General features: G+C 43.9%; 3 protein-coding genes across 10 annotated transcripts; 2 read left to right on the top strand and 1 right to left on the bottom strand.

Moving 5' to 3' along the window:
* Positions 1-4135: 4135 nt before the first annotated feature.
* On the bottom strand, positions 4136-11916 carry zgc:162396 (uncharacterized protein LOC555292 homolog). Of its 8 annotated transcripts, none has more exons than XM_035522891.1 (8): positions 11810-11916; positions 10053-10180; positions 8429-8613; positions 7760-7920; positions 7179-7392; positions 6311-6411; positions 4675-4812; positions 4136-4443 (listed from the first exon to the last, which is right to left on the bottom strand). In XM_035522891.1, exons 2-8 carry the CDS (start codon positions 10078-10080, stop codon positions 4353-4355), a joined length of 918 nt encoding a protein of 305 aa, XP_035378784.1. In that variant the 5' UTR covers positions 10081-10180; positions 11810-11916; the 3' UTR covers positions 4136-4352. The 8 variants fall into 8 exon arrangements, with proteins under 8 accessions (XP_035378784.1, XP_035378787.1, XP_026888874.2 ...); XM_035522894.1 differs by lacking the exon at positions 10053-10180 and adding an exon at positions 9075-9107 and having other exon boundaries at positions 8429-8561; XM_027033073.2 differs by lacking the exon at positions 10053-10180 and having other exon boundaries at positions 8429-8661.
* A 3684-nt stretch (positions 11917-15600) lies between these two features.
* Positions 15601-17584, top strand: LOC118240761. The gene is made up of 6 exons (XM_035522700.1): positions 15601-15937; positions 16208-16327; positions 16520-16609; positions 16928-16978; positions 17382-17404; positions 17498-17584. The coding sequence occupies exons 1-6, from the start codon at positions 15601-15603 to the stop codon at positions 17549-17551; spliced, it is 675 nt and encodes a 224-aa protein (XP_035378593.1). The 3' UTR covers positions 17552-17584.
* A 1227-nt stretch (positions 17585-18811) lies between these two features.
* On the top strand, positions 18812-23186 carry LOC113567591. Its single transcript, XM_026995673.2, has 10 exons — positions 18812-18897; positions 19430-19504; positions 20241-20477; positions 20574-20900; positions 20983-21312; positions 21470-21595; positions 21768-21836; positions 22542-22622; positions 22758-22786; positions 22968-23186. Exons 1-10 carry the CDS (start codon positions 18831-18833, stop codon positions 23007-23009), a joined length of 1383 nt encoding a protein of 460 aa, XP_026851474.2. The 5' UTR covers positions 18812-18830; the 3' UTR covers positions 23010-23186.
* Positions 23187-71592: the final 48406 nt, after the last annotated feature.

The following is a 71592-nucleotide window of genomic DNA, read 5'->3' as shown; positions in this document are numbered from 1 at the left end:
CGTTCTTAGTGCCCGGCCAGTATGTTAAAGTAAAATCAAACTGGGCAAAGAACAGTCCCCATCTGGCTTGGTGCAGATTAAAGCACTTGGCCTGCTGTATGTAAGCCAAGTTGTTGTGGACCCTCCAGACCAGGAAGAGGTGTTTTGCCCCTCCAACCAGTGCCTCCACTCCTCAAGCACAAGCTTGACCGCAAGTAATTCATGGTTGCCCGTGTTGTGATTGCTTTCTGCTGGGGACAGACGGCAAGAGAAGTGGGCACAGGGATGCGGTTTTTTTGGTCCTCTCCTGATCGCTGGGAGAGAACTGCACCAACGCCCACCTCAGATGCGTCCACCCCAGTGATAAACGGAAGCTCTGCATCAGGGAGCCAAAGAATAGTAGCCGCGATAGTAGGCTACCATTCAAATACCTGCTGGGCTTCGGTGGACCAGCAGAACCAACCAGATGCCTTCCTGGTCAACGCGGTCAGTGGGGCTGCAACTGTGCTAAAGTTCTTCATGAACCTGCGGTAAAGGTTTGTGAAGCCCAGGAAGGGTTGGATCAGATGCACCGAGGTGGGTCTAGGCCAGTTCTCCACAGCCCATCCCTTGGCTGGGTCCATGCATAACACGTTGTGGGAGACAATTAAGCCCAAAAAGGAGATGGTTTGTGCATAGAATGTGAACTTCTCCATCTTGATGAAAAGGTGGTTCTTGAGCAGGAGCTGGAGGACCCGCTTAACATGGGCAACATGTTCGTCTACCATTTGGCTGTAGATCAATATGTTGTCTAAGTAGACGAACACATACCTGTCAAGGGCTTCCCTTAAGACCTCACTAATGTACCTTTGCAAGACGGCGGGTGCGTTCATCAACCCAAGTGGCCTGACGAGGTATTCGTAGTGCCCAGAGGGAGTGACGAACGCCGTCTTCCGTTCATCTCCCTTCCAGATTCTCACCAAGTTGTAGGCACTGCACAGGTCCAGTTTAGTAAAAACGGAGGCCTACTACAGTGTCTCGAATGCTGACGTCATGAGGGGCAATGGATAGCGGTCCTTGATGGTGATTTTGTTAAGGCCACAGTAGTCTATACAGAGGCATAGCCCACCGTCCTTCTTCCCGACAAAGTGTGTGGGCCAACTTGCAACATGACTAGATGAGTCTGGTGGCTAACAAGCCCTGGCTCAAGGGACCGACCATCTATGGTGGCAGTGAGTAAGGGTTCGTCCAGTGGGACCAGTAACTTGTTGGCTAACCCAGCGTCGAGAAAGTTGCCCGCTGCTCCTGAGTCCACGAATGCCTGGAGGTGTATTTCAGGGAGACGTGTTTCCTCAAGCAATTGTAGTACTGAACAACAACCCTTGAGCTCGGAGAGGACTGGTTGAGTCCATCAGAGGTCCTCCCTCCCCTGATAGATGTTGTCTTTTCTGTGGAGCTCAGGACAAGTTGGGCAGAGATGACCTAAGCTTCCACAGTATGGATACCTCTCCTCCCACATCCGAGCATCGCGCTTACTTTGGAAAAGGCGGGTGTGTCTGAGTTGCGTTGGCTGGGATCTGGACTCCCCTGCTTGTCAGGCACATGAACAGGGCTAAGGGCACGTGGAGCTCTGCAAGAGCCTCGAATGATCTCTGGTCTCTGTGCTCTGCACCTCTCCCATATGTGATTGTCAATTCGCAATACCAGATCGATCAGGTCATTGAGAGAGTCAGGAGTATCTCAGTAGACCAGTTTGTCTTTAAGCTCCTCGCTGAGGCCCTGATGGAAAGTGGTCATCAGCGCTGTGGGGTTCCATCCACTCTCGGCCACCACAGTGCAGAATTGAATAGCATAATCAGCCACCACTCTTTTGCCCTGACATATATTAAGGAGACAGGAAGCCATCTCCTCTCCAGCAACCAGATGGTGAAAAGTTCGCAGTGGAACATACATCTGTTTGGTGCTCCCAGACCGAGGTGGCCCATGCCAGAGCCCGTCCAGTCAGAAGGGAGATGATGTGCGCCACCTTTGCTCACTCAGTGGGGAACCAAAAGGGCTGCTGCTCGAAAGCCAGTGAGCATTGAAGGAGGAACCTCCTACAACCTCCTGCCTCACCGGCATAGCGCTCAGGGGTAGGGAGTATTGGCTCTGAACGTGTGGTGGGCATTATTTGGACTGGCTCTGCTGCTACTGCAGCCCCAGCTGCCTCCTGACTAGGGGCAGCCGAGCATGGGAAAAGGGAGAACTGAGGATGCCATGGGAAGAATGGGAGCCCATTCTTCCCTTGCCCTGGGGAAAACCAAACTAAAACTTCCCAAACAAAGCCAGAAAACAGGGAGGAACTGCAATGGCTAAGGGGAGCTTGGGGAGAGAGACAGACTTGAGGGGGAAAACTGGAGAGGGGAAGGGACGTGTAAAAATATGGACACCCTCGCAGCGCAGAAGTGAGGTGTAGCACGAGGGCTCACAGAGCTCAATACCCGAAGTTACCAGCTAGGAGCTTGGCTCAGAACTTTGGCAAAGACCCAGCACTGAGTGACTGGGTCACTGGGCTTATATAAGGTCTAGCCCAGCTGTTGGGCATTAAGCCTTAGCGGTGTGCCTGACTCAAGGCCTAACTCTGGTGGCCGGAGGACCCCTTGGCCTGGCACCGACCCTTACACAATCACACAAAGAACACACATTTTTATACAGTTTTCAGAACTGATTATGCAATCGCCCCACCTTCTTTAAATACTAGTGTTTGAAATCTCCACCACTACATTCAAACATTATTCAATATATGTAAATTGAGACGCAGCATTAAGTAAGTTGAAACCAATATGTCCCACAGGAGGATTTTCCTTGTTTTTAAAGGAAGGATGATGTTGATTCACACTACCAAACAACTGCAAGATAAAGTCTTTCTCCTGCTACTCTCTGTCCTTGGTAAGACAATAAATCTTGCTTTTCCACAGAATATCTTACAGTCTTGTAGCAAAGATGATCTTTTCCCAGTACTAATGACGATATTTTTCATGGGAACACTTCAGAGTGATCTGCCTTAGGCTTGCAAAGAGGCCTTGAAACCTCCTGTATCAGAGCGTCTGTTCTGCAATTACAGACTCAAAATGGTCTGATCCTAAAATATCCCAAAACATTTTATTACTTTATTTATACAATTATCCAGTTCTGCTACCATTAACTCCAAATGTAAGGTGTGTTATTAAAAAACGGTGTTCTCATTCAAACCACCTGGTGTTCACTGCAGTAATATTGTTTCTTTTGGTTCATCTTGTGATGTCCTGGCCTTAGTCCAAGACCTGACACAGAGGCCTTCTGAGACTGTACACTGAAGCTGCTGGAGCCTCTTCTCTACATAATCCAGTTTATTTTAGACTAGCTGCATTCTTCTGCTAACAATATCATTTTATTACCTCACCCTCTACAACATGTTTGTAAAATCTGTTATGACTCAATTGGGAGGGTGAGATCAGTATTACCTTGGCAAATCAAGATTTCATGAAATGAAATATGAAGATGCAGAATGTCATTATGATTACAAAAAAAATCTACCTTATAATTAAATTTATTTGACTAAAAGACATGGCTTATGCTGGTGGGGGACTTTTGTTTTGCAAGGTCCTTTCCCACATTCTTCTTATTGGTAGTTAGTTAATATAGTTAAATAGATTAGTATTGTCACACACCATATAATGTACCGTAGTCAATTATATGACTGGATTGCTAATCAAGCATCTTCTCTTCATGTTTAAGTGTTACGGGAGAGGATTTAGCAGACACAAGAGCTTGTTCTGTTTCACCGAAGACTGTTTTATTTCTTTTATCGGGCAAACATGACTGTGAGCTAAGATGCTCTGTACAAAAGAAGAGATTTACATGCATTACTCAGGTAGCTCTTCATTGTCAGTGGATGATGTGCCTTTGACTTTGTGCAAGCTCTTCTGTACATGAGGTAGTAAAATACCAGATGGATTGTTTATGATCCTCCCACAAGGGTAGATTGTTTATGCCAGTAAAATTAGAAACAGACATATAAACCCTTACAGCAACACCTTGAAAAGAATTTGACACACCTCCCCAAAGCTATTGCACTTTTGTTTGTAAATACAAAGGAATACATTGAGAAATTATGATAATCTATCCTTCTAAAGATAGTATATACACAAAGACACACTTAAAATGTGAAGCTGTTAATTATGCAGCCTTTTTATTTTTCCAAAATTGTACATTGTGCAATTTACATTTCTATGATTTCATACTTTAAAGATGAAAACATTGTGATGAAAAATAGGATAAATGACAGATTATCTGTATGTGATAACTGTAAAACCATAAACAACAACTGCAGTAATAATACAAATATCCTATGTTTTAAAAATCTTTGGTTAGAGTTAGTGTGGTTTACAAGCTAGTACACAGTAGTAGTCTGTGCTGACCTCCATCTCAGTATCAGGGGATGACACACCCATTTCCTCCAGAAGCCTGGAACAATAGGATGAGCACTTAGTTTAAAAACTATCTGAAAGTGTGCTCAAAAATATGTAACCATGCAGTGTAAACAAACTTCTTTAGAAAGAATAAATTGAATTGTAATTTATTGTGGAGTATATTAGTGTTAGTGTATATGTAGACACACATACATCCACACCAAGTTTAAGTTGAGGATATCCCCATGTTTCAATAACACTTTATTTAAATGAAACCCCAGATTACCGCATCTTTGCTGACTCTAGTAGGGCAGTGGCTGCTTGTGGCTCTGTCCTTAGGTACGTCTGGTACATGGAGAATGTCTCCACAAGGCCCAGTGCAGCGTTAATGCTCATCTGCATCTTCACTGGAATGCATTCAATCCTTACCAAGACACAGGATTTAACCTTAAGACAAATGTTTTCACCATAATAGCAGTTGAGATTCTTACAGTACCGAGGGGTACGTTTAAAAAATGGAAGTTTTTTTTAAACATTCAACTGCATTATTTTAATAAGGAAAATTGCCATTATAACATATTTAACATTACTTTTTTGACATAAATCCAAGTTAGCTGCTGTCAAATAAGTCTGTCAGGGTCTATTTTTAATCAGGTGTTTCTGGCTATTTACCGAACCAAAGTCCTGCTGTGCTATAGTAGTAAATGAAAGAAGAAGAATATTACATATTATTTCTCCAAAAGCACTCACCCTTAGGGGAGACCTAAATGGCAGGATGGAAATTTGGATTAAAAGACAAACCAACTAAAGAACCAAAAAGGCCTTAATGCTTTATTGCATTAGAACTTAATCTGCTCTAACTAGGAGGCATGTTCTTCTCAGTATCAGAGACTTCTGCAGCAGAATATAATGCTCATCAAGGCTAAAGCACACCAAGCACTTAAACCAAGACAGTCCAAGACTGAACCTACACATTCAAATCCTGCATTTACATATCAGAATTAGAACAGCTCTGTACAGAGAAGCCTGTCATGCTGCAGTAAAAACATGAGTGACTATAAACTGCACTGATAATATCCTATAATGTAGGAAACAAAAATCTATACATACATCAGGTGAAATAAGTATTGAACACGTCACCAGTTTTCTAGCAAATATATTTCTAAAGACATGAAATTCTCACCAGATGTTGGTAACAACCCATCCAATCCACACATGCAAAGAAATCAAACCATAATGTCCATAAATTAAGTTGTGTGTAATAATGAGAAATGACACAGGGAAAAAGTATTGAACATGCTTACTGCAATTTATTTAATACTTCATACAATAGCCTTTGTTGGTGATGGCAGCTTCAAGACACCTCCTGAGAAACTAGTCGCGTGCATTGTTCAGGTGTGATTTTGGCCCATTCTTCCACACAGTCTTCAAATCCTAAAGGTTCCATGGGCTCCTTCTATGAACTCTAAGCTTTAGTTCCTTCCATAGATTTTCAATTGGATTGAGGTCAGGTGATTGGCTGGGCCATTCTAGCAGCTTTATTTTCTTTCTGAAACCAATTGAGAGTTTCCTTGGTTGTACGTTTGGGTTTTACCCATTTTGAGATGTTTCTTGTGTGGCACCTTGATAATGAGACACTTTTTTATAGGCCACCAGTCGAACCAGCTGATATTAATTTGCACTAAGTGGCAGGATTCCTAATTACTAATAGATTTCAGCTGCTCTCTTTCTTCATGACAAATTATGGACATCTATGGTTTGATTTCTTTGCATGTGTAGATTGGATGGGTTGCTACTGTCGTCTGGTAAGAAATTCATGTCAATAGCACCTTTAGAAATATATTTACTTAGAAAACTCGTGCTGTGTTCACTAATTATTTCACCTGCTGTATGTGCATATTAGACCTCATGTTTAGAGATACCTCTCTTTGTCAGGGAAGGGTATTGCTTTAAATAAGTCCTCCAGTTTACTGTTGGCTACTGCTACCCGAGTGTTCCTGTAGGGCATGAGGGCCTTCATCACCTGAAGAAATGCAAACACAAATATTAGTGCACCTTGCACACCACTTTCTTTCTTTTATTTATTTGTTTGTCAGTCAATGCAAAACATCCTAAATTACTTGCTATAAACGCAGTTGAATCACTGATACAAATCTTTGCACCTCACCACGCTAATTAAATGTACGATTAGGCATTAGACGGGCTTTCCTAGCCAAACTTTATTATTCAAGCTGAAGCTTATTCATTTCACATAAGGCTAAATACACGTCTGTTCCTACTCATCTTTACTGATTTCTTGAATTATCTAGATAATCCTTCCTCCCCTGCATGGAGCATCACCCAGAGGTATCACACCATCAGAGTATACAGTAGAGTGCACTGAAGCAGAGTCAGGAATATTGAGTGCAGCAGCAGGTTTCTGATCTTCACTCAGAGCATTCTGTATCACATCACCTCTTTCCCACTTGGTGTATTTGTCACCCACTCACCCACAAGACCAATCCTAAACAGTCTACTCTATAGCACACTTTACCTTTAAGAAAATACTTTGGAAAATCTGTTTTTCACTGACTAAACAACTAACATGTTTAACATACAGCTGTTAAACAGCAGAGCACTTAAAACAGACTGTCATGCAAACGCATTACGGGCCATTAATATGTTATGCTCATGGGAACCCACCAAGGGTTGGGTTCTCCAGCCATTATGAGCCAGACCCAGTTTCCCTTGTGGAATTCAGGAAGGATCTGCAGCCAGCCTGTGCACGCACACACCACCGCAGGTCCTCACCTCTGCATAGATGTTCTTAAGCCTATCACCACAGGAGCCATGATGCAGGCTGAAGTGTTCAGTGTAACCCAGCAGGGCCATGCAACCACTGGGCTTCAGCACACGGTCAGCTTCCTTGAGAAAACGCTCCGCATTGAACCAGTGAGCTGCCGACGCCGCTGTCAGCAGGTCCACGGAGCCGTCGGGGAATGGCAGCTCCTCCGCTGTGCCGGCTCTGTCACGTAAACATCACGTGAGCCATGCCATACACAACTTATAGCAGTACATAGTAGCATGAAATCTCCCAAGTCCTTCAACCAGGATACTTTGTTATTCCACTTTTCCACATTTTATTACACATTGCTGTACCATATTAATTTAAACAAAGCTTTATGAAAGTAATGATTGCATGCTAGCTCTAGCTGAGCCTGAGATGTGTCCCCACAGCCTGAGGTCTGGCACAGGGAGCGAATCTATGACAAGAAAAGAGTTTGTGCAAGTGAAAACTTGCTGTTTTAACAAGTTTGCAGTGCACACTTTGCAAGTAATTGCAATTCTCTTATTTACACTTCTGCAACTATGCAATAGCCTTTCTAACTGACCTGTAGGTGATGTTGTCCAACCCTGGTATTGCCCTGGCTTCCTGCACCTGCTGCTCACTGACGTCAATGCCCACCAGCTTCTGAAAGTGCGGGGCAAACAGACGAGTGTTCTGGCCCGTCCCACACCCAAGGTCCACAGCCAGCTCATGGGGAGGTCCTTTCTAACTCACAAACCACCACCACAAAACAGCAATGAAGAAAACACATTTACAAAGGGTTAATGAGTAACAGGCCGCCTAAGGATTACAGATTAAAGATCAGGACAAGCTTAATGTTTATGAAAAGAGTAAATACAGGCTAAACAATAAAAGAGAGAACCATTTGTGTGTGTATTCAACTAGCAATTAAATATGTTCCACAAAAAATTTTAATTTAACATTTTTACAAAAAATAAAAATTTAAAATTGGTGTCAATCTGCATTCTGTGACAGTGAAATGCAGGGCTCACTGAGTTCAGGGAGCTGCACTGACACCTCTCACTGATGTCATGAAGCTTCCAAGAAGCTGGTGATTTTACTTAGGTGTGATAACACAGGAGTTAGAACACTAAATGCATTACTGGTTTTTGCCCTGAAAGAAGGCATTTGAGACACAACTCGATGTGGTCAGACTGAAACCGTGGTAAGCACTACAGAGAACAGCGAAAATATAAATACATATTTGGCCTACCTTTTTGTCCAGGTACTGCAGGACAAGTTCCTTCACCTCGTTGGGAGGAGTTAGGCGATATTTCTGATAAAGGGTAGCATGATGTTTCTCCTCAAATAGCCTGTACGTCATGGCAGGCACGTCTCCCGTGGTCCTATACACCAGTGACTCAGCAGTCAACCATGATCCCTTGTCCTTCTGAGACTCTTGTTAAACATTATTTCATGGTAACAAGGGTAGACGTGGCTTGCTTGCTAAAACATCATTAAAACGGACATATAGGATGAAAAAGCATGCATTGAACTTCTACAGGAAAAAAAAAACAAAACAAAACAAAATTCTAACGTTAAGCTGTTTTTAGAGGCCAGTGTAACTACACAGTAAACTTTAAACTGTCACAAACAGCCTTGCCCTTCTATCAGAATGAATCAGATGGCATGTAGCATCATATGTAACCAAGTTGGAAAGCCTAGATGTAGTTTTGCCAACAGGTCAGCATATGAGATCATTACCATGTGACATCACACTCAGTGTACTGCCAATAACAGATCTTGCAGCACAGCGAAAACGAATGATGGGTCTTTCACAGGGTAAGAGTATGAAGAAGGAAGCACGCAGACAATGAGGAATAGCACTGGTCTGCATGCAGCAACACAAGAACACTTACTTCTTATTTCTCCTGTCACTTTAATGTACAGACCTGCAAAGGACCTGTTATTGCATTTTAATGAATTGTGCACTATAAATTAAAGATGTTAAATAGTAGAATTTATTCCATAAATCACATCAGTGTTGTATTGTTTGACTTCCTTGTTCTAGACTACTTCCTTGCATAACTGTGCTAGACTCAGCGGAGAGAAAGACTAGACAGTTGTGAATATGGCTTTCTGGCTTGTGTTTGTGTGCATGCTTCAGCACAGGGGCATAACCAGTACAGATGGTAAGTCTCATCTTTCTCTATGAAGACCTCTGTGAAACATATGAAACAAAATAAGAAATTAAGATACAGGTGGTGCATGCTGATTTGTGTGTGTCTATGTGATGAGCACAAAAATGTTTTTCAGTGTTGTTTTCACTTTGGCTTAGACATAAATTTGTTCACTTAAATAAGTGGGCAAATATTCTAGACTTTATCCCCGGATTAGTTTAGTATCTTTATTAATGTGTTTGTAGCACATTTTACACTGGCAACCTCTATAGCTACTAGAGTTCCATTCTAGCCAACTGGAGACACTGCCCAGTGACGGGATGAAAAATATGCGCAAAAAATCTTTATATTAAAATCTTTTTATTAAAAAAATGGTTTGAGCCATTAAAGTCACTTTGAAGAAAACTATTTGGTTAGGGTTAGGGTCAGGATTAGGGCCAGGGTGAGGGTCAGGATTAGGTTTTGGGTTGAGATTAACATTGGGGTTAGGGTCAGGTTTTTGGTTGAGGTTAAGGATGCAGTTAGGATTAAGTGTTGGGCTGAGGTTAAGGTTTGATAGCTGGTGTCTGACCATTGAACTGTCCACTTGTGAGTAAAGTTGTGAGTTGACTGTAATTTTAGCCAAACTATTTAGGATTCATTTATGACAATGTTACAGATACTCTGTTAAGAGTTTTTTAGTCATCAATAAAGCACAACTCAAAAATGAAGTGTTACCATTTTCTTGGATCATAGTGGAGTCCATTCCTTGTCATCGAATTTCTTCATGAAATTCATGAACATGGCGTACCAGTACAGCAATCCATTTTGCCATCAGATCTGATCACTTATAATGTACTTCTGGCCTACGGTACATTATGTGTCTCATATCAACTATAACGTAATCTGTGCATGATCTTAGCCTACCATATAAACTAAGCGCAGTGTTTTTCTTTGGGCAGTGTACAATATATAAAAGACCTTTATTTAATTGTTCTATTCAGTGTGAACAAACACAGGCAGGGCTGGTAATCTCATCTCTTTTTGTCCGTGTGTGTTGGTAGGCTTTTTGCAGGTTTAGCAAATAACTTTTAAGATATGTAGCTCTTCCACTTAATGAACAAATTCGGTCACATGTGGCCTACACATGGGAGCCCTTTAACAGTTCAATGGGCTTGTGAACTCTAGCAAGGAGAAACCATGAGCATGTACGTGCTTCACCTACTGTATTTTATCTCTAAAACTTACATTTCCAAAATAGGTCTCTCCGTTCTGCAAGTCTAATGCATAATGATGCAGTCAGTGACATTTTGGAAAGAGTGCCTCGTCTGTCACTTTGCCTGCACGGGTCACATTTTTGCTTTTGCTTATATAGATATTTCTGTCAGTCTAAGATTTTACTATTTTATTTTTCTTTCAGTCCTGTATTTTTAACCAAAACTATGCATAAATTGCAAATATTGTCTGATATTTGACTTTAAACATCACAACCAAAAATGCATGTATTAAATGTATGAAATGTATTATCTACCCCATTTAAACATAATTTCATTGTCAATATGATGCTTTTCCATGTGCTAAAGGGTTGAAACAGAAACAGCTTGGATGAAAAAATGAAAGTCAAAATAGTATTAAAATATCATCTATTTCCCAATGTATACACTTAAATGAAAATGTGATTTAGTATATGAAGTTAGTAGGATCCTCCACCACCTCATCAATAGCCTCTAGCCAAAGGACCAGTACTGTCCAGAAACCTTTGCTTGTGTTATTAGCACACCACTCCTCCACTGCTGTGCCTGATGGGTTCATGGGTTGCTGGGTTCATACCAGTGCAGCAGCCAGTACCACACCAGTACAAATGTCAGTGTCCCTGTACTGAGAATGATCGATCATGCAAAGAAATCGGACAAATAATCAGCATAATCAGAACCTGATCAGTAATAGGGTAGAGATGGCTGGTTTCTAACGGTACCCCTTTAACACGCAGCTGCAAGTCATCTCTGAGCTATGCTAGGTCTGTCCTTCATAACAGAGGCACCTACCTCTTTGTTATTAACACATTATTGGTTGAGAAAGTGTAGCTACAAATCTGAATACGCGGCTAATCAGAGACACCGATAAGTGTAGTTTTGCGCAAACACGCATATCACCAGCACACTCATTCACAAAGGAACAGTAATCTAGGCCTGAACTTATTACACAGAACAGTGGCACAGGTCAGATCAGAAACAAATCGCTAAAAAGTTCAAAGTAAAAACTCTTTAGAAAATCGTACCCAAAAATATTACCAAAACGGCCCCTACACGGTCGATTCAACACAAGCACATAGGCAGAATAAAGGCAGAATAAAGTCAGAATATAGATGAAGCTTCGCAACCAAACACCTCCGCCCCCCGCTCCCCTTAAACGCCTTTACTCCACAGTTTACTGTAAGAATATGACCTTCATGCACCATCTCTAATTTAATGTAACTCTACATAAGCCGTCCGTACCTCTTTTCAGTGTAACAGCTCTACCAGAGACAGAAATCAACTCAACTTTCCCTTTAAAAGCTTGATTCAGCAACACTATGTGCAACTCGCTGCCATTTAACGTCCTACGTGATAATACCGTAAACTCCAGAACTAAGTGGCAGATACCAAATTATCCCTAAATACTGCGCACCACCATGTTAAGGGCCTTACACCCAGAGGTGGGTAGAGTAGTCAAAAACTGCACTCACGTAAAAGTAACGTTTCTAGAAAATAACAAGTACTCAAGTAGATGTAAAAGTAGTCATTTAAATTATTACTTAAGTAAAAGTAATAAAGTATCTCTTAAAAAGACCATTAAATGATTAATGTATCTTGATTAAGTATCTTGCTACTTGAGTATAAATTGTCTCAGGCATAGTTTAAAATTAATTTTACAATAAGTATATATTATTTATTCATAAATAAGACCGTTACACTTCAAATATAAACAGTCTTGTACACGTGTACGAATTCTGCCAATATTTGGCGTCAGGAACTTCCCTCTTCAGTGACCAGTAGTAATCTGCCAACATAGAGGGGCTGCAATTTGGTACCAATTTTCCATAAGACTACTAAACATAACAATATGTGAGTATAACTGGCTGTAAACTATTTGACCTATTTAAGAAAACAGCTAAAAGCACTCTGGTAGATCCCATCTGATAAATGCCATTCATGTAGACGTGAATAGAATGTGTGAAAAAAAAAAAAAACTATGGTTGTTGTGAAATTCTAAAAACGTATTTGGATGCAAAATCCATAATAAACAGCTGTTTTTCTTTGCTCTGGGTCTTTGTCCTACTTAGTTCATGTGTTTTGTTTTTAAGATATCAGTTATATATTGTGCAAACATATAACATTTCCAGAACCTCACTTACATCTCAATTTTGTTCAATAAGAAGAGATTGTTATCTAATCACCTTGACAGATTACTGATCTTTTCTGCACTTACAAAAATCTCCCTTCCATAAGACTTCAGTTTTTTTCTTTGAACGAAAGAGCCATCGACTGGAGCAAGAGTGTAGACAGTCTTACTCAAATCTAGTTGATCCAAAATGCGAAAGGAGCACTTATATCCATAAATCTTGTACTTTGTCACTTACTTGAAAATCATGATTTTTCTGTTAAACCAGCCAACCAATTTGCAGGGTGCAACCTCTAGCTGGAGGGCCATGATACCTGCTATGTGCCTCAGCACACTGCTTTAGCCATTCTCTTCCTTTCTTAGAGGACTCTTAAAGATGTCACTTATGACCTTCAATTCACTCATCTCTGGTGTAAGAACAATCTTCCATATCAGTCCCCAGTATAACTTCAAGTGGCAGATTGTCAGACTAGCCAAACCTTTAAAAAAAAGCCGTGTATTCTGTACTCTGTATTATAATATGCAAATGCATTTTCTGGAAGGTGTTCTACTGATTTCCTCTTCTTAGCTGGTGGTTCTCACCAGATCATGCAACGTGGAACACCCTGTGGATGGTATTGAAACGCTGAATGTCAGCCTCAAAACATCTACCCTGGTTTGAATGGATCCACCAAGGGACACTATAGCAATGCATCCACTCTTTCACCAGGGTGTTGGGTTCTGTCACCACTTACCGATCTCTTTCTGAATACTGCCACTGTGAATTTTGAAGACACATCAGTGAATATAAGGACATTCACTCAAGGGTCAAATCCACTGCTACCACATCAAAAGGTTTTGATGCCAACAAACTGGGCATGTCTGTGCCCACTCTGGGCAAGGAGGACTTGGCTACACATCATACACATTTCCTTCAGTTCCTTCCATATCTTGATGCTTCTTAGGCGAGTACCATCTACCTCGTAATAACTTAATGCTTGTAATACTTGTGGCAGAAACATCTGATAATATCTCCAAGTCATTGATCCCCACAATTTGTGATACAACACTCCCTCAGATTGCAGCACCAAACTGTAATCCCTGAACTATCCCAAGCGTATCCTTCTTAACAGGGGCATCCACAGTCCACCTCTTTGTTCTTAACACACAATATTTGTGTTATAACTGGGACAATACAGTTATAAATTGAATAAGCCGTTTAAGAAAAACAAACCAATTGAGACACTTTAACAATGGTCTTTGTAGCAGCAGCAGATCAGTGTAGTGTTTTATGCAAATTCGAAAAAGGGTCCGTAATATAAATATATATAATAGACAATCGCAAAGAGATGTGATAAGTTCTTCATAAAACCATACACAAATACAGAAGAAATACTTCCTTACACAATCAATTCCACACAAACACATAGCAAAAATATAGCTGTAGCCAGCAACCCCTTGGAACTCAGCGGCTCTATTCCTCTCTCACCTTTAAACACCAAACCTTTACTCCATGCAGTTTACAAGGATTATAAGAATAGGCTACATTTTACATAAACCATAAACACCATTAATTTGATGAGATAGTGTTCAGTAGTGTTTTAGCTCTACCAGGGACAGCAAACAATTCAATTTTCCTTTTAAAAGCTTGTTTTAATAATACTTCCCAATAGTTTGTCGAAACAAACACAGTTCTTTCTGTGCAATGTGCTGCCATTTATCTTCTTACATGGCAATGCCGAATGCTATATTAATATACTGAGCATCACCATATTAAGTGCCTCACACCTTAAAAGCATGCACCCATTACACACACACGGACTACAGTCTCTAACGGTACACCTTTAAAATTCATCTTTCCATGTATCTGATAAAGTGGGTGTAAAGGCATGTGGTTCTTGTGATTGGTGTACATATGATGTTAATTTTGGAGGAGGGAAGAACATTCAAGCTGTGATAGTAGATATAATAAAGAATTGGGTATTTTATCGAGTAAAAGAAGGTGATAATGCAAAAAAAATTTACTTTGTCTTTTTTTAAATTTTCATTTACTAGTTGAAACGCACTATGCTACTCTTGGGTCTGATGTGAGCCTTAGTTGTGAGGTGTCCAGTCTCCCAGAATCCTCCACACTGCAGTGGGAGAGAGAGGGCACTCCCACAGCAAACACCACCCTGTTCTACAACAACACCATCTTCCTCCTCTTATACAATGTGTCAGAGGACAGTCAGGGGAAATACTTCTGCAACGTCAAGGACCATCAGTATCAAATATATCTAAATGTATCACAGTGTAAGTTAAAAGTGAAATGTTTATCACTGTATGGGTTAGCGTTATTTATTTTAAGTAACTGGACTACTAATAAATATATATATAATTTTTAAAAAATCTATTAAATTGTTTCTTTGTATTGAAAAGTAATACAAAAAGTTTCTCACTTTAATAATATTTCCTCTTTTTTAACCAGATACCTACAATAAATCCCATATTCTGTATAGAGCAAACAACAGTAAGGTGTCTCTAACCTGCAAGTCAAAAAATCGTTACACTACTGCTACATGGAAGAACAAGTCAAGCCAAAAGCCACTGGCACCTATCCTGACAGCTGGAATAAGCATGATTCATAAAAATAGGTTTTCAACGCATGCATATTATGGGTTCTCTTTTCCTCTGCATGTGAAACCTGTTATGTTTGAAGACAGTGGGGATTATGGCTGCTATGTTAGTAATGATGCAGTCGTCTTCACCACAATACAGCTAGAAACACTTAGAGGTTGGTATAGATGTCTTTGTTAGTAGATTCAAAGTGAACATTAGCCAACTTTCTAATCTGCTTTAAATTTAACTGACCATGTGCACACCCATAACGCACTGTTGACTGTGCAGCTTAAATGTGGTGTAGAGCTTATGAGCTGGACCTCTGGTGATGTCAGTTTCCGCAGATCCCCCTGGTGGTGTGTTCAGGGATCAGCCCGTGGTTCTCACCTGCGAAGTGTCAGAGGTGACAGAGCAGGTGACCCTGGCCTGGCTGAGCATGGAGAGAGGCAGAGGAGTGCTGGTCAAACAGGAAGTCCTTACAAAAAGAGGCAACAAGTCCCTCAGTGTAACTGTGAACAGTGTGCGTGAGGAGCAGGTCCTGTGGAAGTGTGCCGTGTTTACTGAGAACAAACTCAGAGCTCTGGTCCCCATAACGCTCCACCTGCTCTCAACACAAACGCCACCATCAGGGCAGTCAAACCACACCTCAGTTCCCCCTAAACAAGGTAACACTTCCATGTTCCACTTATGGGTCTCCTGTCAGGCAAGCCTAACTTCTCCATACACAGCAAATGTGTCAGGTGTTTCCTGCTTCGATTTTCACTTTCATGTTGTGTTAATAATATCAGAGTATTAGGTTTCAAAAATGGTTTCTGTTTTGTTGAAGTGTCATTTATGTTAACTGACTGCTTAAACAGAATAGTATAATTTCATAGTGCTTGTCCATTGCTTTAATTTATGAGAAATGTTTTGTTTTAAATACATTAACTATGCAGGTCCACCAGAAGAGGGCAGTAGTCTGATAACTATGGTTGCCGTGGTTTCTGCTGCGGTTCTTGGTATATGCATCTTGGTTGCAGCTCTGGTGTTTTGCTGTAACATATCTACCACAGCTGGTAAACACCCAAAGCTTCTTTTTTCACACAATCAATGGTCAATTTCTTAAAAAAAAAAAAAAAAAAAGTCATTTTGAACACTTCCCTGTTTTGTCATTCAATCCAAGTAGATTTTTCCTCTCAGCTAAGACTGTTCACATGAAGACTGTATATGATGCACTGTGTATGGTGTCTTTTTGATGCCTGTTACAGGTGAAATTCTTCTGTCAGCCAGAAGAGAGAGCCATTTTACTCAGTCAGATCCACCCTCCATTAACACCACAGGGGCACAGATACACAGAGGTGTGTCAGACGTGTGATCCTTTAGAACTTAGTGTGGGATGAAAATAAAGTGAAAGTGGGTACATTGTTTTGAGATGGTGGTAGTCATTTACTTGTGCTAATTGTCTAAGAAAGAACTTTCTAACGCCAGTATCAGTATTGTAGGTACATATAACCCAAATTGTCTGGACCTGACATGCCTGCATCCTTAAAGTTACATGGGTCAGGCTTCACATTGCCTATGAGTACAACCATAGGTACTATTATTCAGGATTTGTTCTGAAATAATATAAAATAAAAGTCTAAATAATATTTCTGGCCTTTTTCTCATAAACACAGGGAAAGAGGATGTTATTTACTCTACAGTGTCAGCCAGTGGATCCCAACAAGGTAATTAAATATATATTTTTGAGAGATATCTGTCTTATATGTTAGGGAGGTTCTAGTCATATTTTGATGTGTTATTGTAAAGTATTTGAAAAAGATGTGAGGGAGGTTCTAGGATTATTATGACCTTACCCTTAGTGCTTGCTTCCCTGAACTGGCATTCAATTTCAGTATTTCCTCATAATCAGAACTTTCTTGTTATCCCTGACAGTTCCAATGAATGCCAAAAAACATTTATGAAAAAAAAACAAAACTTGAACAACAAATTGAATGTAAAATATGTTATATTCTTTTGTATTTGGTACTGTGTCTTGTGAATGAATAAGTAGTTAATAAGCACTTAGTTAGTAAATAAGTCTTACATGGACTTGATAAACATACCTCATTAACTCCTGTTTTGTTACAGACCCCAGCAGTCAATCTAAAAAGGTGAGGAAGGTTTTTCATCTTAATTAGTGGGTCAATGTTATACTTTTTTTTTTAATTTGGCTTTTTAAAAGGTAATTTTGCATGTGTTTTTAGGAACCTACATCTAGTGTTCAAGAGATCATTTATTCAACCATCAACATATCCTGAGTGCTTTATCATAAGCGGAAAATCCCTGCAATGCATTTATGTGTGTGTGTATGTGTGTGTGCACGTACACAGCAGTGGTTTTTACTAGCGGTTGACTGAAAACACCATGACTAAACGCATTCTTTCTTTCAACACCAAAGAGAAACCATAATATGCTGGTTAGCTCTTCAGGGCTCCTGAACCAACCATGAAACGCTTGTACTGTTAAAGAAAAGAAACCAGGATGTTCAGTTATGAATGCAGAAAAAAGATAGGTAAAGATTCTCGAGGTTGGGTAAATGTTGTATTTTGTAATAAAAAATAAAAATGTTATAACTTTGCTTGGCACCCCATAAATGCCAAATCTGCCCTTGTGTGTGTGTGTGTGGGGGGGGGGGGGGGGGGTGTTTGCATGCATACATTTTTGAGGTTCTGTCTGTGTGTGTGTTTTTGTGCTGTACCTTTGATGCATTAGCTTTTCATAAGATTGTAAGAGGCGTAGTAACCAGGTGAAGAGTTTTCATTTATTTGGGCATTCATTTTTGTTTAGTGGCACTTAAAGCCTTTCCTGTGTTTGAATATGTGTCATGTTTAGGACATATTTAGAACTCTAAAGAAATGAGAGACACTAAGAACGGTATGAAGAGTCTGTAACCACAGTGCAGCACTACTGGACGTGTTCTTGTAATGCACACTGCTCATCGAATGGAGCTCACCAACATTCATTTCGTTTAACAGGTTTTCTATTTGAATTTAATTTAATTTTCAATTTTAATTTAATTTTCATTCTTATAGCATAAAACCTACTGAGATGAAAAGATTCTATAAGTATGTAATGTTCAAATTGTGTTAGGTTCTTTCATAGACCAAACTTTGCCATGCCTAATGAAAAACTGTATCATTGATTTACTCGTCATACTGTTCTATTTAACAAGCATGGCGGTAGGCACTGACTTATCAGGTCACATCTGAATATTAATGTACTCATCTCATTGGCGTAAAAAATAACCCAAAGCTATTTATTATGAAATGAGAAAATCAAACAAACAAACAAGTTTCACTAAAGGTCACTGATCATATGACCAAATGATGTTCAGACATGTCCTGAGTCACTCTGATTTATACCACAGATAAGACAAAAAATAATGTCCTTTTGAATTTCATTTTTGCTTCTAATGATCACATTCCAGGTGTTTTTAAAACCCGCTGTGAGAATGTATCTGTCATTTCCGTTGAGATCAGTCTAGCATGGAAGAAAAAGTTACACTCTCAGTAGGTATTGGTTAAAGTGGTATGCAACATGCTTTTCATCCTGTGGACTGTTTTTTGTTTTATAATTCAAACCTGCTACAGAATTCAGGCCACAAGTAAGTCCTAGAAATATACATTACAACATATTACCACACGAGATAGTAAGTAATGTATTCTCAATGATTTAAGATACATTTGATCAAGCTACCTAAATCTTACCATGCTGATATCACATATCAGATTTTTTATTAATAATAATAATAGTAATAATAAGTCAACATTATTGTTCTATATCATTACTGAAATATTTATTTTTCATGCTGTGTGTGTGTGTGTGTGTGTGTGTGTGTGTGTGTGTGTGTGTGTGCTTGTGCGTGCATGCGCGCATTTGTTTCTGTGCGGGTGTTTGTTTTTGTGCTGTGCTCAGTGCGTATAAATCTTGATGCATTATCTTTTCATACCAAGGTGTACAATTCCTGGAAGGTTAAAACCTTTTTTCCTTCAACAGCCTTCGTTTGAAAGTATTTGAGCTCTTAGTCACAGTACCATGCAAAGTAACTGCAGTATCAATTTAAATGTGCTATTTATAGATTAAATCGTCATGAAACCTGTTACCAATATGAGGTGAAACTGTTTCCACTCCCACAGACGTCCAGCAGAAACAACATACCTTACACAACCAGTCTTACACACTCCAGATCACCCCGTGTCCACAGATTACAGGTACCAAACTCTGGGGGCCATGCACTTCACAACTGGGGAGACGACATCATTGTAACATTTTGACTAGAAAGCAGGTATAATCGAGCCGTTAGTGACTTTTGAAAATACAGGGCTCTTTGAATATTCCCCCGTACGCAGACATGGACCTTCCTGTTCTAACGGTTTTTGTTATGAAAGGTCCCTGAGCTTCTGTAGCAAACCAGGCCAGTCAGGTCCTATATCTTAAGATGTTTGCTTCTAGGTGAAACAACGACATGTTTCCTTTTCAAACTGCATGAACTTGTCACGGGTGGAGAACGTGGGGGGGGGGACGTCAGCTTGAGCTCACGACTAAAGATGGCTGGATGGTTTTAATGAAAACAAAGGAAAACTCAAAATCAGTGCACAAACGAAAATGAAAGAAACCCAAAGCAACATTAATACGAGATAAGCGGTTAAAACAAATAGGGCGCTTTCACATAACCAGCCTCACAGGTGGCGCAGCAAATGAAATGGGAACACGAAAGGCTAAAGATCGAAACGAAAGACGAAGTTTAAACAGAATCCGCTTGGTTGCCATCACCGCCAGATGGAGGCTGCTTGCTGAGGGGAGGGAGGGACGTATCACTGGTTGTTGTTTCTCACTGTATTAACTGTACATTCACAGTAAAAAATGTCTTAAAACCTTCTCGTAACAATTAGCAAATGTCTTGGAATATGACAACAAATATATCTGATACATTTCTCTTTCCCAAAGTCCAGCCTGGACACGATGTCACACTGTGCTGTGAGGTGTCCAGTCTCCCAGAGTCCTCCACACTGCAGTGGGAGAGAGAGGGCACTCCCACGGCAAACACCACCCTGTTCTACAACAACACCATCTTCCTCCTCTTATACAATGTTGACCAAAATAGTAAGGGCATATACCAGTGCAACTTGATATACAAGGGAAAGGTGATGATGAATGCAACCCAATTGCTGGATGTGTCCGAATGTAAGAATGCCATCTAAAACTATTTTTTACTGATAGCAAAAAGCACATTAAAATGCGCTCAACTAAAGATAGCATCTGTGTTCGCTTTCTTTCCAGATACAAACCAGAAAAAATATATATTATACCGAGAGAGCTCTAACCACAGTGATGTGTTGCTCGTCTGTAAGTCCAAAAAGTCTTACAGGAGAACCATGTGGATCTGGCGGTTAAAGAAGTCTAATGTAGTAATGATAGAAGCAGAACATGGAGGAAAACCCAAAGCGCACGGACCCATTGAACCAGGGCAATGGACAACTACAGTCTACAAAGGCAGTCATTTCATTTTTCATATTTCACCTGTGAAGTTCAATTACAGTGGCACATATAAGTGTGTGATGGATGACAGAGTCAATTACTCAACTTCTGTACTTCACACCTTAAGAGGTACATATCCTAGCAGTTTATTTTTTTATCAGTGTTTTTCCTGAGAGCATTCCTATGTATTTGGGACCTCTGGTGATGTCAGTCTCTGCAGAGCCCCCTGGTGGTGTGTTCAGGGATCAGCCCGTGGTTCTCACCTGCGAAGTGTCAGAGGTGACAGAGCAGGTGACCCTGGCCTGGCTGAGCATGGAGAGAGGCAGAGGAGTGCTGGTCAAACAGGAAGTCCTTACAAAAGGAGGCAACATGTCCCTCAGTGTAACTGTGAACAGTGTGTGTGAGGAGCAGGTCCTGTGGAAGTGTGCCGTGTTTACTGAGAACAAACTCAGAGCTCTGGTCCCCATAACGCTCCACCTGCTCTCAACACAAACGCCACCATCAGGGCAGTCAAACCACACCTCAGTTCCCCCTAAACAAGGTAACACTTCCATGTTCCACTTAGAAAGATTTTAAATTGAATAGGAAAAGTTTCATTTTAGAGCCTCACTTGAGCTTTTTTTAAGCATGAAGCCCAGTTTGTCCTGTGGTAACATCAGTAAAGTCAAGGACACTTGTTGCGTGATGCATCTGTGCAGGAGGCAGAAGATTAGCAGAGGGCGCAGGGCTGTACGCTGTCGTAATGGTGTCATGTGCTATAACTGTGGGTGTGGCGGTTTTGCTGTTACCTCTCTTCTTCTACTGTCAAAGACAATCACCAGCTGGTAAACTCACCCACTCCTGGCAGTACTACATTTACAAGACAAGAGTCTCGATTTCAAACCACGTATGACTCAACCAATATAGCCAGCCACAGATTATGTGAATTTGTCAAGTGTTGCTAAAGTCTGTTTTATGTTATTGTGCGTCTTACTGTGGATATGCCATCTTTGACAGAGATGCCATCCAGACCCGAGCCCAGTCATCCTGATCCAACCATTAATCACATTCACTCTGTCAACAGAGGTATCATCAAGCCGGCTTATAGTGGTACCATATGCTTATACAAGTAGTTTGTAGTATGTATTTAATAAATGCCCCAATTGACTAGTTTTTCTAACCATCGTGGCACATTCTGACTCTAAGAAAGTGTTCAAATTCCGAGGTACTGGGAGTTTTTCAGGACTCAGGAGAACATCTTGGCCTGACTTCGTTTCACCAAGTTCCACTGACACTAGATAGCTAAAAATGTTTTCCAGCAGAAGTGCTTTCTCAGAGTTAAATCAGCAGAAGTGGTGAAACAGCTGTGCATAGATGTGTTCCTGTTTTAATTAAAGATACTTTAGTACAAAAAAGTGAAGACAGTGATGTGTGTACAGGAGGAATCGGCCCAAAACCTGATTCTTGCCAGTTTTAAATGTATTCCTGTAAAATACACATGAGCCCACTAACATTTCATATCACTTTTTGATAAATTAAGAAATTAAAACAGTTACTGGTAATAGATTCAAAGTTTTGGGCAGTACTGTATATATTTTGTGTCTATGAAGATTTCCTTTATAAAAGAATATTTCTCAATACAATGTTGCCATATATACATAAATATTTAATTGAGATTTACTTTATAAAAGCTTTTTTTTTTCTAAATACATTGTTGCTTTTGAATATATATTGAATATGCATGACCCTAAACATTAAACACCCCTAACAGCTGTCACTCTACTACACTAGATGGTGTTCGTGTTGCCATGGTAAAACCTGAGGGTGAGGAGCTCCACTATGCTTCAGTTACCATAGCAGGAGTGTGTCGTGGTAAGGCCACAGAATGGATTAGAGAGGATTAGCTCATTCTGTTCATCAGTATATAAGACTCTGCACATAATAAGCAATATAATGGGTGGTGCAGATTTCACTGTAGCGCTGTAAATGCCATCGTGATCTTTTCAGGAGCCAGTGGGGATTTCATAAACAGCAAGGTAAGCAATTAACAAATCTTGTGAAAGGTGGTTTTGTGACATTAGATTAATAAAAATCCAATATCTACAACCATAGGCATTTGTTTCTTTAGAACTGAGATAACATGTGTCTCTTAGTCTATTGTTCATTACTTGCCAGGGTTATTGTGCATATACCTAATCCTGTATGCCATTTACACAGATACCAGATGCCGTCATCTACTCGACTATCAACATCAACTGAGGTGCATGAGGGCTGCTGAGAACATTTCTGTAAAACTAGAATTAGGAACCAAAATGATCTTCTCCTTTTTCTGCCATTATTATTTTAGTGTTTCCTTGGGTGTGCCCATGCTTCCCGTTTGGTGCAGTAAAACTTACTCCTGGTTTAGGGCCATTTGTCATTTCAGACATCAGAGTATCAGAGTGTTTGAGCTGTGTCTTGAATGGAAAAAATAAAATATAAAAATAAAATATCAATCTGATAACAGTATGCTTATTACAGGGGGAATGTTGCGTTCGCTGGATTGTGTTTTTTATTACAAGCAGTACAGTGTACAAGCCAATGTTATCACCAGTAAACAGGCTACAGTGGACCAGGCATGCATGCGGAAAAACACAGAGAAAAAATACAGGGCCAGATCACAGGAAAATAGGGCTCTAGAGAGCAGGCAAACCTGAGAGAATGGGCACAAGCACCGTCATTCAACATAAGACAATAAGAATTTATAAATATGCACACTAAACACCAGCTCAGAAGCTTCTCTGAGAATCAAGAGACCTAACAAAGTTCAGTGGCAGTCAGAAGGATAGATATACACTAAGAGGGATAGATATACACTAAGAGGGATAGATATACAGTCAGAGGGAGAGATATACAGTCAGAGGGATAGATATACAGTCAGAGGGAGAGATATAAAGTCAGAGGGATAGATATACACTAAGAGGGATAAATATACAGTCAGAGGGAGAGATATACACTAAGAGGGAGAGATATACAGTCAGAGGGATAGATATACAGTCAGAGGGAGAGATATACACTCAGAGGGATACATATACACAAAGAGCGATAGATATACACTCAGTGATGAGCTTTTTTTACATACTCTCTGTATCCCTATATATCCCCCTCCCTATAGATGTATCTAGGTGCCCGCTATGATTTTCATAAGTGATGCCTCGTCTTGAATAATCTTTCATTTAACTGTCTTGGCTCGACATCACTATCACACTACTGAGAATCACGAAGTGTCTTGTAGGTTGCTATACATTTGTAAGCCGCTACCGTTGGCACCACTACTGTACAGACTGACTTAATCATTACAAGAATACCATCATAGAAAAAAAAAAGATATTATGAGCAAAATAAATAGACAAACAACCATCCAGGGCAAAGTGACTGTATTATAATATTCTGTATTATAATATAATCATTAACACATCTGAGCATTTATTGCCAGAATCCAATCCTGCATCTTTAACATAATGCAAATATTGGGTAAATAATTAGAATAATAAAAGTAATCAAGGAGTAATGAAGTGTACTGTAGCAAGAGATGCAGAGATATTCTTAATTGTAGTGAAGTCAGTAATTCATTATCAGAGCTATGAATTAGTTAACACCATTAAAAAAAAACAATTTTACTTTTATTGTGAACTTGGGAAATCATGCAAAGAAACTGCTACTAAATCAGCACAGTGTATTTAGTGGACAGTCAAAAGAACAATGAGGGCCTTTTTGTGTGATAACACAGGAGACTTTCCTCCACTAACAGAGTCACAGTCAGTGGTCCAGTGTAATGGAATCTAATACATCGGTAATTGCTAATTGAATCAGAACTTTGCTGAACATAGTTTCTATAGAGAGCTTGGAAAGAAGTAATGAAGCTCAGACTGGATAAAGATGTGGAAGTAATCAAACACCAATGACCCCAGGCAGGGCAGGGAGCTGGCATTCTCCATGGAGACTTAGAGCCACGTTAAGAACCTCATAACAAACTTGGATAATCACAAGGAATACCTACGACAGCAAGTAGTCTTTTATGTCAGACTAATTTTCCAATACAGTTTTCCAAATGATTCAAACAATTAAAATTACTTATTACAAAGATGAGCCCAATCAGAATAGCACTGAAGTCCAGTGGCAAAGGCGTCAGAATGACGTGACTGAAATGGCACTGAAGGCTTATGAGCGCTAGAGGGCAGTAGAGGCTGAATTAAGGAAGACAGCACAGCTACCCACGATACTTCTTCACCTGATCCTGCACCTTGTGAGGCAATTCAGCTTGTGCAGGAGCATAAGCATATCTATTTGTAAACTGTATCACATTATTTGTTTTTCTTTCGGTTTGATCAGATGTGCAGTGTTTAAATGTTTCGTGAATTAGAAGCTTACAAGCAACACACACATGTGTGTGTATGTATTTGTTTGCATGTGTGTGTATGTGTGTTTACACTTACTGCTGGGGGCTCAGAATGTTGCATCAATGTTGCATCTGGACATTATTCAGTATCTTTGCTAGTTACGTCTAAAGAAAAATGTTGTATATATGAAAATACACACACACACACAATTATGCACCTAAGTATATGCATGAATTATCTGTATGGGTGTACACACTTCACTGTTGGGGTAAAGCAAATTCAACAGCAGATGGCATTGTTCCCTTATGTGAGATTGTGTGGGACAGCCGTGATGGCTGGTGGCATTTTTCATATTGTGGGGAAGTTCTGCTGGGTTAGTATTTTATAATCAATTCTATGATAGTCGGTTGATTGGTATAAAATTAATGTGAGGCAAAATGTATAACTATTGAACATGTATCACGATATCCACAACTGTGTAGGATATGGTGTTTTACATAACGCAGGTGTATTTAGCTGAATGACCATTTGATGGCTCTGTTGGAAAGCACAATGTGTTTTATATATTTTGAAATAATGATTTTTTCTTAAATTCTTACATTTAGTGTCTCTCTCTCTCTCTCTCTCTCTCTCTCTCTCTCTTTCTCTCTCTCTCGCTTTTAACCAAGATGTGCTGCTTTAGTGCAGTTCAGTACGTCAATATGAAACGCAAAAGGTACAAAAACTAAGCCTCTGAATGTCTTTATCAACAAGACATAGCGTGCTTCATGTGTCTTCCAAGGTTGTTCTGCATTGTATACATTTGTGTCTCTATTCAAACCCGTATGAAACCCAGGGCAGATCGACACCTCTCCAGTACTGTCAAGGTCTTCCAAAGCAGAATAATACACCCATGAATTGGGCTTTGAGATAATCAAACCACAAAAAAAAAAAAAAAAGTCTTTCAATCAACAGAGCCTTGTAAGACAATGGCATTTCGAAAAGAGGAAGAAGGCAGGTGTGGACAGAATAACAGACATGCGGAGGTGAGCTTGCCAAGGTCAGCACATGGCCCTCTTCACACGGCCCGCTTCACACGACCCACTTCACTGTCTCGCATACACACCTGGCAGGGCCACAGATGCAGCCACCTCATGCCCCTGGAGATACTGCTGCGGGTTCGAGCCCCAGCTTGACTAATGTTCTCCTAGAATCAGTAAAAGTGTTGCGTCTGTTGCATTTCTGCCAGACTTTCTTTCAGGCAACACCTTTCCTTTGGAATTTTCAGTCTCCTTCATTTCTCCCACATGCTGCATGTGTAACTTCAAACACACGCACACACATGCACACATGCACACACACTGACACACTAGTCTTGGATCACATTACACTGTCAATAGAGATTTAATACTGAAGATGTTTTTAATCTAGAGCTAGGTTTAGTCAGTGTCCAGAGAACAGACCAAAATATCCCTTATAAAAACTTATGCACCTTCAATGACTCATAATACTCCCTATAAGTGTCTACGGTGACTTATAAGTGATCATAAACCAGATGTACCACTAGAATATAGGCCCTTTATAAGAGTGACAGGCACTAAACCAAACTTAGCTGAATTGATCATTTTAAAAGACCCAAGGTTCCCTCACAGTATGAAGAGACACTGCAACACAGGCACTTAAAGAAACCTGCAAGCTGTGAGCACACTAACCTCATCACCATGCGCACAACACAGCAGTTTCCGAATCCCATCAGGACACATCAAAGAAACAAAACTGAATGTCCAACGCCTGCAGGCCCTGGTATGCATCATGCTCGTCTTCTGAAACAAGGCATGTCTGCAGCTTGACATGAAAAGGCGATACGACACAAACATTCCCTCGCCTGGCTCAGTGCCAGATGGAAGCGTTCCTGGACGGCTCTTTGGAGCGTGTTTATGAAAGGGTTCTGCCTGAACCCAGAAGATCACGCCCCAGAGGAACACGATGGGAACTGCTCTACATGGAGGTTTTATTGGAGACCACGCTGCTTATTGCAATGCTCTGCATTATATAGCGCAACATACTACAGCACTCATGAAATATCAAACAAGCAGCATTGGAAAGATGCTAAAAAGTGATCCTTTAATATAGGGAAGTCCTCAGACATCAGGGTTCTAATGGATTTATTTCTATGCAGCCTTGTGTTCTCACTGCGGAGCAGATACAGATGGCCATGAATCAGGGCGAGCGTGCTGTCTGCACGAGGGGAGGGGACTTACTCTTTCCCTCCGGAATGAGATGATCGCGCTCTCCTTAAAACCTCAGCCACTGCGGGAGAAACTGAACGTTGCGTGATCCGCATCCTAGTATGTGCGCCTGATTGGCAGGGTTTACGTGCTCAGCTGAAATTTAGCCCCCTTTCAGTTGCCCGCCGTATATTAAAGATTAAGTCAGTCACAGAAAGCATTGTCTTCTTTTACTGCACCTCTAAGATCAAATGTCTGATCATGTTTATTTAGATTTATTCTTTTGAGTCTGTAGGATGCTCGCCGGGATTCAAAGCACAGTCCTTCCTCGAACGACCCTTTAATTTTTTTTGGTTTATTTCTAGCGAAATACATGTAGAATTAAGTCACAATAATTTAAATTAACTCAGGTGTATCGATTGCTACCTATCTACCTAATGGGGTCTTCCAGTGCTGTAGACTGCATGCACTGAGCATGCTATAATAGGCCTTCAGGGAAACTTATGAAACCAGATTATTTTTTTCTGGATTTTTCATGTAGAGAGATCTGTTTCTAAGGGACGAATCTTGAGGCATGAATATCCAAGTGTATTTTTAATGTTTCTGTAATGGAACAAGAGGCCTGTTCCCGTAAGCAGGCTCGTCGTGGGGAAATGGGTCTTTGGTGGAAATCATGCTAATGTGCTCATTAAGGTGTGGGTGGAGAGCAGTAACGGAAGCCACGGAGCGACAGCGCGGCTCACGTTTATCCATGAATCTTATATGATCCGCTGTGAAATTACTACATACGACTCTGCATAGGGAGCTATACAATTACGTGGCACTACAGCAAGGTTAGAACAGTTTCTTTTTTTAATCCAGAGTTCAATAACGCCTCATATGGTTATGATAAAGGGATAATTAGAAGAGGGGACCAGTCAGGCCATTAGCACTCACATTGTAATGCATCACTCCAGCAATAACGCGGTTGTAAAGCTCACTATGGGCAGCCGATGTTCGCAATCAAACCGGACTCGTTCAGCTTCCGTATGAGCTGGGCTTTCCGCAAGCCCTGATGCGCCCCGAGCGGCGAGGCGCCAGCAAGATACCGCTGGAAAGAGCCGTCGGAGGCCCCTCAACTCCGCGATCGGGAGGAGAGGAGCGGCATGGCCTTTCCCCCGCGTTCTCCTAAATGAGGACGGAGTTGGGTGAGACGGGAGCAGGAGGGTAGAGGCGCAGGTCGTTAGATTGAGGTTAGCGGAGAAACAAAAGGGCAATGCAGGAGAGCTGACATTTCATTAGAAGCCGTGCTTCCAGAAGCCGTGCCAGTTTTTGGGTTTTTTTTTTTCAGGGAGGATTTGTGCAGGCCAACAGGCAGATAAGAGAGAGGAAATAACCGTGCAGAAAATGATTTCACGCCATTAAATGGTTGAGCTAATTAGGTGAGGAATAAGATAATCCGACTGGCGTTCTGCTTCTCTCTGACTGGACATGTCATGCCAGATGACAGGACGAGTTGCATCAAGTTCTTAATGTGTAGTAGATACGCTGCTGCATTGTATATTTTGTGATCAAACACGTGACGACTATAAATGTCATAATAATTTCATGCTCACAAACTTATTAAATAAACCAGCTGTTCAGGAATAACATTAATTATATCCACAAAACTACAGTATGAAATTCATTTGGACTTCACATCATTTCTCGGGCAAAGACGTGTTTATGCCTGTTAGGTGTATAAAACAGGATAAACGCCAGCACGTCACCAAGCCTCGGAAACGCAGCCGATGTCGAAGCGCCCGTTCACGGCAGACCCTCTCGAGCGTCGCCTCGAACCCGCGCGCGCGCGTGCAGCTTGCGCCGCCGAGTGCTGCTAACCGGGAGAGGCCCCGGCGCGGGCGTCGGTAATGGCCGTTGACGTGAGCGCCTGTTCCCGCCCGTGAGGCGCTACGCCATTCTGTCAGGACGACCCGGTCTCCCGAACGCCACGGTAAGGTATGATGACACAAGAAATTATACACGTCCTGTGCCGTTGGTCTTGAATTTGGCCTTAACATAATAAAGCAATTCAGAGCTTATACATTTTAACAGTAATGGACCTTGGCACGTTTAAATTGAATGATTAAAAGTAACTTCAATTGAAAAGGTGATAACCTATAATTCATTTAGATCTACCAAATCATACTGTTCATACCGCTATTAGAAGTATGACTAGCAATATCACCATCAAGCCGAAACCCGGACCGATATTCGTACACTGTGTCATATTAGCCGGTGAAGGGTAACATTTGCAATTTATATGTTACATGAGGGACCAATAGGAATTAATGTCACAGGAATCTACAAAATAATTCTGACAAATGGTAATGCATCGTCTGGTTGAGCAATGGTTTTGCTATTACAATAACAAGGATGTTGCTTGTACACTTTGCTACCTCATTTACTAATGTTAGCTGTAAATGTCATTCATTTAGTGGGCCAAATGTTGTGTTATAAGTAGCCTAGAGGTTTCAGCTTGTCAGTGATATTGTTAGGCTAATAATACTTCTAATAGCAGTATTAACAATATGATTTGGTAAGTGTAAATGAATTATAGGCTAGAACTGACAGAAAGTGAATCACACTAGTCGATGTTGCTCTATCCGACCTTTGACTGAGATATATTCGACCTCGTTATTCTCTTTGAACAGTCAATGACTTTTTTGTACTGTCATTTCGACTGTATCGAAACATCACTGACTGCTAAAAGCTGAGTATAAGACTCAGTCACCAAGAATGTTAGCCCTGCCTCATACTTTGTCTTCATTTCTCATCCAACATCGTTTCAGTTATTTCCCTACCAAAGGTCTTTTACTCCACACCTCCCTCTCTCTCTCTCTCTCTCTCTCTCTCTCTCTCTCTCTCTCTCTCTCTCTGGCTGCAGCCACAGTAATGATCGGCTCGTTCGACACGATGACGCAGCTTCCCGGCATCGCGTGAGGAGCAGATAAATATTTAATGGACACTGCCGTGTGGCTGCGTTGCCGATGTTTTCCGCCGTTAAGCGTCACGAGCCTATTTTGTGTCATTACATGCATGTCTCTCTTTCTCTCCCCCACTGCTCTGAGCTCTCCGTCCCTTGACCACAAGACACTCTGGGGGATTTTGCCTCTTCAACCCCTCATCAGTCCATTTCCTCCATTCCTGCTTCTGCTCCAAACGCTATCTGGGCCGTGCACCGCTGCTTTTATTGATCCCCCCAACACACGCGCACACACTAATTTCTGTGTCGCCTTACACGTTTCACTGTAACAAGTTGGCTGATTAATGTCCTGAATTCACACCCTTTTTCTATCCTTTTCTTACTTTTTCGTTTCTTTAGGCTCCCCCACTGCTCTCTGTCTGCGGTCTACTCAGTAGTGTCTTTTTCTCTTTCTCCATGATAAATGCCTCCTGAAGCTTTGCCTTTTTCTCTTCATCCTTGGCTCCGTTTCTCTCGTTTCTTTCTCCACTCGTATCTCCATCTTTGGCTCTCACTCTCTCTGTAATGGATTTTTTTCCTCTGACACCACGGTGTCCGCTCCTCCCAGAGAGCCTGCTGCAAACATGCTCTGTGGAAAAGGACTGGAAATTGATTTTTGGCACCGGCTTCGAGCACACGCGGCTATTAAGCGGAAACAGGATCCCTCATTAACATGAAACCTGAGCAAGTTAATGTCCAGCAAGCTCGGGGGCGGACGAGGATAAAGCGAGAGATCTGCCATCCGTCCTCCATAAATATTACGTTATGTGGTGTCACGCGCGGCGGGGTCGGCGTGTGTGCAGGACGTAGGGGGTTACACCATGTCACGGAGTGCGCATGGGGTCACTTGTGTCATAGAGTGCATTTGGGTTTATGCATGCATGTTGTAGGCAGTTGCACACACGTGGGGGGTGGGCGGTGTTTTGTGTGTGTGGAGAGTGGAGGAGATATGTGTGTGTGGAGGGTGTAGGCGGTTATGTGTGTGTGGAGGGTGTTGGAGATTATGTGTGTGTTGAGGTTGTAGGGGGTTATGTGTGTGTGGAGGGCGTAGGTGGTTGTGTGTGTGTGGAGGGCGTAGGTGGTTGTGTGTGTGTGGAGGGTGTAGGGGATGTGTGCATGCAAGGAGAAGTAATGAGAGTCATGCACGGTGCAAGGCTCATGCATGCATAGAGGGTGTAGAGGCTATGCATGTCATGGAAGGATACGGTGAGGCTCCGTCCGTTAAGTTGCACAGTAGGGGCAGAGAGTGGGAGAAATGACGAGGTAGGATGAGGGACAAGCAGATGTGCAGACAGTGACAAAAGGATGGATAGAGTGGACACAAATGAACGTGTGTGTAGGTGTTTGTGTGCATGCCGCTCTGCTAATTTGATTCCTAAATTAAAGGCATCCGTAGCCAAAGGAAACAGAGGGAATGAGAGCTCAGAGAAGAGGGAGACAGAGAGAGAGAGAGAGAGGAAGAGGGGTACATTTATAACTGGCACTCTTCCCTCATCTGATAACATTAAGCCTGATTCCACAAAAACAAACATAATGGCTTTTGCAGACTGTTGATCCAGACATCATCTCAATTACAATGCGACTCTCTCTCCTCCTCTCACTCTCTGCCTTCCTCATGCTCCCTCTCTCTTTCGCCACATGCGTATCTTTCCCTTGTCATTATATGCACAGCAGTAGGTGAGTAAAGATTAGAATGTCACAAAGCTATTGTCAGCAGCAGCGGCCGGGCATGTAGTATGACGCCGGTGTGTATCTCTGTCGCCATGCCAACACCTGCCCGGACAACATCAGGTGACCTAGAGATGACTGTGGAGGGTGTTTGATGATGAAACCACCTCCCCCTTGCTCATTCAGCAACAGTACCCACAAATTGCATCAAGTACTGAACTTGTTGATGCCTGCATATGTTTTCTGTCTATCAATCTCTGTCTCCCTCTCCTTCTCCCTCTCTCTCTCTTTCTCTCTTTCTCTCCCTGTGTCATTTCATTCATTTTTCATTTCATTTATAATGCTTTATTGGTATGACTGATATACAATTTCGCCAAAGCACTACAAAAGCAAATTGATAAGTAAAAAGAACAAAAAAATAACATTTAACAAAATATACATAAATGAATAAGCCAACAGAAAAACATACCAACATAGTGTGTCTATATAAAAGTGTATCATAGAAAGGAAGCCATTTCTTAAATATCCTTTCTTAAATTATGCAGAGCTGTGGTGCTGTGGTGACTGTCTCAGCTTCCGCTCCACGTAGAACAGCAAGTTTATCACAAAGAAAACTGAACTCTCTCTCTCTCTCTCTCTCTCTCTCTCTCTCTCTCTCTCTCCCTCGCTCTCTCTCTCTCTCTCCCTCTCGCTCTCTCTCCCTCTCTCTCTCTCTCTCTCTCTCTCTCTCTCTTTCCCTACCTCATATAAATCTGTGGTTCTATGTCCGAAAGCCTTAGTAGGCTGAGCTGGGGATGGGTGTCTGCTGTTAAATATGGGCCTGCCTAAGCAGAGTTGTATTATTGGTGTGATATATGCATACTGGAACACAGTTTGCCAATTATGCCTCGGTCTGCTGCATCTGGAGGAAGGGCCGGTGGGAGGGTGGGGAGCGATGTGGGTGGGGGTGACGGGGTTATTTAGCCATCCGTCACTTGGCTGTGTTTGGTGATCAATAAGGCCCATTAGATGCTCTCTCTTCTGGCCCAGAGCCCGTGGATGAGACCCCCTGTGCCAGACGTACTGAAATTTTAGGTCTTATCCAAACCCAAGACACCTCGAGCCAGACTGAAACAGAGCACCCAAAAATCACAGCCCACCCCACCCCCGGCCCATCCCAGAACATAAAGTCATTCATCTTGATCATTCGCCTGCAGCCAAGCAAGTGTGGGGCGGGTTACGGCGTGACGGGTGCATGTGACAAATTTATAAGAGATTGACTAAAGATGCATCATGGGTGTTCACGTAATGTGCAGTTGATGCTGTTTGAATGGATGATGCGTGGACAAGCATGGTAGTGGTGGTGGGGAGGTGCATAGCCCTGCCCTGGATGAGGGGGTCTCACAGCCATCAGTCACAGCAAAAGAGCAAATATTTTAGCTGCAGAAGTATGGGGGGGGGTCCTGGTGATGGAATGAGCCTCATTTATTCATATGATAAAATAAGGGAGCCCAAGGTCTCATCTGTTTTGAAAGCTGTTTGAAAGCAAAATGTGGCATGGTTTAGATGCTTCGTCACTGGTAGCTACTGGTTCCTAATCAGTGGGAACCACATCTGGAGGTTGTTTATGTTAATAGTACAAGCCACTAATACTAATATCTGTTCTAATAGCATGATAAATTATACACAGATTTTCTCTTGGATTATATCTTGCCATATTTAATGTGAAGAACATAATTCTATGTGGTAAAGAGGAACCTAAACAACAGTGACACTGAGTGGGATTTTGGCCTTTAGAGGATCAGAGAGCTACGTGTGGACTATGAGTGCGTGGCCCTCCAAACCTGACTGATGTCCTCTGCTGTCATGCCCGATGTCAACAGGATGTAAAACCTGCCCGCTACACCAGCAGCAAACCATTTCCAAAAAGGTTAATTGAATCAGTGTGCCTAATTTATTCTAATTAACGGGTGGGTCGGTGCGGCAGGCATGCCCTCTCGGCACTTCAGCAGCGGTGAGCAGAACGGGGGGAAACGGAAGAGGAGAGGAAGTGGAAAAGACAATGCGGTGGACCTGGAGCAGAGCTGGGGCCTGCTTCCTAAAGCACAGTGTGGTCTGATGGAGAGTGAGAGTGTGTGTGTGTGTGTGTGTGTGTGTGTGTGTGTGTGTGTGTGTGTGTGTGTGTGTGTGTGTGTGTGTGTGTGTGTGTGTAAAAGGATGTACGGGATGGTCCCAGTACATTTTTGGAATTACATTGTGTGCATGTGAACATAATTACTTTCCTCCAAAGCCATTTGGCAAGGTGAGGGTTTTTTTTCTCTCTTTTATGACAGGCACCTCAAAAAGCACAGTGTACAGGAAACCAACACAGCAGCAGCAGCTCCTACCAAATTAACCCTGCCAGGGATCTCTCGCTTGCTTCCATGGTTTCTTTCCTCCATCTAGCTCTCTGCCTACTTCTCTCTCTCTCTCTCTCTCTCTCTCTCTCATTTTTTCACTGTAAGCCATCACAGTGTAGCACCAGCATGAACGTCCGCTTGACCTCCGAGGCTTTCATCTCCTCCGTCCTCCAGATCCACCGTGCCATTCTCCCGCACACCTGCACGCCGTGCTGGGCCGGGACACCCCCCCGGCCTCGCCTGCCCAACAAGAGGAAGCGCCCATCTGCATGGGAGTCACATTCAGACAAATCGGGATTACCACGCGCAAAAGGCAGAGAGTGTGGTGGTTTGAGCTGTGCGCACACGAAAGAGCATATCTCAACTCGGACCGGTGTGTTGGTCAAGCTTTCCCATGCAGCGTAACACTCAGTGACTACACGGTTGACCCGTGCTCATGACAACACCACTTACTCTGTTCACATCTGACTATAACATCATAATAACCCATCAGAACCCAGAGAGAGTGCCTTCTAAACCTCGTCGCACCTCCACGGCGCCTCCACAACGAGCTGCCAGACACGTCTCGCAGTCCCTCAGGATGACCTCGTTAACATGTTGTCGCAGAATGGAGCCTGACCTCATTAGACGTGTGGATTTAATTAAACTTTGCGCACTCATGGGCAGCCATTAGAGAGCAAGAAGATTTGCACCAAGACATGAACTTCCACACTCTGTAAAGGTTGGTGATAAACTAAGAGACAAGCACACCTGAGCCTCACCGGTCAATCTCTCCTGCATTCAGACTGGCATTTGTATGTGTGAAGAACAACGTGCAAGTGTGTGTGTAAATATACATATATAACACATAAGTAAGTATATACATATGAGTATAAAGTACATATATGAGTAAGTAACTACATCTGACTGGCAAGTGTGGATGGGTGACTTTCCAGAAAACAAAGTATGAATACAAAATACCACGACACGTCCTGGTTGATGATGATCATGTTTTAAAGTGATTTACAAAGTCTAGTGTCAATAATCAAATGGATTTTAAACATAAAAATGAGATGATCTGGGACTTTATAGGCAAGTTGTGGGAACACTGTGAGGAGGTGGGAAATGGGCTTTGTGTGCTCTGCGTCACCAGACGCAGGCCAGGTAGTGAATAGACTTGTTTGCCGAGTGTGGCCATCAGTCTTTGTAATAGCTTATCTGTTTTTAGTCCTGGGGCCATGCGTTCAGCACACAGCTCGGAGGTCTATTTAATGCATTTCTATCGGGGCACTATTTCAAATTACAGTACCTACATCAGAGAGAGATATAGAGTGCTTATGAGAGAGAGAGAGAGAGAGAGAGAGAGAGAGAGAGAGAGATGGAGAGGGGGCTAGGGGTTCGCTGAGCCATGCAAGCTACCTCTGCTGTGGGGAATAAGGAAAATTGATCTGACATTGATTTTCCATGCCTGGCTCACACTTTATTCTGTGTGTGTGTACATGGACACATGCACCAACCGCCACACACACAACATAAAATACACAGAGATTAAATATATTAGCATGTGTATGTGTGGACTCTCCCTCTGGGGAGTTGCTGGGGGGGGGGCGTTGTGCACACTGAATCAGGTGGGGCCGTATTCCTGTTCACACGGGCCGGTAATGAGGTTAAAGAGAGCTGCTGACCTGCATCCCGTCTCGCTTGTTATGGGCTCTCAGCACGCTCTTTAACGGGAGAGAGAGAGAGAGAGAGAGAGAAAAGAGCACACAAAAGAAGCCTAAGCGAATGTGATGAGTGTTTTTCCCCTCTCTGTCACCCTCTCTCCCTCAGTTTCCCTGTCTGACAGCACACCGGAGAGGAAGAGGGTGGAGCGGTGAGCAGAGAACGCAAGTAATGACCAAGGCCAACTTAATACCAGCATTACTATTAATAAATGGCAGTCATTATGCTACCAAATGGACTTGCCCATGTTATTTACTCTGAGAAGAAGGGGGCCTGATATTTAGAGCTGATAAACTTGCGGTGGAACGAAGATTAGAAGCACTCTGACTTGTTTATCGCTTAATGAGAAAAGATGGGCGACTAGTTCACTCTTCCTTTCCCTCTGCTTTTCTAATTTTTCTTTCTCTTCAGCTTCAGTCACACACACTCTCTCCTCCTCCTCCTCCTCCTCCTCCTCCTCCTCCCCAACCCGCTGGGGTTGCCATGACAATAGCATGTTGCCTTGGCAACGGAGGGAGCTGACAGGTTGGTGTAAAAAGAGATAGAGCTATCTAAGACTCCCTGGCTGTACAGGTAGGAAGAGAAAGAGAGCGAGATAGAGAGAGAGTGAGAGAAATGTCAGGGAGTTAGGAGGCTAGCAAAGATATGGAAGCAGGGTGGAGGGTGAGTGGAGCAGCAGACAGAGCTCAGTGCCGGGCGCTGCTGGAAGCAGAAACGCAACAAAGCTCACGAGGCCAGTGAGGTGGCCAGTGCAGGATCCGCTGACCTGAACACACAGAGATCATCATTAGACAAGGCAGAGGACTTTACTACAAGGCAGACTGTGTCTGTTGGGGGACAGGTGTACTTTTGAGCAAAGGTTTATGAATCAGCAATGTTTCTTTCTGTGTCTTTCTCTGTGTGTGTGTGTCTCTCTCTCTCTCTCTCTCTCTCTCTCTATCTCTCTCTCTCTCTCTCTCTCTCTCTCTCTATATATATATATATATATATATATATATATATATATATATATATATACATATGTGTGTGTGTGTGTGTATTTATTTGTTTGCACACTTACTGCTGGGGGATCAGAATGTTGCATCTGAACATTATTCAGTATCTTCGCTTGTGACATCTAAAGAAAAATGTTGAATATACAAATATACACTTACACACACACACACACTTCCCTGCGCCGCCACCCCCCCACCCCACCTCCAGTGGCTGCACCATCCCTTGCTGTGTGACTGTTGTGTAATCTAATCATGGCTCCACTTCTTCCTGTGTTGCAGAGACTGCCCAGGCGCATCTCCACGCGGGAGAAGAGGGGAGGCAGAGCAAGCAGCACGGGAACCAGGCTAGAGGAGAGCTGGAGTGAGCCTAGATGGAGAAATGAGAACCAGGCTAGAGGAGAGCTGGAGTGAGCCTAGATGGAGAAATGAGAACCAGGCTAGAGGAGAGCTGGAGTGAGCCAAGATGGAGAAATGAGAGCCAGGCTAGAGGAGAGCTGGAGTGAGCCTAGATGGAAAAATGAGAACTGGGCTAGAGGAGAGCTGGGGTGAGCCTAGATGGAGAAATGAGAACCAGGCTAGAGGAGAGCTGGAGTGAGCCAAGATGGAGAAATGAGAGCCAGGCTAGAGGAGAGCTGGAGTGAGCCTAGATGGAGAAATGAGAGCCAGGCTGGAGGAGAGCTGGAGTGAGCCAAGATGGAGAAATGAGAGCCAGGCTAGAGGAGAGGCACGGCGAGCTTAAAGGGAGAAATGAGAACCAGGCTGAAGGACATGGGGGGATGAAACAGGAGAGATGTAAGGAAAGTAGGAGAAGACGATGTGAGGAGAGGACGACTGCTGCATGAAAGAAGAGAGGGAAGAAAACGGATGCCGGGAGAGCAGGAGGAGAGAGGAGACATACGAGACTAAGGAGAGAGAGCTGATGGAGGTCTAAGGGAAGAGAAGCAGGGAGTCGGGGTAAAGACAGAGCGATAATAGAAGATAGATAAAAAAAAGACTTGAGGAAAGTTGGATGAAACAGAGGCAAGGAAAAGCAGATAAAAAGGAACAGGAGAGGTATAAAAGCATGCAAAGAGGTTATGACACTAGTATGAAGAAGGATAAAAGAGGATAGACGTGGAGGTTCAGCGGGGATACACGAAGCTGCTCTGTCTCCTCCATGCTTGCTGTGGTGCTCTGCGCAAAGCTCCAAGCGCTCCCTGCAACTTGACTTTGGGCATCACGTTGGGCCCCAGGGCCGGCTACTACTGTGCTCTGCATGGATCAGCAAGTTCCCATGTTACATCTCCTAAACGCCAGTCCGGACTGACCTCAGCACAGTTTACTCCCACGGCGCCCCGCCTAATTTGCCCATCTTACTGACTGGAGCGCAGGGTGAGGTGGCTGTGTGGCCCTTCATCTTACTTACTGGAGCGTGTTTGGAGTGAAGAAGAGGCCTGAAGGGTGACACCAACAAGTATCGTGTTTCACGTCTGCTTTAGGAATAAGCAGAAAAGTTTAAAATACGATTTTTCTCTTATGCTTCACTCATGGTAAGTGCACTTTTGGGCAGTTGCAGAGATGGAACAGAGAATGTAAATTTAAAGCTTGGTTTAAAAGCTTTAGTCGGAAACATAATTTCCTCCATTTGATCCAGATGTTCCAAGCAGCATTGCGAAAGTAAGAGGCTCTGATGGTCCATATCACTGGAGAAACACTGGGACGCAGCAGAGTAGAATTGTCCTGCGAAACGTCGGGGTTTCCAGACGACCACTGAACGCCCGCCGGGCTCTATGAATGAGCCTCTCTGGCTGTGATCTTAGAAGCAGGCCCTGAACGTAAAACAACAAAGTATTTAAATGCTGTATTATGCTATTCGGCCTCTTTTTCTCTTTTGCCCCACTTTTACCATCTTCCTTTCGGTTAACCCTACTCTCTCCTCTCATCTCTCCCCTTGGTGGTGGTGCAGTGTCGCCTTATTTGTTGATTGCTTGATGCATGGTTTCACTGGATGGAAGGGGATGATAAATGGTATGTTAAGAGCGAGAGCCTAAGGCGGGCCAAGAGCGCTTTTCTACATGCCCGCTCCCAAACGGAAACCATTTCTTCCTACCCCGGGTGTGTTACGTGAAATCATGTTACCGAGCTAAAATGGTCCCCCTCCTCAGCTTCTTCCTCTGGCACCCACTGAAACGCACCCGGGTCTCCCACACGGTGCTAATAAAGGGACCCCACACACAGAGGAAGTCATTAGGTGTAGAAATAAGAGAGAGGACAGGAGATAAGCACCTCCTCCGTCTTTTTAAGCCACGACGACGCACCTCAGCTCAGTCGCGTGAGTTCAGATTGCCGGATGCTGGCGTGACACTTGCAAATGCGCAGAGGCTAATTTAAGACCGCCGGCGCACTCAGAGAGACGCTGCACTGCCATCTACGTGAGAGGTTTTCACATTCGCTGCACAGCCGGAGATAACTATTCTGCTCCTGCTTCCCTCCTCGATCTCGGACGCGCGTCGAGCCCAAAAAGCCACTCGCACAGCGACTCCCTTGGCGGGGCCGCGGCGGAACGCAGGGGCTCTCCCCTCCTCCCAAAAGCAATTTGCAGCCGGCGCGATTAAGGGTATCCAATCACACAGGACACGCTCGACCGGGGTCGAGGAGATGGGGGAGAGCTTGGAAGGGGGGGGGGTTTTCTGAGGAGTTATCCGGAGAAAAGCTAATTTGGCACGTCGCGTGGGCATGTGCATGTGCACATGCGTGTGCGCATGTGAACACAATAAGTCTCCCTCGACACGTTCAAACCATGAACACTGAGTTCGCCTTTACTTATGAGACAACACTCAACTAAGAGTGATGCTTACAGCCCAGAAGAGATTAGTGTGTATTCCTTGAGAGTTCCAAGCCTCTCTGTCAACAGCTGACAAGACAATTCACTCACCATGTGTACATATGCACCCATGTGTACATGACTACCCTAGATACCTGTTTCAGTGCTGATGACTTAATTAATCCAAATTTAATGACATAATCTAAGACCTATATTGGATTTGGGAAGCTCACCACTATTAGATCTACAATGCATTCGGGACCTTGATTAGAATATTATGAAAGCAGGTTGCTGGTGATAGACTTCAAGTATATTGTCTTTGTGGAGAGGAGGGCTGTTAGGGGGTGCTGCTTCTCCGTGAGATCAGGCTATCCTTCTCAGTGCCAGTTGTGTGCACTGAACTCCCTGACCTCCGTTGGAGTTGCCCAGGACAGGTGATCAATGGAACGGAATGGACGGGCCGGCATTGCGACTCAGCGCCCAGCTTACTGCAGCCCTGCTTTGGTGCCGCTTCCCTCTGCAGGGTATAAAGGCAGGTCTTTAGAAGTCATGGTTACCGGGGGAGGGGCGGCTCCGCACATCGTACAGGAACAGCAGCAGAGTGCCGATCCTTCTTCTTAAGATGACGCCGCTCGAGGTTTATCCGCCCTCCCTCCTCCGTGTCAGGTGTAGCAGAGATAAGATGACTGTGCTTTTCTGTTTAAGTGCAGCAAGGCACTCCAGAGTGGCTTAAACGAGGTATTGGACAGGAACGCTACGCACGGGTCTGGAGCGCCCCTTCACTCCAGTTACAGGTGAATAAAATCAGCTTGCCAGAGGAGGAAGAAGCAGTCAGTTTTAGCGCAACTAGCCCAGAGGCAAATCATGATGTATACAACGAAACACTGAGAATATTTTTACTGTGATTGCTCACAGGGTAAGGCTTCTTACTTTGTTATCACAGCAGCCTATTAAGTGGAAGGCCTGGAATAAAAAAGCAAAGGTCTCAAGCTCTTTTGTAGCCTGTAGTGATGTTAAAAGTAATGAAGCTAGTTCACAATAACCAAAAGGCTACATGAACTCTGATATCAAAGTGCAGTCAGTACAGGAGCATGGAGATCTTGTTATGCTCAACGTTTGTATATAAGAGCCTCCGTCAGCTGTAATCAAGCAACAAGTTGATGGATCTGGGTGGGGCACTGCAACAGTATGGGGAGGTGGATGCTCTGGGAGCTTGGCACATTGGGGTGGGTGCTGGGTGTAGCTGGGTGGATGACTTGCTGGTACAGGGCTGGTACAGCATATGATTGGCTGTTGCCAGTACAAGTGGGTGGATGGTAAAAGTAGGTGGAAGTCTGGCTGGTACAGTTGAGTGCATGGCAATGTAATCCAGGATATGGAAAGCAAATAACAGATTCTAATATGGTTGATTATTAATTAGATTATCATATAAATGAATTGTATTGTGAAGCAGTCACAAAAATAGCTCTCTCTCTCTCTCTCTCTCTCTCTCTCTCTCTCTCTCTATATATATATATATATATATATATATATATATATATATATATATACACACACATATGAAAAACTGGACTATATATATGTGTGTGTAAGGACAGACAAGATCATTAGAAAAAAAATGAGTTCATTTTCTCAATGTTATCCCAGCTATTTTACAGTTTTCTACTGGCTTTTAAGTATGGAAAGATCTAGACGGTTCCTCAGCCAACGAACCGCATCAATGTAGTCGCGTAAAGTAATAATATTACAGTGCATGTCATTTTACAGATAGAACAGATGCAATTAAATCTCTCCCGTCTAACCTGCAATGAAACAGAAAACGAGATGATAAAAGTGAATTAGAGCGGTATATAGCATCTTTATTGATCATATCTCTTCACCAGGATCTGAAACCAAAGGTTTTCCATTGTCACGATCGATAAATATTCGCTGTTTAGTCCCGCATCGGTAAGAAATAAGCTAACGCTAATTGTAGTTAGCCAAACCACTAGGGATCCCTTATTACCTTAGATTACTTATTAACTATTTTGTAGTGATTTTAAATACCTGTAATTTAGATAGAGGATAAGTACATTTCTGTTACAGAGAGATTAAACATATTGAAGATTATCTGTATTTTGCCGAAGTTTTGGCACAGAGATATGACCTCGTGAGATTACTAACCTGTGTTGGATATTTATTTCCTCAGTATTCACAAATACAAGTTGAAAGTTGTTAATAATTACCATTATTTACAAATACTGGCACACGATAGTTCTCATAATGTTTTACTCTGTTTTACAATTTTTTTGTGTGTGTGTTTTTCTTCTGCACTTCCTTCGCATTAAAGAGGAGTTATATCTTTCCTTCAACAGTACTTCTAATGTCTGGTGTAATCTCTTGATCTGTTTGGTTGCCCTGGCTCAGCAGTGGATCCTGGTATTCTTCTGAATGGCCCATACTAGCAATAATATTTACCCTACCACTAATACCACTTCTAGAGCACTTCACCATAATAGTGGTTACAGATGGCCGGCACAGCTGGGTGGATGACTGACTGGTACAGGGCTGTTGTAGTTGTTCTGCAGCGGGCATAAGGTGCTGATGTGTATGGCTAAGCGTCCTGATCCAGTGGGGAGGGCAGGTTTGGGGGTAGTGTTTTTGCCAGAGTTTGAGCCCTGAAGGTCTTGGGAACAGGAAACACTGCGACTAGAGCCAGTTTTGGTACGCCGTGACAGCCAGTGTGTGTGAACGTCTGCAGCAGCACTCTGAACACACAGAGCAGCTGGTCTAGCAGTCAGTCGTTTGGGTTTCACAGCCCTCGCGTAGCATGGCGGGCCGGAGTAGATCCAGAAAGAAGGACCGACCAAAGCGGTGCATGTAGAGCCTTAGTTAAGGAGGCCTGCCCTACTGGTGAAAGCGTTGTTCTGTGTCTCCTGTAATGAGGCACTGCTGTCAGTTTGCCGATTGCCTTTTGTTTTCTTTTGGTGTTCTCTTTGGGCTTCGTTAATTTGTTTTCCTGCACAGCGTTTAGCATTCATGCATTCTTTTGTGCTGTTGTGTTTTTCACATTTGCTTGTGAATTTTCAGATTTGCATTTGTGTTTCGAGATTTGTTTTCCTGCTTTCCATTCCTGCATTTGAGTTGGGCCGTGTGCAAGTCAGACATGGAGTTTTTATTATTTATTTTTTATCTATTTATTTATTTTTTTATTTACTTATTTATTTATTTTAGACACACTCAATTCCATGGGGTCTGAAAAAAATCCATGCCACGTCTTTGAACACGTGGCATTCCTTGCTTCCAACATCTTCCCAAAACGCACAGACACATGCATGTGCGCACACACTGCACACTCTTCCTCAATGGCATGTAAATAGGTTTCTGCAGGGGGGAAAGATGTAGTACTGCTCACACTGTATAACATGCTTCTGACTCATGCACTGTCACACACTGTTTATTACACACACACACACACACACACACACACACACACACACACTACTCCTCAGCTCCTGTCTCCATAATCCTCTTACATCTTGCGTTCCACACTAACACACATTTCCTCAGACCCACTCCCACTATAAGGCATGTATGCTCATACCTTCACCCCTGTCAGTTAATCACTACTAACACAATACAGACAACATCTCCCCCATCAGCAGGCCTTGCAGCACACCACTGGCGCCCCGCTGGCCATGGCAATTACAAAGGCCTGGCCAGAACAAGGTGAAAGGGATGCAAGAGGACATGAGGTGGGGTGGCGTATTAATCGGCACCTTATTGGGTCACATGTCAGAAGCAGTAGCGTCAGGCGGATAAATGTTTGAATGGAGCTGGTCGATAAGTGTTATGCAGACGCGCGCACGCTTCCGGGGCGTCACACGTGCAAATGGGGTGGTGAACCTAAGAGAAGGTATTTTATTTTATTGTACATTGGCCTTAGTGAACGTATTTAAGAAGAAATTAACTCACTGAGGAAACAGGACTAACAGCTTGCAAACGTTATTTTATATGGCAATATTTTTGTACATATCATTGAAAAATTATGCAATTCCTAAACGGTGTTCTTTTCACAAAAATAACATTCTCCCAATTAACTTTATAAAGTGTATCAAAAACCAGACTAGTAAGAATTTCCTTTAAAGTGTAATGAATTAGCATTTAAAGAAATAGAATAAGCAAAAGTGCTCAAAAGCTTGTTAAAAATAGAATTTTTACTCTGTTACTCGACATATTCTCTTTATGTAATCATGAACTACATTCACCTATCTAAACCCTAACCTTAACCATTATATATGTAAGAGGAAAACTGGTTTATAAAAGGCCACTGTAAAAGGAAATATTTGAATGGAGTTGAATTGATCGTATATCTTCATTTGTGTAATATGAATTATTATATAAGAAATGGGCATTAACAGTGATTCATTCCATGGAAGTGTTTCTGCATTGGTTCCTGCATGTGTAAGAGGCATTTAAATGCTTTGAAGTCCCTTTTAAGATGATATCTCTATTGTACAGTCTTCGCAAAAAGTGGCATAAGTAAAAACTCATTTTAAATCCAACCGCCTGTCATGTTGAGGATGATCTCTTCTGACAGAGACAGATCTTCACATGCCTGGACTGGACTGCATGGAAAAGCTTAGATTAGCTGACTCAGACCATGGAATCTGAGAGCTTTTGCGTTGGGCAAATATCTTCTCTTGCAGATGCCGCAGTAGATTGAATTTTCACATGGAATCCATCTACAGATGTGGGGGTTTTTTTTGAGAGAGAGAGAGAGAGAGAGAGAGAGAGAGAGAGAAAGAGATGGACAGTTGTGGGATTGGTGAGAGAGTGATAGAACCAAGAGGGTTAGCAGAGGACATGTCGAAAAATGGACCAACATAGTGAAATCTGGGCGTGACAGATGTTTACACAGGGAGCTGAGGGAGAGCTAGACAAAGTGGAGAAAGAGAAAAGATGGAAATATAGATGAAATAATAAAAAGAAACATGTTTTAAATCATGACAGTAGAGGCCAGGCTGGGTGGGGTAGGGGTATAGCTTTTGCCTTGATAGAAGGATAAAATCACAGGATAAAAAAGTGTTTCATGAAATAAAATAGTTTGTGGAGCTGTAGGGAGGTTAATGTGTGTGGCGAGACGCAGATCCTGATCCTGTCCATGTCCACAGTGAGGGATAGACCAGCCAGAAGCAACATGAGTAGCATAACCATAACAATATCAACACCTGCCCTCTCTGACCCCATACATTTTCTTTTTTTCTTACTTCTTCATGCAAATTGTTTTTGATATTTGTTACACAAATGTTATGTAAATTTGTTATGGGTGTCCTGAGCAAGTTCATATGTGTATGTAATACACTGACAGGCTTTCAGCAGCTTAGAAGCATTTGTCAAATCCTGCCTGATCTATGCAATTATTTAAGTGCAACATTTTAATGGCATGGTTTAAGAGGGGCGGTCTCTTGACTGAGAGTTTGCTTTGGCTGGGTGCCTTGGAGGTCTTCAGCAATGTCCTCATACATTCCACACTGAGTAATTTTAGAGAAAGGGGGATGAGTGAGTTAAAGTAAGGACAGAAGATGGTGAGTGGGTGAAAGCTAGAGGAGAGGGGAGGTGAGTGGGTGAAAGCTAGAGGAGAGGGGAGGTGAGTGGGTGAAAGCTAGTGGAGAGGGGAGGTGAGTGGGTGAAAGCTAGAGGAGAGGGGAGGTGAGTGGGTGAAAGCTAGGGGAGGGAGGTGAGTGGGTGAAATCTAGAGGAGAGGGAGGTGAGTGGGTGAAAGCTAGGGGAGAGGGGAGGTGAGTGGGTGAAAGCTAGAGGAGAGGGGAGGTGAGTGGGTGAAAGCTAGAGGAGGGGAGGTGAGTGGGTGAAAGCTAGGGGAGAGGGAGGTGAGTGGGTGAAAGCTAGGGGAGAGGGAGGTGAGTGGTTGAAAGCTAGGGGAGGGGAGGGGAGTGGGTGAAAGCTAGGGGAGAGGGGAGGTGAGTGGGTGAAAGCTAGGGGAGAGGGGAGGTGAGTGGGTGAAAGCTAGAGGAGGGGAGGTGAGTGGGTGAAAGCTAGTGGAGAGGGGAGGTGAGTGGGTGAAAGCTAGAGGAGAGGGGAGGTGAGTGGGTGAAAGCTAGGGAGAGGGGAGGTGAGTGGGTGAAAGCTAGAGGAGAGGGGAGGTGAGTGGGTGAAAGCTAGAGGAGGGGAGGTGAGTGGGTGAAAGCTAGTGGAGGGGAGGTGAGTGGGTGAAAGCTAGAGGAGAGGGGAGGTGAGTGGGTGAAAGCTAGGGGAGAGGGAAGTGAGTGGGTGAAAGCTAGAGGAGAGGGGAGGTGAGTGGGTGAAAGCTAGGGGAGAGGGAGGTGAGTGGGTGAAATCTAGAGAGGGAGGTGAGTGGGTGAAAGCTAGGGGAGAGGGAGGTGAGTGGGTGAAAGCTAGGGGAGAGGGAGGTGAGTGGGTGAAAGCTAGGGGAGAGGGAGGTGAGTGGGTGAAAGCTAGGGGAGAGGGAGGTGAGTGGGTAAAAGCTAGGGGAGAGGGAGGTGAGTGGGTGAAAGCTAGAGGAGGGGAGGTGAGTGGGTGAAAGCTAGGGGAGAGGGAGGTGAGTGGGTGAAAGCTAGGGGAGGGGAGGTGAGTGGGTGAAAGCTAGGGGAGAGGGAGGTGAGTGGGTGAAAGCTAGGGGAGAGGGAGGTGAGTGGGTGAAAGCTAGGGGAGAGGGAGGTGAGTGGGTAAAAGATAGGGGAGAGGGAGGTGAGTGGGTGAAAGCTAGGGGAGAGGGAGGTGAGTGGGTAAAAGCTAGGGGAGAGGGAGGTGAGTGGGTGAAAGCTAGAGGAGGGGAGGTGAGTGGGTGAAAGCTAGGGGAGAGGGAGGTGAGTGGGTGAAAGCTAGGGGAGGGGAGGTGAGTGGGTGAAAGCTAGGGGAGAGGGAGGTGAGTGGGTGAAAGCTAGGGGAGGGGAGGTGAGTGGGTGAAAGCTAGTGGAGAGGGGAGGTGAGTGGGTGAAAGCTAGAGGAGAGGGGAGGTGAGTGGGTGAAAGCTAGGGGAGAGGGAGGTGAGTGGGTGAAAGCTAGGGGAGAGGGAGGTGAGTGGGTGAAAGCTAGGGGAGAGGGAGGTGAGTGGGTGAAAGCTAGGGGAGAGGGAGGTGAGTGGGTGAAAGCTAGGGGAGAGGGAGGTGAGTGGGTAAAAGCTAGGGGAGAGGGAGGTGAGTGGGTGAAAGCTAGGGGAGAGGGAGGTGAGTGGGTGAAAGCTAGGGGAGAGGGAGGTGAGTGGGTGAAAGCTAGGGGAGAGGGAGGTGAGTGGGTGAAAGCTAGGGGAGAGGGAGGTGAGTGGGTGAAAGCTAGGGGAGACGGCCTGGGAGAGAGTTGGCCAGCTGAGACAACACCAGACATGACATCACCCTTTTTTCAATCTAAAGCAACTCCATGTTATACATTGCAAACAAAGAAAAAAAATCACCCATTCATCCCTCCTCCTTTTTTCATCTTTTCATCTTCATTTTCTTCAACTGTCACACTCTGTCATGGTCCCATGCGTGGCCTGACACAAGGGGACCGGTTGCTCGGTTCATACACACCCTGGGCTGTGTTCAGCATGGCTGGCCGAGCCATGTACACAAGCTATATATGTAGCCCATGCTTCAAGCTCGTTGGGTAGACTGTTGCCATCATTTCCTAACAGCTAAGACTCAACCCCATCCAGTAAGATGTGTGGACCAGCATAGGGGTGTAGGGATCCCATGGTGATGCATCTGATATAATGTGGGATGTACTGGACGCCCCCACATCTCGACAGTGACACCATCCTCAAGAGGTCTGTTGTGTCATTAGTGATTGTTTCATGGTTCTCTGTGACCTGAACACACACGCGACCTTTAGAGGTGATGGGCACACTGAGGTTCCTGAGGTGCAGGAAAGATTACGTTTAAGCCTTCTTGTATTTCAACACAGTTTATTTTTTTCATACTGCAGAGCTTAATTTATATATGTTGAGGGGAAACAAATGCATGAAATGTATTTTCAAATAGTCTGCATTGTGGCTGCATTCACATATTTCCTTGCCTTTGCCTCAGTGATTTAGAAGCCTTCCCAAAGCCTGTGACAAGCATGCACTCATTAATTAAAAGCCCCCCTAGCCACACCATGCACTGGCCACAGTGGACTTATTCCAAATAAATTTTCACCCAGCCATAAAACCTGTCCCTCAAGATTATTTCTCAGCACCCCAATCCCTGATCTTTCTTTATTCTCTTAGTCCATCTCTCCCCCTCTCTCTCTCTCTCTCTCTCTCTCTCCCTTTGTCTCAATTGAGTTCAATTCAACAATGCTTTCTGGCATGAATGTTATTTGTTGTGTTGTTGCCAAAGCAAATTAATATAAGCAAAAAGGGAAATAAATGGGATAGAACAAAATAAAGTACATTATTTACAAAATAATTAACATCCTGTTTAATATTGACCAACTAAGAAAGAATTACTGGTTGTCCCTTAGGCTGTGACAAGATGGCATAAATCTTGCTGCTTGCATAATCAACCCACTCTTCTCTCCCAAGATACAGGCCAGTTTTTTTATTGCTGCAATGTAGAAACACGGGGAAAATTCTGCAAATATTCTTAAACAACAGGTTTCTAATTCATTCATATTTGAGACAGTCGGTGAGGAAGCGCAGCTCTGTCTCCACCACTCCCAGATGGTAGTGGAAGCAGTTGGGTCTGCGTGCACCTACTAGTTTCAGTGACCAGGCTGTGCTCACTGAGTCTGTATATTGTCATTGCTTACCTGAGTTTTCGGTCTTTGATTACGATTAGATATGTTGCCAGTGTCGAATTTTGATTTAGACCCAAAATGCACTGCAAGTTGTGTGTTTTGTTGATTCGTTCCATGATGTATATTGGTTTTTAATTGGTTATAATTTGTTTGGGTCCGATTAGGAAAGATGTTTTCACTTTGACATCTTTTTTCTCTCTCTCACTCTTTATCTTTTTTTCTTCTATTTTGTCTTCTTCCCTCAGAGAACTGCTCCTCTTGCCCTGTCTCTACCCGTCCTTAGCTTCTGTTTCTCTGCCCCTGTGCAAATCCTCACCAGCTTCTGTAGTCATGACACCCATGATAACGTTTATATTGCCCAGACGACCCGTCGGACACAATGCCCTCTCATTGAGCCTGGTAAGTGTGTGTGTGTGTGTGTGTGTGTGTGTGTGTGTGAATGAGTGAGTGTGGGGAGAGTGAGAGAGGGTGGCAGTAAGAGAGAGAGAGAGACACTTGGTGATGAGATTGATGGCCAGGACTTGCGGGTTGGCAGACATTCGGACTCGAGGAGAGGAAGGGGAATCTGGAACCACTCGCGCCCAGTACTCCCCAAGCTGCCGTATCAGCACTTCTCTCTCAACACACACGCACACACACACACAGCTGCAGCTGCAAGATGTTAGTATGCGTCCATGTGTCCAGATCTCCACTGTTTGCAAGTGTGTGTTCGTGTGTGAGCATGTGTGTGAGAGAGCATTTTAAAATGCATCAGGGGAGCAAACTGCAATGGCAGGGCTTTTCTTGGAGGCCTCTGGAGGAGCAGACTCACATGAGTCAGCAGCCAGTCGGATTTACAGCACATTGATTAAATTAGCATTCGTTCCAAGACCTGAATATCAACCCATCGGAGCAGTCCGGCTCCCCCTCCCCCCATACACACACACACACACACACACACACACACACACTCTTTCTCCCTTCCTCTGTCTCACCTGCCTCCACGCCAGGAGCTGCCAAGCCACCTTACCCTGCTGCCATCACCCCCAGCCATGACCAGGAAATTATTTATTTCCCCGTGACAGGGAGCGAAAATTGACTCTGCAGTGTGGCAAATAAAAAGTGGACCTTAAGGAGACGGATGTCACAAATGTATCTCTTTTGTAGGTCAGTGCAGGAGACCGGGCCAGAGCCGAGATGATCAAATATCGACTCGCCGTGGTGGAGGAAGAGCCGGACTCTGAGAAAGCTCAAGGCTAAGGCCTGGCTCACCAAACCCACTCCTCTTTAGGATATGCACCAGACCAATGAGACATTTTCTGCACAATTAATTTGTCCAGGGAAACAGTTAGGCAGGGAAAACAACACGGAACTTTTTCCCTGTTATTGTACTTTTCCATCAGCTTCTCTCTGTCTCTCGGCCCCTCTGTCTCGTTCTCTTCTTTTATCTTTCCCTTTGTTTTTCTCCCTCTCCCCCTGCTTGCCTGTGAAAAAGTAAACATGAGTCACTTTGCCACTTTTCCCAAAGCTGTATTGATTTATGAATATTTAATCAATTAATGAAATCCCTTAAAGAGTTGGCCCATATTGCACTGGTGTCCTTATTTGGACAGAGCATAAGAGATTATTACTGTGGAGGACACATTGGGTTTGTGTGTTTAATGCGGAAACATCAGCTCATGGGAAGGATGACCAGAGGGCATGGATGGAGAGAGACTTATGGAAGCATTTGGAAGGAAAATACATTTGAAATGGCCAGTCAATTGGATTCGAGAACAAATAATCTCATTGTTGGAACATACAATAGGTCTAGCCATAAAGCAGCAGAACTGTATTCTTAGGTTAAGATTTTAACAAGATGTACGCATTTCAGAATTCAGTCATTAGGAAGTGTCATTAAGGGGTCTGAACTGCAGAGGAAAGGAAACAAAGTGATAGTGGTGTATTAATGTGAGAGGAGGAAAAGATGTTGATCATCCGATATGTTTTATTGAATGTTTGAGAGGTTCGAGGTAGAGAGCTTTAAATGGAAGTAGTTTTACTCTGAGAGCAACACCAAATCACTCACCTGGTTCAGGCAGCTTTTCTACAGGCAGGAGGATTTTGGGAAATGTTATAAACAAATCTAAACAAACCTCATCTAATCCAATGCAGATTTGGGAATGAGTTTACAGTCTCTAATGATCGCCATGCAGGGTTTTAAAAGAGACAGGACAAAATCTGAAATTCAAAGGGGAGCCATCATCTTTCTCTCATTGCTCAAATTAGTCTAGTTTCTTTTTTTCTTTTGTGCTTGTCATCCAAAAAAAAATATCCTCTTGATACAGGCCCCTGGAGCTGTGATTAAATAACATTTGCACCATCGTTTCATTCACAGGAGAGACATGGCTCAGTGGGTCGACACTGGACGTTTAAATGGATTACGCTGTCATGACCGATTACGGTGATTCTCCTGATTCAGACTGTTTTGGTGCTGGATTTGCAAGTTTACTTGGGCACAGCAAGCTGCATTTGTGCTTAATGCTGTAAACTGGTCACCAAAGCCCAATACGTATACAATTCAACAACCAGGGCCAGAACTGTGAGGGCACAAGAACATGAGGGCTGCAGTGCCTCACCTACCACGCCAGTACCTATTGATTTTGGCGTTGGCCGCAGATGAGCCTCTCGGTATGAATCTTCATGGCCAGGCAAGGTGGCGCTCGATGATCTCTAATGCTCACGTAACGGTCTGGAGAAATGGATTTCAGGTAAACATTATGGCCGTCAATAAAGAGCCTCGTTTATGAATTTTGTTTTGTTTCACGGCCTGGGCCATTTTTCTGTGCCACTCTGGATGTAAAATGATTACTGACCAGTGGGTTTAGTGGAGTGTTTATTTTGCCTTAATCTTCAGCTCAGATTGCACTGGTGCAGCTCAGCTGCGGAGGAGGGAGTTCAAGAGGTGTGAATTTTGACAGATGTGGAGGCAGCTGTCAATGGGACATATGTCGAGTAGATTCCGAATCATGTAAAGGCAAGGTGGGCATCTCAGCCAGACATAAGCATGTGCTACTGCACTTTAGAGTGATCCTGCTCCAGAAATGACCCCCTGCACTACTGCTGCCAATGCTGGCACTTTAGAACTTCAGCGATATGTGAGTGTAACAGGTGCAGGTCATGGCATCCGCCTGGTAAAGCTATTGCCAAGGCCCCGCCCGAAACCAGCAGGCCCAAATATGCACAAAGCCAATTGTGGGGTTTCAAAGCCAGCAACCAAATTTATTCCTGTCCTGGGTGTTTCCTCTGGTTCATCTCTGTTTTCTTAACCATCTTCTTTGCTAAGCATCAGCTCCTGACTGAACTTAAATCTGCTGCACTAAATGGCACTCTGCACACGGGTCTGCATTCATGGCAGGAGTCTGGGCGAGATGTATTGGGCATTCTGTGCAGCTGAACTAATCCCCAGCGTAATCTATTGCGCCAGGCATTTTTGGGGGGTGAATTTCTTCACGGTGGAGTAGCCTCGTTTATCATGCTGTGGGTGATAAGCAAAGTGGGTGTCGCCAGACCAACACTTGCAAGAACCTAGCGAGACGGAGCCTGAATCTCCATCGATCCCCTTGGCTCCCAATATTTATTTATTTTCTATTTGACAGAGAGATCTCGTCACCATCTATGCAACCAGACACTTTTTGTCCTTAAGCAAGCTTTGGCCAGAATACAGATGCATATGCAAATGTTTCCACTTAGTATGCTAGTGCCATAATGATGCAGTGAATATCATTCAGAGGCTCCGACAGGGCCAAAGTGGCGGAAGTGCTTTATGATAGGTTGAAAGGCAAGGCTCACAAAACATCACTCATTATCTCATGACAGATAAAATGCAATGGCCAGCACAGCTTTTCTGTCAGTCACAACATCAAGTTCCTCAAAGCTACAGCAGACATCTTTGGACCAGATTTGTTCCACTAGATGCATCTTCCTCTGTTTCTCATCTCTCCCGTTCTTGATCTGATTCCACTCCATTCCTCCTCTCTCACCAATCCCACTTTACCCTCATTCATGACCAGATGCGCCCTAATTCGGTTATTGCCATAACAACGTCCCAGAGTACACCAGCTCTGCCCAATGTCAATAGTCCACTGCGCTGCTCTCCCTCCTCTGGTTATTGCCTCTGAGAGGGCCCTCCTTCCTGACCCAGCCTGTAACGCAATTAAAAAGCCCACATTACGGTGAGCGGAGAAGAGCCTTATTCAATTAGCAGGAAGCTGACGAAGGCCAATGCTCTTCAGAAAGCACAATCTCATCCTCTTGTCCCCTCTACAAGGATTGAGGTCAGGAAAAATGAGAAACAAAGCTGGAGGCGCAAAAGACGGCATGGTGTGTTGTTTTGGGTTTTTTTCGTGAAAAAAGCCCCTGCTCTGAAATTAGTCCTGGAGCTCCTTTTGTCTGAGCAGAACATAAGAGATCAGAGAGAGCTGGGAGCTGCAGAATGGAAAGCATGGGTTCAAAGGTCAAGGGTACCGAGGCACCAGGCTTCTCCAAGAAGTGGCAAAGGGCGTCTTATCGATGGGGGTCAGTGTCAGATTAATCTGAGTGGATTAAGACTTCTCTTTGATCGATGCACTTCAGGAGAGCACGTCGCCAGCACAGCATGGGAAACGGGCCGTGTGAACGTGAAGAGTTTCCGGGCGACTGGGTGGCGCAGCCGAGGATTCTGCATTGTTCCCTTGCTCCGCCATTTTACCTAGCTGTGAAGGAGGGATGAAATGAGATTCCAGATGCTGGTAGATGGAAAAAGAAAATCCATTTACTTGGAGTGGCCCGCGGGCTCAGGGCAGAACTCCACGGACGCTCCACGGCTGTCTCCATGGAGAAATAAAGGGAAAAAACAACCCTCTGGCAGTGATCACACCACTGCTGACCTCAGCAAACATCCAATTATATATATATATATATATACACACACACACACACACACACACACACACACACCACAGCATCATTCTATTTATATCCATGTCTATAAATGACATGTGTACCTATATCCTATCACATTGCACTTCGCCAAAATAGAGAAGCCAGGGATTACTTTACTTACCAGGGAAGAAGTCACCTGCCAGGATTCCTTTCTACCCCTGTTTTTTACTCTCACAGTGCCTCCACTACGGTGGGGTAACCAGGTAGCATGTCTGTTAATGCCCCCATGTCCCTCTGCAGCCTGGGGAGAAAGCCGAGGGCCCTGATGTCTTTATGGAAGGTGACGAGGGCAGGAAATGTGCAGGCCATGTCCCATTCAGTCTCCTCCCTGTTATCAGCCACTGCCGTTGAGGTGGAAGAGCTTTTTTCATCCGTGGTCCACCCAGGGGGAATATCTTCTGCAGCTGCAGCTGGGCACTCTACTACCATCTCTTTCTTTACCAGATGGCTGAGATGATCCCTGTCCCTGTCCCCCTTCTCCCTCACCGAGCCTCCACATCACAATCCGGCCGGCAGCGGCCAGCGCTGAATCAGAGCTTACCGGCCTCGCCGCTTTGCTTCCTCCTCTCTTTCTCTCTCCTGGGGAGCAGGGGGAGGCAGCTGGAGGTGCAGGACTTGTGCTGGCAGGCTGACCAAATAAGATAAGGGAGTCAATGCACATGCTCATCAACAGTCAGAGCCTATCAAATATTCATGGGCCTTGACAGACCCTACAGTAAAATGGCCAATTTGCCTGGCTGTGGATGGTGCACTAAAATTGGCGGATGGGCTCCAGCCTCCTGGATGTCCACAGGGGAGGCTGATGGAGGGGAAGGCAGCCTCAGGACCAGACTGGATTCATCTCCCTATTTTCTTGTGGGTGGCTGTGTTCCCTGTGACTGGACAGGGACCATGTGTGGACAGGGACCATGTGTGCATGCTTGGAGTGGAGGTAGGGGGGGGTGTGAGTGGTGTGTGGTGTGGGGGAGTGAGCCAGGGACCCTTTGTCCAAGCAAGACGAGGAGCATTTTTTGACAGGGATTGTGGGGGGGGGTTAAGTGGGAGGGGGCAGGAGGGTGGAGTAGGAAGCTGTGACAGAGGATATAAGAGCAGGATTAGCAAAGAGAATGGTCAGCGACAGAAGCTTTAGCATCATACTGATTTTCCGGCCTGGATTTAAAGCCACAAGCTTGTCAACGGTTATCCAAGCACAAAAGGTACCAAGACCTTCTCGTATGAGCAAGGAACAGTAAATTCCCTCGTCCAAGGTACGCAGAACCTACCAAATGCCACCTTACTAACACGCGTCCACGAACGAACGTTTTTCATCCAACATGGTCAAGAAATCCCCAGATCTTTTTTACCTACACAGGTGCTTTCCATAGGAAACTCAAAGTGAGGAAATAGGGGGCCATTTGAGAGCCAGTCGGGGTGATTGAGTCGTAAATCGCTCTTTGCTTTGAAACCAGATTGGAATAGTGCAGCCAGAGGGGTTTAAAATTGTCTGCATAAGTGCGTGGATGGCCCATCAGTATAACTCAGTCTGGAGCTGAGGAGTCTCTGCTGTCAGATCCAGGAGCGCCCCCCCCAGCCTTACAGCTCAGGTGCACATCACAGCCGCTACAACCTGGCAGAGAGCGACGCAAGCTGAAAGCGATAAATTGCGGCATCGCACAGTTTTGCATTGATGCGATATGCACTGTATCTCCAAGGGCTGTGGTGCAGCCTTCAAGACGCTCTGCTCTGCAGGAGAAGAGAAGGGTGTGGAGGAAAGAGGATTTGAGTTAATACATTAGCAGAGTGAAGTAATCTGCCAGAGTGTTCATAAAATAAGTACTCATAAAACACCCTCCCACCAGGCTGGAGCTGGAACGGCTCGTCGCGCAGGGCACCAAATCCTGAAACCGCAGTAGCAGGGCAATGAGGGTGAAGGGTGGTCAGCACTCACACACACACACACACACACACACACATACAAGCTGTGTGTGGCAGTAACAACCATAGACACAATGGAAGCTGGGAAAATTAGGTCACCTCGATAGAGAGAGTAATTGGCGATGCCAGAGGAGAAAACGCGCCGTTGGACAAGCGGTGACTCCACAGGACATACGCAGAGGGGGAACTCCAGAGACTAAATCACACACAGACAGAGAGGTGCTGAATTCTCCCTTGGGCCATGATGCACACACATGCAGTGGGAGGAAAATACAGAGAGAGACGTGGATGGAAAAAAGAACGGGAAGAATAATGACACCGCAGGGGAGCAATGAGCTAGCTGGGGAAAAAAAAGAGTACAGAGATAGAGTAGGTCACCGAAAGAAGAGGGAAATTGATATAGACAGAAGAAGGGTCAGAGTCAGACATAAGTGGGCAGAGAAAGGAATTATATATCAGCTTGGTACAGAAGAGAGACTGAGAGTGAAAGAGGAAAGATTGGCCATTGAAACATAAAGAGTACAATTTAAAATCTTTGGCTTCTCTAAAAAGACATAAAAAGAACAGAATGTAGTCAGAATACATGGGGCTCACAAATCGGAGACCCTGAAAGATTTATATGACATTACTGCTTCATTCCCATCAAAGAGGAAAACACACCAAACTAACCGAGGTGAATGATTTATGAATGTGGCCTTGCGTGTGTGTGTGTGTGTCTGTGTGCCTGTCCGTTTGACTGTCTAACTATAAATGCTGAATATATATATTCTTTATATAACATGACCGAGATGACACCAACACTAAGTGTCAACCATATTTTAATTAAGGTGACATTCATATGTTAATGGACAGACTTGCACACCCACGCAAGTTGCACAGTGTTCTATCTACACCTGTGACCACTCCATCAAGCACATGTCATTTAGCATCTCACATTTAAGGGGAGCTGTGGTGTCAGGCTTAATGAAATACTGGGCATGAACATGTTTTGCACATCACTATACATAAGGCCTACCACTGGGTTCACAAATCATGTGAACATGCAAACTAGCTAAGGCATATACTGTACGTGATGATAAAGGAATATACCGTCCTTTATTAGAATACAAAATTAAATCATAGCGAAGGCACAGAGAGGCAATGTACCACTAATCTCAGAGTCAATACTTGCAGAAAGTCTGTCATTATTTGACTATAAGCCCCAGCTGGTCTATCCATTACCCATAAATATTTGTGTGGGCAATTGTGCACCCATCGCACCTACATCCACTTTATAGCAGTGTGGCCAGCATTAATTAAGGTATTGAGAGAGTGTCATTAACGTGGTAATAACTCAACGGGCTAAATGACTGCACCGTGAATGGCCACGCCTCATTACCCTCATATTTCATTGCTTAACAAACACGTAATTGAGCGCATATGTATTTGCCTATTGATGGGCCCATTTGCAGTTTCCCGGAAAGCTGTTCCCAGCTTTCCGGCGGGTAGAGAAGGAACAGGATGACAGTAGGCAAACCCTGGCAGACTGTCCATCAAGTCGGTAATATCCATTTGAGCATTAAGTCTAAAATGGATCCATCGTTATAGATTCTGCCACAGATTTGTAAGTCTGCTATTGCATGTTTGATGTGGGTAAACATACAAATATGGCACAATATCTGCAAGGCATTCTGGGTGTTTTTTCTGTGCTAATTGTCTGCAAAGGGGAGCTGTGATTCCAGCAGCAGGGCTGCCAAATGGCCCTATGGCCCTGGCAGCCATTGCCCATTTCTCTCTCTCTCTCTCTCTCTCCCTCTCTCTCTCTCTCTCTCTCTCTCTCTCTCTCTCTCTCTCTCTCTCTCTTTGTGTGTGTGTGTAGGGGCTGAGCGTGTTTGGACCCTGCACAGTGCCTTCGGTGCTTATTTGGCCTCCATTATCTTTTATTTGCAGGCTGATGCCTTCTCTTGGCAAGAAGAGAGCAGGATGGTAATTCAGCCATTACATAGCCTGTGAGGGAATGCAGTCAGCCAACAAGTCAATGCAGCATCTTCACATATAGATGCATGACAGCAACCCAGTCTGGAAGAATCTATGATGTGTCATGCAAATTTGGCCGGGGATAACTGGTTATACATGTTGTGGAAATGATGCAAACTTTTTCAGTTTGTATAGTATTTTATGTAAATGTGTGTCAGTATGTTGGTGTATTGTTGCTGATATATTTTCTGAAGATTTAACAGAAATATGTGATTAGGATACTCAGACCAACTAGAGAGAGAGAGAGAGAGAGAGAGAGAGAGAGAGAGAGAGAAAGAGAGAGAGGGAGAGAGAGAGCAAAGTGATTCAGAAGAGAGCAAGAGAGAGTGATGCAGAGGAGAGAGTGAAAGAGAGAGCGACAGAGCAGAGAAAGTAAGAGGCTGAGATAGGACAAAAGGAACCAATGGACATCCATGGATTGCAGTCTCATTCTCAAAACACTGCAATTTAGATGCACAAATGACCATCAAAAAGAATGCTTGACAACATGTTATTACATCTCAGCGTAAGATGATACAATAAAGAGGCAGACGAGGGGGTTTGGCAGCATACAGAACACAAAAAACCCAAAGTGCTGGTAAGACTGAGTGACTTTGCGATGGATTGAGTCTGTCACACAAGACAGACAGAGCTGAATGGTGACACTAAGGACTAGGAGGTGTAACGATAAGCGAACCTTTGCAGAGGAGATGATGGTTAGCAGAGGGCAGAGCGATGCAGGCTTGCAACAGCAGCTGAAAAAGGAAGCCCTCGGAGACCCAGCTCTGCTGAGCCTGGCTGTCTCGTTGCCTAGCGGTCCCAGCTGGTTGCCTGGGAGACATGTACGAGAGGGGTGGGGTGGGGGGGAGCAGAAGCCTGAATTAGACTGTAGACAAGAGCCAGTCACTGATAAAGGTCATGATGAAAACGTCCCAAATCAGACTTCGAGGACGAAGCGACCTCTGTGGGTGCTCCCCATGCATGTTCCAAACCCCCTTAATCTGATAAGCCTAAAATAGATGGAGCAGCCAAAATGGAGGACAATTGCTTTTAATGGCTTGATTTTGGTTAGCCATGTGTGTTTAACCCTTCTGAATGAGGTAGACACAAGGCAGAACGGCACAAAATGTCAACTGGTAATATAGGGGAGGAAGTAGCCCTACGAAGAAAATTAATGGGCCTTAGTTTTGCTGGTCACTCTGAAAAGGTCAAATAAAAGTACTAAATATCCAGAAACCAGAAAGGGGCTGATAAAATTTCGACTGGGGATCTATGAAATTACACCCTGAGAGAATCTTCAGTTTAATGAGGAGGTGACATTTATAATGCAATAATTGAATTGGAGGATTACCTTAATAGTTATTGGGTTTGTGATATTAGAAATTAAGATTTCAAAGTTAAACAATGATAGATAACATAAATGCATAAAGTGTATCATAAAAAAGTCAGAATGTGGTGTGATAGCGCTAGAGCAAGAGTAACTACTTTTCTGTTTGCCCACCAAAGTATCACATTTGTCACAAAACATAGAGTCACTATAAACTCTTCGTTGGAGATGAGAGTGCTTATCTTATCTGGCACTGGAAATCTTTTAGCCGTGTCAGTGTTGGTCCAGCCAGCCTCTAACAGTAACGCTTGTTTCTGTTCCTCTGAGCTGAGTGTAAGGCTGATTAAAGTCATTATTTTGGTTGTAAACCACCACACCTGAGTGTTCTCAGTATTGATTGCCTGCTGAGTGAAGGTTTGCTTTAACACCCACAGGGCTGCAGTCCAGAATCACTGTTGTCCAGGAAAACACACAGACCCTCTCCGTTTCTCTCACTCTCTCTATGTTCCTTGTTCTCTTCCCATCTCTTTCCCCAAGTGTTGCGCTAAGTAGCACAAAAAAGGAAGCGGCCAGTCTTCTTTTCCATCTCCCACCAGGACCCCTTAGGGATACACAGGGCCCCTTCTGCATGCTTCACTGCTGCAGGAATGTCTGCTTGTGACTCTGGTTCTAGAAGAGTCCAGGGACGCCGAGTCTTCACAGACAATTAGCAACAGGCCGTCTGATGGTCTGTCCCCATCAATTAGCATTTCCCACATTAGTGGGGGGCTCCAGAGAACTGGGGCTTCTGTGCCTCTATGTGGGGTTGGGGGGCACTCCTCGTCTTTCAAAACCATGGAGGATGTGTGAAAAGAGGGAGAGGAAAGCCCAGTGGGAAGAACAGCAAACAAGCCGCCAGCACCACCAGGGGTCCACAGTAAAGCGGGACCTAATATTAGACCATGTGTCACACCCCCACACAATGCGCCTCGCCACCCCACCACGCTTAAATTGGTCCTCATCTTCCCTGAGGGAGAACACTGCCTCACTTCACGCCTGAGCAGTATACCCTAGAAGTGCTGTGTGTGGCGCCACTGATGCAGGGCATCTTGCACCAGCCCTCTAAATTAAGATCAGCCACCTCCATGCTGAGGATTGGCACGAGCCTGGAACAGTCTTGGCATATGCTAGCTTTGGTGAGGCACCAACTCTCCGAGAACTACTTATGCATGTTGTCCTGAAATGACCATGAATAAACTTGATTTTTCTTGATTTTGACTATTTCCAAACCTTTAATACAAACTAGGATCCTAATTAACTAGCCATGACAGGGGATATATATGGTGCTCCCCTAAGTGTTCAATAAACTTCAGCAGCACGGGCAGTGCCATTTCCTTGAGTCGAGTAAAAAAGTTTCAGATCATTTGAGAAATCCACTGGCATAGGAGACACACCATCAGCAGTAAATTGGGCCCCATGAAGATCAGTGAACAAATTTCAACAGCTCGGTGCCGAGCCCTTTTCATTTGTGACATTTTTCAGATGGTACCAATGAGTCGCCTGCCAGACTAAAGACTCCCAGACTAAAGCGCACGGATGATGTCAGAAGCAATGAACATAAAGTATTCAAGGAGGAATCACAGGAGGTGACAGGAGCTCTCTGTGGCTCCAAGACTCCGGCTCCCCGAATGCCCACGTGTGCTCGGACCTGTCCTGAGGGAACGTGAGCAGGCACACGGACTCAGACCTAGTGTGGCGCCACTGGTTTCCCAGTCTAACAAGGTCCCCCAGGTCGTAAAACACATGGGGTGTGGAAATGATGAGGGGGGAGGGGTTCTTGATAGGAGGGTGCACTGACACCGAGTCCTTTAATACAAATGTGTTTTACAACTGGAGCAAGCAGGAAAAATATTAGCGTGCTGGATAATAACATACCCTATCAGATCTCTTCTGATGTCATGTTAAACATTTTTTTTCTTTGACAAGCGAATCAATTTCCAGTACATCCATTGATGCAACTGAGACTCTTTCACTTGAACTTTCATTCTGAGTAGGAGATAATTAAAGAAATCAGGATAGTAGAATTCTGAGGAGTATCAAGTCTCTGAAATGAGTTATAACCAAATCCCCACCTGTCTGCGTTATACCTGCAGACCAGACTGTCTTCCTGAGGACAGTTCGACTGTAAAGGACTGAGTGTATAAGGTGCACTCTTTCATTTTCAAACAACAGTGGTGGACACCTTGGAAATTAAATTCCTGCAAAACTGAAGGAAAAGGGATCGCTGGTCTGCTGCCAAATTCATTGTCATGGTTCTCAGAGACGAAACCAATACTCAGTCATTTGAAAAAGCATCATCCTTGTTTGTCAACCACATACCACTGAAGCAGAGGAGCTATCTGGCTAACCAATGTTGAGTTGACGTCAAAGCAATGGCTTCAACAAAGAATAAAGGCCTTAACGATGAAGGTACTTATTTTAGTTAGTCTTTGATTTTTTAAATTGTAGTTATTTCTGTATGTGAGTATGCATGCATTTTAAGCTGGAAATAACAGACATTGGTCTTGATGGAGTTTCTTTGTATAAGTAAGTGTTAAATAAAAAATGTGCATTGTTAACATTTGAGACGAATCTATTTGATGTAAGAGGCACATAATTCAAGGGGACTGTAGAAGGAGAAAGCTAGCTTTCCACACATGAAACCATGGCTTTAAATTTCACATGGACTCACCTTGTCACCCCAGCAGACCTTCGGAGAGAATGAGCAAATGTCAACTGCTCATAAAAGGACAGGAAAATGCCCATTGCAATAAAAATGGCAATGAATAGAGACCCCATTTGCTGGTCACTGTCTGGAAAAGGTCAAGAGCCATTTAAAAAGCCTGGAAACCCACAGGACCTGAGCACATGCAATAAACATTACTGACCAAAGCCGATCTGATATGGCTGGATGGGCAAATGTCATTACAGTTGTCAAGCAGGGCAGAGCGTGCTGGTGTAATGTGGTATTTATATATAGAGGCCTCAGGGTTGTTATAGAATACACACCAAGTTGCCATTTTTTCAAGGATAGTCATAGAGCTCCAAACTGTTCTTCACTTTACTACAAGACCCCTGTTAATACTCGCAAGTGTTAAGAGCAAGCCTGGCATTAGAGAGCAGCATCGCTGCAAGGCACAGCACATCTGAAGGTTATGGTAATAAGAATATAAGCATTCCTGGTTTGGGAAAAGCATCTCTTTGGGACTCCAGTTTAAGCTTGCTTTTGCCATTCCAGGTCAGCGAATTCCATACTGGACTCATCTTTGTGATCCTGTTCTCCTTCGTTAGCCAAATCAAAAGGGTCCGGAAATGAAGGTCACCTGTTGTTAATGAGAGCCCCAATTAGGAGAAAGTGAGTGTCAGCCTCAGCGGAGTTACACAATCATTAAGTCACCTTGAAAGCTTGCCAGTTGCTCTGCTGTGGAATACAAGACAAGCAGCAGACTCAGCGAGGTTACCTGCTTTTTGATTTACCTGTCCCCTGCACAGCCTCTTTAAAACGGGAATGAACGCAGACGCTAGAATAAAGAGACGGCTGCTGGCTGAAATTTCAAGTGCTTGAAGTTGGGTTCTGTAAAATTAAATTAGCTGAGGAATCTGTGGCAGACAATTAAGCAATTACATAATGAATTTCAGCAGCGGCAACATTTATTGGCCCCGCTACGCAATGAGAAGTAAAATGAGTAAATTAGTTACCACGATTGGCTGGGGTGAACCCAACCACTAGGTAAGCCTGGGCTTTGCGCCGAGCCACTGTGTATGGAAAAGAAGGAAGCTTGGTTTGCTCTCACGAATTCAGGTGGGCTTGAATGAATAAACGAATGAATGAAAGCCATTAAGTGTTTTAGATCCAGTAAACAACCATACAAGCTCCAAAAGGCTTTAAACCATCTTTGCACTCAGGAATCTGATTTAATCTTCAAAATACTATATGAAGAATACACAGCACTGCTATGTCAGTAGACTACCTAAGTCTTTTACCTCCTTTATTCACGTGTGAGATGTCATTTTTATGCGGAAAAGAACCAAATTATCACTAATAAGGGTAAAAAAAACAACTAAGGCACAATCCAACCCACAGGGAGAAGAGATTTGGAGGAGATTTGAAGAGATTGCATGAAATGGAGTGAACTGGGGTGTGACACACAGGAGGTGGGATAAATTCGCTCTTTCATTTTCTCTTTTCTGTTTCTATGGCTGGTATTGTAACCTGGCCTTAAACTCACCAGTCATAGTTAAGTGAACACTGGAGTTTAACGGCACCTTTTGAGACAGACTTCTAACACGGATATGGTCATGAATGAGCACCGGGAACTGAACTCTGACTGTATACTGGCCGAATATGTTTATTTAGGTCATCTTTTTCAACTCAGTGTCAGATGTTAGCCAGTGCCATTTCTGTTGTTTCGGTTTCTGTTTGGTCTCCTCCCCTAAAGTTTTCCCCATGCTTCAGTCGGTCCCTCCGCAGTCTGCGGATGTTTCTTGTTCCTGTCTGTGTGAACTATGTGCTTCTAACAAGTGCCTGACCACCACTGCGTGAAGGCCAGCCTCCTGCTGGTGTGATGCTGCAGACGCACCTGAGCTAAACACCTGCCCTGGAGGAGCGCCGAGGAAGTTGCCTGGGTCACAACCGCTCACACTCACAGACTATTATAATACCGACCTACAGACACCATGAAATGATGCATATCATGATACGAAGCCACAGTTATGCAAATCGAAATCATGAGCATCATGAGCTTTTGTTTAGCATCATGAGCTTTTGTTACCATCCTCCATTTTTCCATCATTATGGTCCAACCAGTGTGAAAAGCCACTTTGAGAGATTCAGATGAAGACCTTTGTGAAGTGACGCCATACAAAAATGACTGCAGAACGTCCAGTGCTATTGATCCGCAGCTGCCAACAAGCCTTACTCTGATCTGTGACTAATGACTTACCCAAGTGTAATTTAATGGTTACACGCTCAATGATTAGACATTTATAAATCACCAACACAATGAGTCTGGAAATGCTGGCCAATTGGAATCGAGCTCAAAGGAAAAAAATTTGAAAAGACTCATATATTAGAAGATAACTGAATATCCTGTGTCCATGTTGCATATTGACCAGTATAGAAAGTTGATTATTATGAAACTGGAGTATGTGCACCATTAAAAACACTACACATATGTTTATGGTAACCTAATATCATGGCATAGTGGTTTGATTGGCTATGATTTATAGATCAGCTGGATCTTTTTTTTACATTAAAAAAGGATGAGTTAACATTGGGCATATATGGACATGAGTTTAAGCATACTCTCTCTGGGACTATCAGACCTACACTCCTTGACTTTCATATTATAATGTTACACTATGTTTGGTAATTGTGCACCATGTGTCTTCATATGCACTATACATATTTCATGGTAGGATCGCTTTATTACTGGACGTGATTACCTACAAATAAAAATATTCTTGTGATCTCCAGCTTTTTCAAGTTAAATGTGACCATCCTGTGCTGCTGTAGAGGACGCAGTGACTGGCTGGGTGGCCCTGGTCTTCTTCCCCAGCCCTTCCTCACAATCACCCAATTCGCCAATTTGCTCTATGCCACATCAAAGAGAGGAGAAGAAGAGAGGTGGATGATAAATAAAGGGAACAGCAGTCAGATCAGATGTCTTTGGGGTTTGGCCTCTAGGCAGTGGAGCTTCTCCTTTTGCAGCTAAAGGAGTCTCACTATTTCACACACACCCACACACACCGCAGTCCAGATTACAGGCAGCACGGAGTCGCGCACACCATTATTTTACATCCCTGGGTCAATGTCAGAGAGGGCTGCTGGCAAATTAAAGCTCTGCTCTCCTTCACTCCAGCCCTGTTCCCAGCAGGCTCTCCACTTCCGCAGCTTCCTCTTCCCACCTCATCGCCGAGCACTGCCGTGGTAGTCACCCTGTCACCCTGTCTCCTACCCCCGCTCTCTACCTCCTACCTCCTTTGTGTGCGTATCCGAGCTATTTTTGTCCGCGTGGAAGCGTGTCCCTTTTTGCGTCTCCTTCCAGTGAGAACCATCCGTATGTGTCCGAGTCCGAGTCTCTACTCCTCCTCCTCCTCCCTTTTCCTGGTCTCGTTTTTGCCCACTCTCCCTCCCACCTCCGTACATCTGTCTTTGTCAAATCCGAAACTCGATTCATCGCCTTGAAATTGCGAGGACTTCTCATTTGGCTCCCTCTGTTTGCGCAGCAACCCCCCCCCCCCGTGGCTCCGAGTTGGAGGAATAAAGCGAGAGTGAGAGAAGTGACAGATTCAGCAGAGAGATCAAAGGGATGGTACTGGGCTTCTTAGGCAGGCAGCGCCAGGCTCCGGGAAGAGGCTCTGCTCCATGCCAGCCTCGCCGTCAGCGGGCGCCCCAGCCCAACAGCTCCGTAAAACTGCTCGGCCGAGGAGAAAGAAAACAACAACGGATGCAGCAAAAACAAGGTGTCAAGGGAAATGGTTTCATCAAGCTCGGCTCGTAAAAAGGAGATTTATTGGCATGGGGCGGGGGAGGGGGCGGGGCTCCTCCACTCCAGCAGCGCCTGGATCCCCTGCGCTGACCACCCAGTCCATTTATGTCGTCACGGGGGCAGTAATGGAGGCCAGGGTCGTAACTCACCCAGCCGGGTGAAGGCAAAATGAGGGTGAATCCAGTAAAACAGATATAGAATGTAGCTCAAGAGCAAATGCTACAGGCACTGTGAGGTGTGTGTGTCTTGTAAAACGCCCAGGTAGATTTGTTACTGCTCCCCGGCTCCTGCACTGGATCGCCCTATTTGTCTCCGACTCCACTCTCTGTTCTTTCTTGACACTTGGTGCGGCGTACTTCTCCTTACCCACAACCTCAAGTTCTCCTGGACTCTCTAACGCTCCTCAACACTGACCTCAGAGAACTTCGGCAGGACCCCGCCTCTGACCCCGCCCACCTCTGCCACCTTCTGTTTCACACACGGAAGGATGAGCGCTTGCTGTCCCGACTTGCTTACAACCTAGCTGAGCTGGGCTTGAACCCTTGCCGCTAAGCGCACGTCCTCCGGCCTTGACCCGAGTGGCACGTTTTTTCTCTCAAACACTTGGGCAGGACAGAAGGGCTGGCCGTTAGGGCTGATCACAGAACGGCTCGCCCCTCACATCGGGAGAAAAATCAGACTAGGGCTGGTTCCTCCACAATGCCAAACGTTTCGACAGATTTCATGGCACTAAAACTATCTATTACACAGTAAACAGATGCAGCATATACTTTTGATGACCTTTGGAAAATCCCAGCTATATTTCTTTATACAGTTTTCTTCAGCACTTTCAGAAACGGAACTCCCATAATAACAAGGTTTCTACATGAATATCTTTGTAGTTTGTGTACAGAGAAAGCCCTTCCACATATGTGCATGAAAACATTTCCCATTCAGGTACTGCGTTATTAATATTTCACTGTACTTCCATAAAAAAAAAAAAAAATGTTAAACTAAAATAAGAAGGCATATATTCACTCAGCGGACTCCAGCAGGGAGGAAGCATTAGCTTTTACTTCTGTCAACCACACCCACCCCCCCACCCCCATTCGTCATGCAAATGTGAGTCACATTAGCATCTACCTGACTAAACAAACACGAATTAGGATAGACAATCAGCACACATAAGGAGTGAGAAATTAGATCTGAAAACACCTCTCTCCAGGCTTATAAATAATGTAGCAGTGTGTGTTTTAAGAATTGTTGCGCTCATAGTAAAAGGAGCACCCATGCTGATGCTGCGTCACTTTCGCCGGAGCGTAATTTGCCTTGGGCCGTCGTGACGGTTCACATTGATTTTGATGTAAAACTGTCCGTGCAGAGGTCTTAGCCGCTGACCCCTTCATCATGATGTGATCGAGAGGGGGCCTGGCACAGAATCCCGCTGCCCTCCGACGGCTCGTGTAGCACCTCGGCCAGATGTCGCTCGTACATACAGGAGCTCTGACAGAGAAGCTGTGATCTAAAGCAGGTGGTTCAGGGGAGAGCTCTTTGTATGCGGCGGCCCTCACAGTTTTAATCTGAGCTCGCCGGCCAAGGGCCGATTCTACCCGGGCCGGGCCAGGGCACGGCAGGGCCAATGCTAACAGAACCTAAAGGTTTCATCATAACGGAGCCGGCTCTCCGTAAATAAAATGGGGCATCATTTAAGAGGTGTCAAACTTCAAACGCTACAGCTGCTCTCAGATGTGTCACTCTGCTGCATTAGATCTTAGAGGCTGGGGTGAAAGGTCAACACCAGCTCCAGAGAATGACCAAGGCCACTATTTCATGGTCCCCATTCTGTTTTGGCCAAAATGTCAATGAACGGGAAAGAGGAAGCTTTAGGCCAGGCGGCCACGTCTAAGGAACTGACTGCGGAAGTTCCCTCCACGCCATCTTTCCCTCTTTGTTGTTCGTTCCCCAATGAAGATGTTTCCCCCCCGTCTGCACCGCTCTGCATCTCTTTGAAGCTCTCCGGCAGAGCTTGGAAACAAAGCAGTCATTACCCAGAGAAACTTGTCTCCTGAAACTTTGAGGACCTATCAGAATACACAGTCAAGGGGGATTTCTTGTCAATGTTGCGTGTTGGGGTTTTTTGTTTTGTTTTTTTAAAAACGGCATGTCCCAGTTGCCACTCTTTCTCTCCCTTACTCTCTCTCTCTATCACTCCCTCCTTCTTCCCGACACCCCCCCTCTTTCTCTTTGATAACGACTTATAACAGCGCTGTGTGCTGCATGCCCCTGACAAGAGAAGCTTCCACCATGCGTGTCTGGTGAGGGACCAATCGAGAAGCAGCTTGCTCATTAAAAATGCTCCATTTTTGCCATCACCAATTCATTTGAAATGTGCATCATCTGAATGGTTTATTGTTGTGCAACATATGCATTACTTATTGGCAGCTAGAAGCAATATGTCTTCCTGATCTTGCAGTCTTTTAACACTAATGCAACGGTCTATTATCTGTTACATCCTATGAGCTGAGGCCAGCGTGTCTAAGGAACATCTCGGCCACTTTTATAGTGCTCCATCAAGTTTTAACTGGCTGCAACACTCAGTTCGCATTTCTCTCCATGCTGTGGCTTTAAAAGCCGACTCACGCTGCCAAGGATGGCAGATGGGAGCATGGCGCAGCAAATTCTCGCCATCCCATCTTTCCCGATCTTCTGTTGCATCTTCTGGAACGGCTGTGCCTTCCGAGCCCGTGTAAACAAGCGTCCTTTACTCAGCCGCCCGCTCTGGTCGCAACCGAGGGCATTCCGGCCCGTGGCGGGCCCAGGCCTGGGTTGGATGTTTCAGGGTGTCCGTACGCTGCCCCGTTATTCCATCAGCAGGAGAGGTGGCTGCACGCTCCCACCCTCTCCGGTGGGGCGTCGTTTCCCACAGACGGTGCTGACCCCCATTCACACACCATCTGTCTGCAGCTCCTCCTGAATGCGCTATCACACACTAAAGGATGTTTCCTTCTCCAAATATGTACTCAGAGATCAGGGGCATTACAAATTCAATTCAGCATAGGATGTTTGCACAGCCGAACACTGATGGAATGATACTACAGAGACCAGTGTTTTGGTTTTTTTTTCTGTCTCCTACAGAGTGTACCACATTCAGTTTATCACAGGTTGGGAAACTCTCAAGCGCCCTGCAGGTTTACTTCAACAAGGACTTTGTGAGTCATTGCTACCCTGACCTTGCGCAATGGCACTCATTCCCATGTGGCAGGTAACACGGTGCCCGGTCACTGCCCAGTCACATTGTGCTTAACAGTGTGGTATCGTAACAGGGAGCGCTTGCATAATAAACCCGCACTAATCCAGACAGGTGTGGTGAGGATGTGAATCAGTCATCTGACCAGAAGGTAAACAGAACATTCCAGCCATCCGGGAACCAGACAAACACAGGCCAGAAAAAGCAATAAAACATTAATTGCAAATGAGTTCCATGCAGCAGTTATCTACTTGTCTTTTACTCTACGCCTTACACACAAACACACACACACACACACACACACACACAAACCCACACAAAATGCATGCACACACACAAAAAAGCAAACCAAAACTCTGTGACACTGAAAGCTATCTATTATTGTTATTATTTTTTATATTTTGGTCCCTTTCCACTCTTTTCTTTTCAGCTGCAGGAAATCAGCCTTCCTTGACAGTGACAGAGTGCTTCTCCTCTTGCTACCGCATGCTTCTGGGAGAATCTTCAAAGTTCCTGCCGCGGCTGACTGCATCGTTAGCACGGCGCCCGCACTCCTGCACATCCCCCTGCTCGCTGCGGCGCGCGTGCACGCAACACCCCTCCTGTCTTGCCTCCCCGTATGCCTTATTAATGAAACAGGTGGGGAGATGCACGGGGACATCATTACCCGACAATACAATGCATTTGCGAGCGCGATCAAACATTTGGGAGGCACCTTCATGTAATATGTAGCTTAAGTCATGTAGAACTTTTCAAACAAACAGCTCTCCTGTTCCAAGTGACTGCGGTGCTTTCTGCATATGTCAAGACAAAGGCGGGAGGGTTGGTGTCACTTATGTTAAAAGACTCTCAAATTGAAGGTGTGAAGGTGGCAGTAGACACAGCACTGACAACACCCCCACGCTTCCCAAAAAAACCCCAAAGAATATTCCGCCGAGGGGGACGTCCAACCTTTTGAGTGACCGTTATGAATTTGTCATAGAATATCAACTTTTGCGACCCCTAATCCCTCCCTGCTGTTGTACAGCATGGTAGCTGATAACATGTATTTGCAGGAACACCAAATGCTGCTTGGTTGCTTGGAGATTTTTTTTTTTTTTTTTTGGGTGCACCATAGCAACAGCAGGCTCCAATGACAACATCATGGTATCTGTGTTACAAAATGAGGGGGGTGTAATTTTGCCAGCATGGGGAGGGATGTGTGTGACTTGTAATACTTCCTCATCACAAAAGAACTGCAGAGCCTCCAATCCTTTGTGTGCGTGCATGAGTTTGCCTCTGTGTGTGTGTGTGTGTGTGTGTGTGTGTGTGTGTTCAGTGAGTAATATCCAGATAGACTGCACCTGCATTGATTGTTAAAGGTGGGTAGATGACTCAAAGTTTGCTCTCAGAGATCTTGCTTAGCAGTCTAGGTTAGATTAACACGTGTGGAGGCCTGTGTGTGCATGTCTATGTTCACATGGGAGCGCTGTGGATGGATGCGTGTGTCTGTGGATATGAATGAGATCTCAAGAATCCAAACCATGGGGAGGGCAGTGGACAGTGTACACATTTATACTGTATCTACTTCATTATACAAAGTATGCTTATTATATAGAGTACACACATTATACAGAGTATATATTCATTACACAGAGTATACACACTATACAGAGCATACACAATAAACAGAGTATACACACTATACAGAGAATACACACTATACAGAGAATACACAATAAACAAAGTATACACATGATACAGAGAATACACAATAAACAAAGTATACACATGATACAGAGAATACACACTATACAGAGAATACACAATACAGTATACAAATTAAACAGAGTATACACACTATACACACTATACAGGGTATACACATTATACACACTATACAGAGTATACACACTACACAGTGTACACATTAAACAGAGTATACGCACAATACAGAGTATACACATTATACAGAGTATATATTCATTACACAGAGTATACACACTATACAAAGAATACACACTATACAGAGTATACACAATAAACAGAGTATACACAATAAACAGAGTATACACACTATACACACTATACTGAGTATACAGATTATACACACTATACAGAGTATACACACTACACAGAGTGTACACATTAAACAGAGTATATGCACAATAGAGTATACACATTATACACACTATACAGCATATACACACTACACAGAGTATACACATTATACAGCATATACACACTACACACAGTATACACACTATACAGAGTATACACACTACAGAGTATACACATTATACACACTACACAGAGTATACACACTACACAGAGTATACATAATACCGACTATACAGAGTACACAGAGTATACACATTATACACACTATACAGCATATACACACTACACAGAGTATACACATTATACAGCATATACACACTACACACAGTATACACACTATACAGAGTATACACACTACACAGAGTATACACATTATACACACTATACAGCATATACACACTACACAGAGTATACACACTACACAGAGTATACACATTGAGCTTGTGTGATGATTTTTCTCTTTATACAGTATGTGCATGTAGGTCTCTGGACTCATGCCGCGTGTGCTCATTAAGGACGTGTAACAGAAAGCAGTCCTGGAAATCTCCAGGACTTTAGCCTACATGCTCAGAATGTGGGCGACTGCCAAGCTGTTATATAAAATCAATGAAATCCATTGAATATCACTTCAAATAATTAGCAGCAGAATGCACTGCCTCCTTAAGATAAGATAAATTACTTAAATTATTCAGCACTAACTAGACTCAGGTTATATACATAAGATTATCACAAATAGTGACAGTTTTCAAGAGGTTTCGGTTTTGATGTCTACCCAAAGGTTTGCTAATAACTATGTTATTAGTGGCATAACCACCAAAATTATGATTCCTTTTCTATGAACTCGGTTGAGTGATTTGACATCTTATGTAACACAGTTCGGATCTGAAGGAAGATTTGGCTCTGAGATTCTGGACGTTATGAATCCTACAGCGCAGAAGAGCTCCAGCACGGTGCCATGCGGCATCCTCAACCTTTAACTGCAGCACTGTGGAAGAAAA

The sequence above is a fragment of the Electrophorus electricus genome, chromosome 25 (genome assembly GCF_013358815.1).
Source record: "Electrophorus electricus isolate fEleEle1 chromosome 25, fEleEle1.pri, whole genome shotgun sequence".
NCBI classification, from domain to species: domain Eukaryota; kingdom Metazoa; phylum Chordata; class Actinopteri; order Gymnotiformes; family Gymnotidae; genus Electrophorus; species Electrophorus electricus.
This window is presented reverse-complemented; position numbering and strand designations above follow the sequence as displayed.

What these genes read in the sequence shown, in the direction of transcription:
- LOC118240761 (XM_035522700.1), top strand. Translation starts at nt 15,601, where the DNA reads ATGTCAGTTTCCGCAGATCCCCCTGGTGGTGTGTTCAGGGATCAGCCC. An exon ending in CTCAGTTCCCCCTAAACAAG is followed by an intron (nt 15,938 to 16,207) that starts GTAACACTTCCA and finishes TTAACTATGCAG; the next exon opens with GTCCACCAGAAGAGGGCAGT. An exon ending in CCAGCAGTCAATCTAAAAAG is followed by an intron (nt 17,405 to 17,497) that starts GTGAGGAAGGTT and finishes ATGTGTTTTTAG; the next exon opens with GAACCTACATCTAGTGTTCA.
- zgc:162396 (XM_035522891.1), bottom strand. Translation starts at nt 10,080, where the DNA reads ATGGACTCCACTATGATCCAAGAAAATG. An exon ending in TTAAGAACATCTATGCAGAG is followed by an intron (nt 6,412 to 7,178) that starts GTGAGGACCTGC and finishes GCATTTCTTCAG; the next exon opens with GTGATGAAGGCCCTCATGCC. An exon ending in CTAGAGTCAGCAAAGATGCG is followed by an intron (nt 4,444 to 4,674) that starts GTAATCTGGGGT and finishes CTATTGTTCCAG; the next exon opens with GCTTCTGGAGGAAATGGGTG.
- LOC113567591 (XM_026995673.2), top strand. Translation starts at nt 18,831, where the DNA reads ATGCTTTTCATCCTGTGGACTGTTTTTTGTTTTATAATTCAAACCTGC. An exon ending in ATTGCTGGATGTGTCCGAAT is followed by an intron (nt 20,478 to 20,573) that starts GTAAGAATGCCA and finishes CTTTCTTTCCAG; the next exon opens with ATACAAACCAGAAAAAATAT. An exon ending in TGTACTTCACACCTTAAGAG is followed by an intron (nt 20,901 to 20,982) that starts GTACATATCCTA and finishes TGGTGATGTCAG; the next exon opens with TCTCTGCAGAGCCCCCTGGT.